The 72,089-nt window shown below is 44.7% G+C and overlaps 1 pseudogene; it reads left to right on the forward strand.

Annotated features, from left to right (window-relative positions):
* Nucleotides 1-33,934: 33,934 nt before the first annotated feature.
* On the forward strand, nt 33,935-47,990 carry LOC139835924 (uncharacterized; annotated as a pseudogene).
* The last annotated feature ends 24,099 nt before the right edge of the window (nt 47,991-72,089 follow it).

Genomic DNA, 72,089 nt, shown 5'->3' on the forward strand with positions numbered 1-72,089 from the left:
ATGTCTAAGTTGAGAATAATCAATAGCGAGAAATCCAATGTGAGCTTTCTCCTTAGACCTTTGTACAGGCGGCATAGAGGTACCCCTTTGTGACACTTGGTTAAAACATGTGCATTGCGATGATCCGGTAGTCCAAGCTAATTAGGACAAGGTGCGGGCACTATTAGTATACTATGCATGAGGCTTGCAACTTGTAAGATATAATTTACATGTTACATATGCTTTATTACTACCGTTGACAAAATTGTTTCATGTTTTCAAAATCAAAGCTCTAGCACAAATATAGCAATCGATGCTTTTCCTCTATGGAGGACCATTCTTTTACTTTCATTGTTGAGTCAGTTCACCTATTTCTCTCCACCTCAAGAAGCAAACACTTGTGTGAACTGTGCATTGATTCCTACATACTTGCATATTGCACTTATTATATTACTCTATGTTGACAATATCCATGAGATATACATGTTACAAGTTGAAAGCAACCGCTGAAACTTAATCTTCCTTTGTGTTGCTTCAATGCTTTTACTTTGAATTATTGCTTTATGAGTTAACTCTTATGCAAGACTTATTGATGCTTGTCTTGAAGTACTATTCATGAAAAGTCTTTGCTATATGATTCACTTGTTTACTCATGTCATATACATTGTTTTGATCGCTGCATTCACTACATATGCTTTACAAATAGTATGATCAAGGTTATGATGGCATGTCACTCCAGAAATTATCTTTGTTATCGTTTTACCTGCTCGGGACGAGCAGAACTAAGCTTGGGGATGCTGATACGTCTCCGACGTATCGATAATTTCTTGTGTTCCATGCCACATTATTGATGTTATCTACATGTTTTATGCACACTTTATGTCATATTCGTGCATTTTCTGGAACTAACCTATTATCAAGATGCCGAAGTGCCGATTCTTGTTTTCTGCTGTTTTTGGTTTCAGAAATCCTAGTAACGAAATATTCTCGGAATTGGACGAAATCAACGCCCAGGGTCCTATTTTGCCACGAAGCTTCCAGAAGACCGAAGAAGAGACGAAGTGGGGCCACGAGGCGGCCAAACCCTAGGGCGGCGCGGCCCCTGCCCTGGTCGCGCGGCCCTATGGTGTGGGCCCCTCGTGTGGCCCCCTGACCTGCCCTTCCGCCTACTTAAAGCCTCCGTCGCGAAACCCCCAGTACCGAGAGCCACGATACGGAAAACCTTACTGAGACGCCGCCGCCGCCAATCCCATCTCGGGGGATTCAGGAGATCGCCTCCGGCACCCTGCCGGAGAGGGGAATCATCTCCCGGAGGACTCTACGCCGCCATGGTCGCCTCCGGAGTGATGAGTGAGTAGTCTACCCCTAGACTATGGGTCCATAGCAGTAGCTAGATGGTTGTCTTCTCCCCATTGTGCTTAATTGTCGGGTCTTGTGAGATGCCTAACATGATCAAGATCATCTATCTGTAATTCTATATGTTGCGTTTGTTGGGATCCGATGAATAGAGAATACTTGTTATGTTGATTATCAAAGTTATGTCTATGTGTTGTTTATGATCTTGCATGCTCTCCGTTACTAGTAGATGCTCTGGCCAAGTAGATGCTTGTAACTCCAAGAGGGAGTATTTATGCTCGATAGTGGGTTCATGTCTCCGTGAATCTGGGGAAGTGACAGAAATCTCTAAGATTATGGATGTGTTGTTGCCACTAGGGATAAAACATTGGTGCTATGCTCGAGGACGTAGTTACTGATTACATTACGCGCAACACTTAATGCAATTGTCTGTTGTTAGCAACTTAATACTGGAGGGGGTTCGGATGATAACCTGAAGGTGGACTTTTTAGGCATAGATGCATGCTGGATAGTGGTACATTAGAAGAACCAAGGATATATAAATAGTTTTGTATGGAGAAATGACAAACAAATCGCTGTAAGGTGTTTCACCGATATTGGTTTTGTCACATATAAAAATAAAATTTCAATCTCAAAATTAGGCTAAGTGTTGTTTAAAAGGTAGCACAATGCTAGATTTAGAAGAGTTCTAAATGTTGTGACGGATTCTACAAACGAAGGCATAATATGTCGTTGTTTTGACAATGACTGAGGATGTTAAGTCAAGAGGTTCTTTGAGAACTTGGTGTAGTTCCGATATTGTCAGAACTTTGAAGCTATATTGTGTATGACAATATTAGTGACATATTTCAGACCACGGAATTAAGGTTCCACCAGAAGACCAAACATATTTAATGCCGACTCATTTAGAAAATGAGTGATGCGTGAAGACGCAAATGAATTGCAAAATACATACGTTTCTGAGTGTGTCAGAACCGTTGACTAAAGCTCTCCCTAGGGCAAAGTATGACCAACACCAGAATGCCATGGGTGTTAGGTACATTACAATGTAATCTAGATTATTGACTCTAGTGCAAGTGGGAGACTGTTGGAGATATGCCCAAGAGGCAATAATAAAAGTGGTAATTATATATCTTTATGTTTATGATAAATGTTTATATACCATGCTATAATTGTATTAACCGAAACATTGATACATGTGTGTTATGTAAACAACAATGAGTCCCTAGTAAAGCCTCTTAACTAGCTTGTTGATTAATAGATGATTAGTTTCATAATCATGAACATTGGATGTTATTAATAACAAGGTTATATCATTATGTGAATGATGTAATGGATACACCCAATTAAGCGTAGCATAAGATCACGTCATTAAGTTATTTGCTATAAGCTTTCGATACATAGTTACCTAGTCCTTATGACCATGAGATCATGTAAATCACTTATATCGGAAAGGTACTTTGATTACATCAAACGCCACTGCGTAAATGGGTGGTTATAAAGGTGGGATTAAGTATCCGGAAAGTATGAGTTGAGGCATATGGATCAACAGTGGGATTTGTCCATCCCGATGACGGATAGATATACTCTGGGCCCTCTCGGTGGAATGTCATCTAATGTCTTGCAAGCATATGAATAAGTTCATAAGAGACCACATACCACGGTACGAGTAAAGAGTACTTGTCAGGAGACGAGGTTGAACAAGGTATAGAGTGATACCGATGATCAAACCTCGGACAAGTAAAATATCGCGTGACAAAGGGAATTGGTATCGTATGTGAATGGTTCATTCGATCACTAAGTCATCGTTGAATATGTGGGAGCCATTATGGATCTCCAGATCCCGCTATTGGTTATTGGTCGGAGTGAGTACTCAACCATGTCCGCATAGTTCGCGAACCGTAGGGTGACACACTTAAAGTTGGATGTTGAAATGGTAGAACTTGAATATGGAATGGAGTTCGAATATTTGTTCGGAGTCCCGGATGAGATCCCGGACATGACGAGGAGTTCCGGAATGGTCCGGAGAATAAGATTCATATATAGGAAGTCATTTTATAAGATTTAAAATGATCCGGAAGGTTCTATGGAAGGTTCTAGAAGGTTCTAGAAAAGTCCGGAAGAAACCACTAAGGAAGGCGGAGTCCCGGAGGGACTCCACCTCCCATGGCCGGCCAACCCTAAGGGGGAGGAGTCCCAAGTGGACTCCCCTAAGGGGGCCGGCCACCCCCCCCCCCCCACATGGAAGGGGATTCCCACCTTGGGTAGGTTTCCCTATCACATGGAAGGTTTTGGGTTCGGGTCTTATTCGGAGACTTGTAGTCCAACACTTGGGGCTTCCACCTATATAATGAGGGGCCAAGGGGAGGGGGCCGGCCACCAAAAACACCACAAGGTGGCCTCACCCCTAGATGGCCGGCGCCCCCTCTCCCCAAACCCTAGCCGCCCCACTCCTCCTTCTTCCCCGCATGCTTAGCGAAGCTCCGCCGGGATTCTCCACCACCACCGACACCACGCCGTCGTGCTGTCGGATTCAAGAGGATCTACTACTTCCGCTGCCCGCTGGAACGGGGAGATGGATGTCGTCTTCATCAACAACTGAACGTGTGACCGAGTACGGAGGTGCTGCCCGTTCATGGCGCCGTGATCAAGATCTTCTACGCGCTTTTGCAAGCGGCAAGTGAACGTCTACCGCAGAAACAAGAGCCTCATCTTGTAGGCTTTGGAATCTCTTCAAGGGTGAGACTCGATAATCCCCTCGTTGCTACCGTCTTCTAGATTGCATCTTGGCTTGGATTTCGTGTTCGCGGTAGGAAATTTTTTGTTTTCTATGCAACGTTATCCTACACTAGTAAGGAGGTGGGTTTTCATATTCTGAAGCTTAAGAAATTCTCATGCTCTCATTTCAAATGCTATTTTTATCTGTGGGGCCGAGGAGGGCCTAATTGGACATGGGAGTTTCAGAGATGGCAGAGACATGGAGGAAGAATGGACTTTGGTGAGTCCATCAAAGAAAATCATGTAGCATGGCTTAGCAGCTCTCAAGAAGCAGATGCCTAAACCAATTTTAAACCAAAGGAATAGAGCTAACAAGAAGTTGGCTTTTGCCAAAAAAATCTTGGATATGAGGCATGCTTGGGTTATCAAAGCACTGTCAAGCCTGCAACAGAGCCAGAAGTTCACGCTGGCACGTTTGTCACTTCCTCTGCACCAAATATTTCTTTTTCGACTGTCAAGCCTTTTCCTTGTATGCAGAAGAGTTTGGATGATGATGTTAATGAGCAATTACCAATCTTGGGTGAGCCTGTTATCACCAGAATTTGACCGAGTCAGAGGTGGGCCGCGATCAAGATGGATTTGAAGAATATACATGGAAGAAAGACGTGAATCGGCCTGTTATGCAAAGTTTGGGCTAGTTTGCCCGTGTATCTGTAACATAGTAGATTACGTGTCGGTTAGTTAGAGTTTGCCTCGTGCACGGTTGGGATTATTCCCACGTTAGAAAGTCTATGGACTATAAATATGTACCTAGGGTTTATGAAATAAACAACAATCATCGTTCACCACAAATCAATCTAGGCGCATCGCCAACTCCTTCGTCTCGAGGGTTTCTTCCGGGTAAGCATCATGCTGCCTAGATCGCATCTTGCGATCTAGGCAGTACAAGTTTATTCGTTGCCATGCGTTGCTCGTACTGAAGCCTTTTTGATGGCGAGCAACGTAGTTATCTTAGATGTGTTAGGGTTAGCATTGTTCTTCGTATCATATGCTGTCGTAGTGCAACCCTTAGACATCTAGCCGCCCTTACACCCATCTTAGGTGTAGGGGCGGCACCCCGCTTGATCATTATTTAGTAGATCCGATCCGTTACGGTTGCTCCTTGTTCTTCAAGGATTAGTTTAATATCTGCAATAGTTAGGCCTTACAAAGGGTTGGAGGATCCAGCGACGCGTAGGGTGTAGTTTGCTAGCCCTAGACAGGATGTTCCGGGGATCAACCTCGTGTTAGTTTTTAGGCCTTGTCTAGGATCGGCTTACGATCACCGTACGTGACCGCGAGGCCCAATCGTGAGTAGGATGTTCCGATTATGCGGTGAAAACCCTAAATCGTAGTAGATTGCTTTAGCTTTATCTTGATCAAGCAGGACCACCATATATTCGTACACCTCGTGCGAATCATGGGTGGATCGGCTCCTTGAGCCGATTCACAGGATAACCTGAGAGCCGATCGAGGCTCGTATTTAATGTTTACGTGTATGCCATGCAGGAAACTAAGCGAGGCATCTCCATCACCTTCCTGACCAGGTATAGGTCAGGTGGCACGCCCTTGCACTAGCATCGGACGTGCGTGCCGGAGGCTTTGCGGGCCGTCGCTCGGAGGGACCAGGGCCAACCGCAGCCCTAAGTTGTTCCCGGCTCTACTGTGTTGCCCGTCACTGCTCGCCGGTGGGTTTCTGACCGCAACACATTCTGGCACGCCCGGTGGGACAATCTTCTACATCAACCACATCGCCATCTACATCTGAGATGGCGGACGGCACTCCAGTCACGTACGAGGATCTGACCGACGAGCTCAAGAAGAAGTATGACGAGGTCAAAACGATCCTCGAAGCCGACCTCATCGGCTCTTTTCGCAGAACCCGCTCACATGGTATTCACTGAACGGCTTGGGCCTCTCCCATCCAAGAACAAGCAAGCTGACTCCTCTCGGGAAGAAGACCTCGAGGGGATAAAAGATAACTGTGAAAGAGAAGAGGACAGATGCCACCGGCCAAGGTGGTGCCCGGATGGGCTCAGCCGTTCCCAAAGACGTAGGGTTCAGCGACGACGTGCTTTAGAGGAAGCTGAAAGTTAATACCTGCACGCGCTAAGGAAGACGCGGCCTGATCTGGCCGCAAAAGTTCGACGAACCCTGGATGAAGAGGGTCGACCACAAAAGGGGAGTATGGCGCCCCAAATGAAGGAAAGCCGGTGATGAGACATCGGCTGGCACAACGAGATGTAAGCCTCTTTTGAGCAATACAATCAAAATAGGGGCCAATTCCAGCAATCGCCCCGTATTATCCTTGCCATACGCTTCGCCTGCGTTCAGCGTCGATCTAACAGGTGACGGAAGGCTGGGGTATGGGTTTACATCGGCTTGCGAGTTCAGGGAAATCGGCATTAGTCCTGACTGCAGAGCCGATGTTCAGGTATAATCCTACCGATAACCGCAGAGCCGATATCTGCAGTAACCTGACAGATTCGGCTCGGGGGGGGCACATGATCAGGTGGACAGACGCATGGGCAATAAAATATTAGGAGCCGATGGAAAATTGGCCAGTAAAAAAAATGTAGCAAGTACAGCCGAAGCAGATTCATCGACTTCAGAAGATCAAGTTCAGCGAAACATTTGTCTCTGAAGGCCCTACTGAAGAAACGCGCCGAGGGCGTGAAGGGCGTCAACACGGATGCGATCTACCTCGGCGATCTCAGCCTTGTCATCCTCGTCTTTACCCGTCACCAGCTGACTGCTCAGGGTACGAATTTCAGCCAGATCGGTCTTCAGATCGGCTGTGAGGCCTTTTGCCTCATCTTGAGAACGGGAAATAAGGGCTTCCTTGTCTTGGATAAGCTGCTTGGTCACCCTGACCCTCTCTTCAAGGCTCTCCAGCTCCTTGCGCAGGGTCTCGAGTTCGGCGCGATTGGCAGAAGTGTCCGTCTTGGCGTCCAAAGCAGCCTTCTTCTCGTTGAGCCGTTGACATTTTTCCGCAATATCGGCTCTCAATGGAAGCTGGGTGTGGCGAAGAGTAATCCTTTGTTGAGCCGATTGCACCCTTGACTTGAAGACCGACAGAGTAACAGCTGGCCAGAGCTTCACCTGCAGTGTCATAGGGAGATGGGGCTGGATATCTTCGAGGATGCCTTTGACTTCCTCGGAATTTTCAACCAGGGTCTTAATTGAGGAAGAGAGCAAATCCTTGAGACGCTGGAGTGGACCATGGACCGTGCTAGGACTCGGCTCTCCACTTGCTTTGGAAGTAGTTGGTGCAATGGATTCTGGATCGAACGTCAGCAAGCTCGAGAGATCACAACCCTGACAGGGCAAACAAAGCGAGTTTAGCATACAATGAAGAAAGTGATAGAGCCAAGGAAAGGGGTATACCTCTCCCAAGGTAGGAGGAGCAGACGATGTAGTGATGATCGGCTTTTCTGTGGACTTGGCTAGGTCAGCCACTTGGTCAGCCGCGATCGTCGAGGTGGCTAGGTCTAGGGTGGCGGACGGCATCAGTACCTCCTCGACGTCTCCGCTAGAGGTTTCTTCGGTCTGCAGGAGGAAGTGGTTAGCCGATCCAAATGACAATGGGTTAGCATGAAGTGTGGCCGGGGAGATAATTACATTTGAGACCTCCTGGCTTGATGGAGAAGCTCGTGGGTTTTTACGAGCCCTTTTGACGCATCGACGCTTCGTGCGTGACCCCGATTTGGTCGGGGCTTGGGGAGCAGGAGGCTCGGGGATCGACCTTTTCTTAGAAGCCGGCGCTGGTGAAGCCGTCTGGCTCTGGGTGGTGGACCTCTCGGAATTGCCCGAGCTCGAGTCCCCCTGGCTGGTTTCTGCGGCCCCGCTGGAGGTTTCTTCGGTGGAAGTCTGTGGAAAAGAATACGAGCGTGTTGTAAAAGACTGGGAAAGCAGATAAATGTGGACAGGGCACGAACCAACTTACGTGCAGGCTTTCTTGGGCAGGAGCTTTGCGCTTCAGGGTCTTCCTGGCAGCCACCTTCCTCACTGCCGTCCTCGCCTGAGTCGAGGCTCGGGGGGCAACTGGCCCCGAAGATGCTCTACTCTTGGGAGCCGATCTCGGTGAAATCGGCTGACTCTGCATTATGACTTTCTTCAGGGGTGGTGAGCTCTGGCAGAAGAGAACCACTGGTGCCGGAGGGAGGAATACGAAGGGGGAGCCATCGGCTTGCGTGGGAGCCGGGCCATCTTGTTGCTGCCAGGAGATGGAGTCAGGTCACAGACAATCACCATAAGCTGTTAAAAGAAATGTTTAAGTAGTGGTACCTGGTATGCAGGGATGTCATACTCGGCATCAAGTTGTCTCAGCAGCGGTCCTAGAGCCCTTCTGAAGACATGGGTCTTCCACATGGACCACCAAGTCTCGAAACCATCGGTAGTGAAGGAGAAACGGAGGTCGTGGGGAATTGGAATGGCCAAAGCATCAAAGAAGGTATAACACCTTTGGCTAGTAAGGATGTCAGGCAGTTCAGCTCTGCTTGCTGTCAGGTGGTGTAAGAAGAAGTGTGGAAGCACCTGCCCGAGACCAAGCTGTCGGGCTACCACTACCGGTTGGTAACACTCATAACCGGGCTTGATGATCCGGTTCGAGGTACTCATGCCAACAGGGAGGAAGCAAGGACGAATCATGATAGAATACAGATGCTGGGTGCTAGCGTCATCGGCAAAGTCATCCAATCGAAAGGAGACTGGGTTTTCAAAGTTCGCCGATTCAGTATAAGGAAAGAACAGGGGGTTGTCCAAACCTTGGAAGAAAATCTTGAACCACCCTGCTGCTTCCTTAGGGATCAGCCTGCTGCCTGGGAGACCATACAAAGCTTGGCCATAGCTGGTGCATCGGATATCCTTTCCATTAACATCTGGAAAGGTGCAGGTGGTCAAAGGTGGGAAGTCTGGGATCTGGTTCTGAAATTATAGCTGGGCCCACAACTGAATAAACCACTAGGGGCCGCCAGTTTTAACTGTCTTTTGAGAGAACAGTTTGACAGACATCAGTTGAAGAGATCGATAGACCTCTCCAAGAAACAGTTTGCCTAGGCCAAGTTGGGTGCCTTTAGCAAGTTCATAGGCCAGGGAAAGGTAATTCTTGGTAGGGGCGAGTGATGGGCCACAGAATATGAAGTGCTCTAACCAGAAGTTCAGGAAGGCTGTGTGTTCTCTCTCTGACATGGGGCCTTTGTTTTTCATATAACGATTGAGATAGGCACCCCAGCTGGTACACTCTTTTTTAGAGGAGAGAGTGAAAGGGACTCTCGGAAGAACGAGGACCGAGGCACATAGAATTTGCGAGAGAAGGATGTGGCAGCAGGATGTCTGAAACCTAAATTAATAGCCGAACAAAACATTAATTCAGGTGTTTGCTATTAATCCTATGTCGATTCGAATGGCGAGAGGAGGTTAAGGATTACCTTCAGACCAGAGACCATGGCGTCGGTATTGGATGATTCCGCCATTGGATGCGCTGTAGAAGTTGGGGGCGGCGCGGTCGAGATCTGGGATGCAGGTGGTCGTGAGTTGGAATTGCTCAGGCGGCGATTTGGGGATCTGAGTTTGCTTTCTCAGACGGAGGTCGCAAGTTACCGTTTGGAGGGGCGGCTAGGTCAACCTTACTCGTGTTTTTATGGTAGAGACCGGTGCGATGCCATCGGCTCTTTTGGGAGATCGTTTGACTTTGACTATCGGCAAAAAAGTTGATTGGGAGTACTTCTTCATTAATAAAAGGAGGGTTTTTTACAATGAAGAGCCGATTGCTCAAGGGAAGAGGAACAAAAGAAGAGCCGATTGCTCGCGTACTACTGATCCTATGTTACTAATCCTCGCTGCCCTCGTCGTCGGCGTCGTAGCTGCCGCCGGCGCTGCTTCCGGAGAACTCTTCGTCACTGCTGCCCCAGCCTTCGGCCGGAGCTTCTTCCTCTTCGTCATCATCGTCATCTTCACTGTCCGCCCAAGCACGGAGGCGCTTCACCGGCGGGTACCCAGCGGAGGAGGAGGAATCGTCTTCCTCCTCTTCTTCCTCTACCTCCTCGTCTTCCTCTTCCTCCTCCTTATCAGAGGAAGTGGAGTTCCTCCATGAGTGGAGGTCATCCTCGCTTTCGCTCTCCAGTTCCCCTTCAATGAGGAACTGGAGGTTGCCCTCCCCATCAGTCAGGGGCATGTCGCCATCTGACATGAAGTCAAAGTCCCACTCGGGCTCCGACATCGGCTCGCTCGAGGAAGAAGATTGGAAAGAGAGGCCGGAGGAGACAGAGGAAGAAGAAGACATTGCTACAGGGAAAGAGGGCTTTTCGGTGCCGATAGCTAGAACGGAGGAGGGGGATAAAAAAGCGAGTCAGTCGGCACAGTTAAATAAGGAGGAACCTGATGGAGATTTAATGCCATTGCAGTTTCCAAGGAAGTGGTGCTAAAGCTATCAAATTTTGCAGAGAAGTTGAGAAGACAAGGCATCATGATGAAGGATACTGCGACGGTTCTGCCACGACATGACCCGACGAAGAAAAAGCAGAGTGATTTTGGAATTATCAATTCCAAAACCAGGGGGGCATGTGTTATCACCAGAATTTGACCGAGTCAGAGGTGGGCCGCGATCAAGATGGATTTGAAGAATATACATGGAAGAAAGACGTGAATCGGCCTGTTATGCAAAGTTTGGGCTAGTTTGCCCGTGTATCTGTAACATAGTAGATTACGTGTCGGTTAGTTAGAGTTTGCCTCGTGCACGGTTGGGATTATTCCCACGTTAGAAAGTCTACGGACTATAAATATGTACCTAGGGTTTATGAAATAAACAACAATCATCGTTCACCACAAATCAATCTAGGCGCATCGCCAACTCCTTCGTCTCGAGGGTTTCTTCCGGGTAAGCATCATGCTGCCTAGATCGCATCTTGCGATCTAGGCAGTACAAGTTTATTCGTTGCCATGCGTTGCTCGTACTGAAGCCTTTTTGATGGCGAGCAACGTAGTTATCTTAGATGTGTTAGGGTTAGCATTGTTCTTCGTATCATATGCTGTCGTAGTGCAACCCTTAGACATCTAGCCGCCCTTACACCCATCTTAGGTGTAGGGGCGGCACCCCGCTTGATCATTATTTAGTAGATCCGATCCGTTACGGTTGCTCCTTGTTCTTCAAGGATTAGTTTAATATCTGCAATAGTTAGGCCTTACAAAGGGTTGGAGGATCCAGTGACGCGTAGGGTGTAGTTTGCTAGCCCTAGACAGGATGTTCCGGGGATCAACCTCGTGTTGGTTTTTAGGCCTTGTCTAGGATCGGCTTACGATCACCGTACGTGACCGCGAGGCCCAATCGTGAGTAGGATGTTCCGATTATGCGGTGAAAACCCTAAATCGTAGTAGATTGCTTTAGCTTTATCTTGATCAAGCAGGACCACCATATATTCGTACACCTCGTGCGAATCATGGGTGGATCGGCTCCTTGAGCCGATTCACAGGATAACCTGAGAGCCGATCGAGGCTCGTATTTAATGTTTACGTGTATGCCATGCAGGAAACTAAGCGAGGCATCTCCATCACCTTCCTGACCAGGTATAGGTCAGGTGGCACGCCCTTGCACTAGCATCGGACGTGCGTGCTGGAGGCTTTGCGGGCCGTCGCTCGGAGGGACCAGGGCCAGCCGCAGCCCTAAGTTGTTCCCGGCTCTACTGTGTTGCCCGTCACTGCTCGCCGGTGGGTTTCCGACCGCAACAGAGCCTAAGGAGTTACAAGCTGAGACTACAAAGGCGGCTGAAGAGGACTTTGAAAGTATGATTGATGACATGGCATATAATGTGTGGAATTGTGGTCGGTGTTTAAGTATGGGCCACCATACGCCTGATTGCACCAATGACATTCAATGTCGGTCGTGTTTTAGCTATGGTCACGTGAGGAAGAAGTGTTTGGATACTAAAAAAAGAGGGAAAGTTTGGGTGCCTAAAAGGACACAGTCTGGTACAAATTTTGGGTACCTGTACGGATAAGGAGATTGCCGTTTCAGGAGTTGCCGCCTCGGCTTCTGCTTCTATTAATGATACCCTGGATTCCTTGCAACAGTTCGAACACATTAACCATGTCTCTTCCCCTGTCTCAGCGAGTCCGTCTTCCTCGCAGGCAATGGTGGTTTTCGAGGTAGATCCAACTACATGGCTCCCTTGGGGGCAAGAGATCATCGACCGCGGTCCAACTCGTTTACCACGCACCTTCTACTTTTCTTCGCAAGATCCGCCACCTCGACATCTTGATTACTGCATTGCGCTGGTTGATCCTCCGCCGCCACCGGCAGCGATGGCGCTTTGGAGGGAGCAAGTTCGCGATTTTTTCATTGGGCCTCTGCAGCGCAATGTGGTAACGTCCCAGCCTAGCTTATTTGGTGTTGGTGTTATCACCAGAATTTGACCGAGTCAGAGGTGGGCCGCGATCAAGATGGATTTGAAGAATATACATGGAAGAAAAACGTGAATCGGCCTGTTATGCAAAGTTTGGTCTAGTTGGCCCGTGTATCTGTAATATAGTAGGATACGTGTCGTTTAGGTAAAGTTTGTCTCGTGCACGGTGGGGATTATTCCCACGTTAGAAAGTCCCCTGGACTATAAATATGTATCTAGGGTTTATGAAATAAATAACAACCAATGTTCAACCACAAATCAATCTCGGCGCATCGCCAACTCCTTCGTCTCGAGGGTTTCTACCGGTAAGCATCATGCTGCCTAGATCGCATCTTGCGATCTAGGCAGCATAAGCTTCTTTGTTGTTCATGCGTTGCTCGTACTGAAGCCTTTTTGATGGCGAGCAACGTAGTTATCTCAGATATGTTAGGGTTAGCATTGTTTTTCGTATCATATGCTATCGTAGTGCAACCCTTGCATATCTAGCCGCCCTTACACCTATCTTAGGTGTAGGGGCGGCACCCCGCTTGATCATTATTTAGTAGATCCGATCCGTTACGGTTGCTCTTTGTTCTTCAAGGATTAGTTTAATATCTGCAATAGTTAGGCCTTACAAAGGGTTGGAGGATCCAGCGGCACGTAGGGTGTCGTTTGCTAGTCCTAGACAGGATGTTCCGGGGATCAACCTCGTGTTGGTTTTTAGGCCTTGTCTAGGATCGGCTTACGATCACCGTGCGTGGCCGCGAGGCCCAATCGTGAGTAGGATGATCCGATTTGCGGTGAAAACCCTAAATCGTCGTAGATCGCTTTAGCTTTATCTTGATCAAGCAGGACCACCATATATTCGTGCACCTCGTACGAATCATGGGTGGATCGGCTCCTTGAGCCGATTCACAGGATAACCTGAGAGCCGATCGAGGCTCGTATTTAATGTTTACGTGTATGGCATGCAGGAAACTAAGCGAGGCATCTCCATCACCTTCCTGACCAGGTATAGGTCAGGTGGCACGCCCTTGCATCAGCATCGGACGTGTGTACCAGAGGCTTTGCGGGCCATCGCTCGGAGGGACCAGGGCCAGCCGCAGCCCTAAGTTGTTCCCGGCTCTACTGTGTTGCCCGTCGCTGCTCGCCGGTGGGTTTTGACCGCAACACATTCTGGCACGCTCGGTGGGACAAGCTTCGTCATCAACCACATCGCCATCTACATCTGAGATGGCGGACGGCACTCCAGTCACGTACGAGGATCTGACCGACGAGCTCAAGAAGAAGTATGACGAGGTCAAAGCTATCCTCGAGGCCGATCTCATCGGCTCTTTTCACAGAACCCGTTCACATGGCATCAGGTGGAAGGGGTTCTCGCCTGACGGTGCGCTCGACGGGATAGACCTCTCTGCCCCGTCAGAAGAACGCACCAGGTCCCTGCGGCAGGAGACCAACTACATGGTGGCTCACTCGCTACACCGCCACTCCGAGAACCTGGTGAACACTTTGGAGCGTGTCACTCTTCGGGTGATCCAGGAGATCATGAGGCACCAGTACTCGCCGTCAGGACCAGCTCTCGGGACACATCAAGGAGAGTTGCCACTCCAGTCCCGACCACCGCTGCCATTTGCGTTGGCAGCACCAGAAGTGCCGAATTCACCGGCATTCGTCGTCTACAAGATCGGTGGTGACCCTAGTGACTGCCAGTTCTTGCAGGAGGCGCCTAAGGAGATCCCTCACGGGTACATGTGCACATATGTGCCAGACTGCGGTAGCTGGGCGCTCACAAACCAGGCCGCAACATCAGGGACTTCTGGGAAAACAGGAGGAACGTCAGCGACAGATCTTGAGAAGCAGACGTGGCTAGCTAAATATGCCACCCCGACGAACCTCCAGAGCTCAGCTCCTGCAGTTGGCTCAGAGCTGGAAAAGCAAGCATGGCTGGCTAAGTACGCCACCCCGGCGAACCTTCAGAGTTCGACTCCTGCAGCCAGCACCGCGGATCAGATCAGCACGATCCTGAGGGACCAGTTCGGCATGGTGCCGAAAAGGAGGACAATCGGCTATTCCAAGCCGTACCCCGATGAATCGAGTTGGTCCCACTACCACCCAAGTATCGGCTCCCTGACTTCTCCAAGTTCAGTGGATCAGATGGTTCCAGCTCCATCGAGCATGTGAGCCGATATTTGGCACAGCTAGGAACGGCCTCAGCGTCGGATCCACTACGCGTGAGGTTCTTCGCACAATCCCTCACGGGATCGGCTTTCGGGTGGTACACTTCGTTGCCACCGGACTCGATCCGGACTTGGAAGCAGTTGGAAGAGCAGTTCCACATGCAGTTTCACTCAGAAGCTTCCAAGTCTGGCCTTGCCGATCTAGCACAGATACGTCAGAAGCGTGGAGAAACTGTGGCAGAATACATCCAGCGCTTCAGAAATCTAAGGAACCGATGTTATTCGGCTCGTGTGACTGAAAAAGAAGCAGTCGAATTGGCAGTGGTGGGCCTTGCCTCACAAATCAAGGACATGGCCTCCCAAGCAGACTATCCTTCGCTGGCGCACATGGTTCAGAAACTGTCAGCATATTAACAGCGCCACCCGGACCTGTACCAGGACAAATTCAAGCGTGCAGTAGTCCTGGTCGAAGCAGAGGAAGACGAAGTTTCTGTGGGAGATCAAGAGGTAGCAGTGGCTGAATGGACTCGGGGGGCAACCCCCGTGTCCTGCAAATGGGTTAAGCCACCAGGCCCGCCCAGAGGGTTTGATTTTGACGTGACCAAAACTGAGCAAATCTTCGACCTCCTGCTCAAGGAGAAGCAGTTGAAGATACCCGAAGGTCTCAAATTCCCCACGGTTCAGGAGCTGAATGGAAAGCCATACTGCAAATGGCATAATTCGCTCTCCCATGCCACCAATGACTGCAGGGTGTGGCGTTAGCAGATCCAAATGGCGATAGAACAAGGACGACTGATTTTCAACCAGTACGCCATGAAGGTCGACACTCACCCCTTCCCCGCCGTTAACATGGTGGAGTGCACTTACCCTGAAGGTTGCCAGCCAGGATCCTCGTTCAGTATCAACATGGTAGGACCTGGGCACCACTCTGGCAAGGATGGAGACGAGGGCAGCTGCTCTCGTAGCAAGGACACAGAGGAGGCCGCTCCACGCGATCGGCTCCGTCACGATGGCAAGCGCTACGTCACAGAGGGAGAAGTGAAGAACATAAGATATCAGCGACCCCTCTCCGATCACCTCCTCAACAAGTATGTGAGTCAGTATAGCCAACGCCGACGATCCAGCGACGATGATGATAGAGACCGTCTGGCTAGAGAAGCCAGAAGACATCGTCGGCATGATCGCGATGAGGAGGAGTGCGAGCGCCGTGCCAAGGAAAAGACAAGGGAGCAAGGCGACGAAGATAGGCATTGGGACTGCCCCTTCTTCAGACACTGCTGGGATTTAGGAATGAGCCGATTGCCCACAATCGGCAATTGCCCAGAATGCAACCAGAAGAAGAAGGAGGCAGCCAACGTGTCCGTGTTCAAACGTCTAGGGCCTCTCCCAACACAAAGCAAACGCGCTGAGTCCCCTCGGTTGGAAGATCTCGAGGATTCAGAAGACGAGGGAGAAGAAGAAGAAGACAGGTACCACCGTCCAAGGTGGTGCCCTGATGGACTCAGCCGTTCCCAAAACCGTAGGGTTCAGCGATTGCGTGGCTTGGAGGAAGCCGAAAGGTTATACCTGCACACGCTAAGAAAGGCGCGGCCTGATCTGGCCGCGAAAATTCAGCGAACCCTGGATGAAGAGGGTCGTCCACGGAAAATGGAGTGGCGCCCCAAGCAGAGGAAAGCTGATGATGAAACATCGGCTGGCACAAACATGGTGTTCATCCTTCCTTCGGAGTTCAGTGCTCCAGGATTAGACGAGGCACCTGTGGCACAACTTGACTGCGGCCCACGGCCGGTTATCTTTGAGAAGCCACGAGAAAGAAGTTACAGACATCTGAAGGCCCTGTACTTGCGAGGATATATCGATGGGAGGCTTGTCAATAAGATGCTGGTGGACACCGGAGCGGCAGTCAATATTATGCCATACTCTATGCTACGTCGGTTGGGACGCTCTAGCTCGGATCTAATCAAGACCAACATGACATTGAGCGATTTCAACGGCCAAGCGTCTGACGCACAAGGTGTTCTGAACGTGGATCTGACCGTAGGAAGGAAAACTATCCCTACGACGTTCTTCGTCGTTGATAGCAAGAGCACCTATGCTGTTCTGCTAGGAAGAGATTGGATCCACGCCAACTGTTGCATTCCCTCCACGATGCACCAATGCATAATACAGTGGGATGGAGATGAGGTAGAGGTCATCCAGGCCGATGACTCAGCTGAAATTTCAACGGCTGGCATGAACGCGTGGGAAGCAGCAGGCCAAGAGCCACTCTCAGGTATCAATTTGGACGACTGCGAGTGCATCGACGTGACGAAGGGAAGGGTTAGGCTGGTCTTATCCACTGGCCTGACCATGTAACTGGAGCAAACCAATGAGCAAACGTGGCGAGGCTGATCCTTGTGATCGGCCCCAAAAAATCTATGAAGGAAAATTACAAGACCTTCATTGAGCGTTTCGATCAATATGGAGGCCGATTTTCAGCAATCGGCCAAAATTATCCTCACCACATGTTCTGCTTATGTTCAACATCAATCTACATGGCAGCGGTCACGTCGGCGGATGAGAGTCAACACGAATCCTAACGGAGCCGACGTGCAAATACAGTGCCTTGGCTAACCACGAAGCCGATATCTGCAGTCACCCGGCAGATTCGGCTCGGGGGGCATCTAATAATCAGATGAACATGTGCAGATAAACATGTTGTGCAGTGAAACATTGGGGGCCGATAGAAAAATCAGCCCCGTAAAAAATCTCTAGCCGATGCAAGGACATCGACTTTAGAATGAAAGGAGGTACAGCTGATATAAGCAGAAGCCCGATGGAGCAGTTGTTGAGTTACAAGGAGAGGCTCTACTGGATAAATTCCTTCTCAAGACGTCCAACTCCTTCTGCAAAGTCTCCAAGTTCAGCAGTACCAATGCAAGCATACAGATCAGGTTAAGGGTGAGTCCAACAAAGGGAGCATACCTATCCTAGGAACATGAGTACAGCCGATGACGAGTCAAGCGGCTATGGCGTTTTGCCTGGCATGGACCAAGGTGGCGGCTTGATCAGTGTCACTTTCAGAGGTTGTTACGCCCAGAGTCTAGGAGGGCATCAGAGATTCAAAAACATCCTCACCGGAAGTTGCACTAGTCTGCCAAAGATGATGAGCCAATCTGATCAGCAAGGCGCAAAGGAGGAGTTGGGAAGCCATTATATTTGAGGCTTCTTAGTTCAAGGAACAGATTTGCTGATCTTTCCAAAGCTTTTCAGTACGACGGCTCTTCCGGAAATCAAGAGGCTCGGGGGGCAGCTCGCCCTGAAATATCTTTGCTCTGGAGAGCCGATTTGGTTGGAATCGGCTGGTTCTGCATTATAACTTGGAAACCGATGGCGACGCATTTGGCTCACTTCGGATGAGGCTCGGGGGGCAACTCGCCCGAGAGGTTCTTGGCTTTGGGAGCCGATTTTGTTGGAATCAGCTGGCTCTACATCGCAACTGTTCTGAAGAATGATGCTTTCGTTACAGAGTTATCAGTTTCAGTATCCAAGCTGATTCAGCAACAGTTCCGGGGCTCTCTTAAAAACGCCCGCTCAAGATCAAATCGCCGGTCTGCTGCAGTCGGCTGCACCCAGTGCTATCGTCATCGGCAGAGCTGGCTAACTTGGAAGAATGACTGAATTGGCCTGTCTCACAGATTATCGTGAGAGACCAAGGCGTGGCCCCATCTGGTCATTGAGCATTGGTTAGGCTAACAATCGTCAAAGTCAGATGAGGAAAAATCGGCTGAATCAGCATAGAGGACATCGGCAAAATCAAAGGAAGTTTTCATTTATAATAAGATTTCTTACAAAGAGAAGCCGATTGTTCAACAAAAGGGAACAGATTACTACTGCTAACCCTATGCTAGTAAATCCCTACTCTAAGGGCTGTTGCTGTCTTCGCCGTCGTTGGGGTAGCTGCCGTCATTGCTGCTGTCGACGAGTTCCTCGTTGCTGCTACTGTGACCTTCAGCAGAGGCTTCTTCCTCGTCATCATCATCGTCCTCGTCTGACCAAGCCCAGCCCCGGATGCGCTTCGGCGGTGGTTCATCGGAGGAGGTGTCGTCCTCCTGTTCCTTCTTCAGGTCGGAGGAGATGCCTTCGTCTTCGTCATCCTCTTCTTCTTTGGTGACGGAGGTGAATTTACCCCGGAAGGGAGGGTCGTCGTCGTCGCTCTCCGCCTCCAGTGCTCCGTCAACCAGGTACCGGAGGTCATCTTCCCCGTCGGCTAGGGGCATGGCCCCATCTGACCAGACGAGGTCCTCGCCCTCTGGCACGAAATCGAAGTCCCACTCCCTCTTGTCCCAATGCTTGGGAGCACGACGGTTGTACGCCTCCATCTGGTCGTGCTCTTGAATTGACTCGCTTGAGGAAGAGGATTGGAGGGAAACGGAAGAGGAGGAAGAAGACGACATGGCTATGGAAGGAGAGGGTTTTTTGGTGCCGATAGCTAGAACAGAGGAAGGGGATGAAGAGGGCTAATCAATCGGCACGGTTAAATAAAGAGGAGCCTAGTAGAGATTTAATGCCATTGCAGTTTCCGAGGGGATGGAGCCAAAATTGTCAAATCACGCGGAGAAGTTGAGAAGGCAAGGCATCATGATGAAGGATACTGCGACGGTTCTGCCACGACATGACCCAACGAAGGAAAAGCAGAGTGATTTTGGAATTATCAATTCCAAAACAAGGGGGGCATGTGTTATCACCAGAATTTGACCGAGTCAGAGGTGGGCCGCGATCAAGATGGATTTGAAGAATATACATGGAAGAAAAACGTGAATCGGCCTGTTATGCAAAGTTTGGGCTAGTTGGCCCGTGTATCTGTAATATAGTAGGATACGTGTCGTTTAGGTAAAGTTTGTCTCGTGCACGGTGGGGGTTATTCCCACGTTAGAAAGTCCCCTGGACTATAAATATGTATCTAGGGTTTATGAAATAAATAACAACCAACGTTCAACCACAAATCAATCTCGGCGCATCGCCAACTCCTTCGTCTCGAGGGTTTCTACCGGTAAGCATCATGCTGCCTAGATCGCATCTTGCGATCTAGGCAGCATAAGCTTCTTTGTTGTTCATGCGTTGCTCAAATGCGAAGCCTTTTTGATGGCGAGCAACGTAGTTATCTCAGATATGTTAGGGTTAGCATTGTTTTTTGTATCATATGCTATCGTAGTGCAACCCTTGCATATCTAGCCGTCCTTACACCTATCTTAGGTGTAGGGCGGCACCCACTTGATCATTATTTAGTAGATCCGATCCGTTACGGTTGCTCCTTGTTCTTCAAGGATTAGTTTAATATCTGCAATAGTTAGGCCTTACAAAGGGTTGGAGGATCCAGCAGCACGTAGGGTGTCGTTTGCTAGTCCTAGACAGGATGTTCCGGGGATCAACCTCGTGTTGGTTTTTAGGCCTTGTCTAGGATCGGCTTACGATCACCGTGCGTGGCCGCGAGGCCCAATCGTGAGTAGGATGATCCGATTATGCGGTGAAAACCCTAAATCGTCGTAGATCGCTTTAGCTTTATCTTGATCAAGCAGGACCACCATATATTCGTGCACCTCGTACGAATCATGGGTGGATCGGCTCCTTGAGCCGATTCACAGGATAACCTGAGAGCCGATCGAGGCTCGTATTTAATGTTTACGTGTATGGCATGCAGGAAACTAAGCGAGGCATCTCCATCACCTTCCTGACCAGGTATAGGTCAGGTGGCACGCCCTTGCATCAGCATCGGACGTGTGTACCAGAGGCTTTGCGGGCCGTCGCTCGGAGGGACCAGGGCCAGCCGCAGCCCTAAGTTGTTCCCGGCTCTACTGTGTTGCCCGTCGCTGCTCGCCGGTGGGTTTTGACCGCAACAGTTGGTCTTTATCAGGTGAGTAGCCCACACTCGGTGAATGCGCTAGTACATCATGGGCAGTATCAGATTCAGAATAGATTGCTGAGGTTTGTGCATGTGGGCGAGGCGCCGCAGAACCATCACGCTGCACTGGGTTTTCGTCGTGGCTGGCTGATGTTCCTTGGTGTGCACCCAGATTATCGCAATGACTTTGACATTGCGCATGCAGTTGCCACTTTTGGTCAGTTCCATGCCTAGAACAGTAATGATCCTATCAAAGATAGGGTGTTGGTTTATGCATCCTTCCCTTCTCCACAGTTGGTGCCTCGTGATGTTGTGTTTGGGAGATTTTCTACAGTTCGAGGGGCTAAAGAATCATGGACTGCTCCAGTATATATTTTGACAGCAGAGTTTCCTGAAGCACTGCCAGCTGATGAGGACCAGATGCCACCAGATGGTAACCCTCACCCCTTCCCAGGAGAATTGCAGCCTAACAACAACATCTTTGTTAACCCACAGTTTCCAGAGATTGGTTGGGATGCAGTGCAGGATTTTGGGCAAGGACAGCAAGGAAATCAAGGAGGAAACCATGAGCAGCAGGGGTGTTGGGGGCTGATGAACAATGAGCAGCAAGGTGCTTGGGAGCATGGGGAGGAGGTGCAAAAAGTAGTACTACATGACATCCAGGAGTCTATGGTGATCAATATGTCTGACAGCTCAGGATCCTCTATCAATATGATGGAAGTGCAGCAGCAGCATCAGGAGGATGGTTTCCAGATGTTGCACAATGTGCTCAATATTGGTATGGTTCATACTGTCTATGGGTCTGCATTACCCCCTGAGATGGTGTGTGCACAAGCTATACAGCTGGCCCTTCCTTCTTGGCTCAGTAAACATGTACCTAAGGCTTGTTTCTCTGCTCTTTTTGCTTTTCTGAAGAAACTGTTTGGGGCTAGGTCAGTATTGGAGCTTCAAAGGGGAGGCAAGCATTTGGAGAGCTACATAGACACAAGCATGTTGCAGGTATTCCTGCCTGTTGGAGATTATGAGAGAAGGGTGGAGGAAGCAGATGATCTGCAAGGAGGACTACAACAGGGGCCCCCTATTTCAAGGCCTAAAAAAGGAGAACAAGGGCCACTGCACCTCTAGTGCAGTCTGTAGATAGGAGGTTCACAAGGAGTTGGCTCAAGATGGATTATAGACCTACACCTGTTTTGGCTGTGCAACCTAAGATCGGGAAGAAGGTAAGAGCAAAGAATCTGTTAATGACAATGGAACAGGAGGCAGTGGAGCAGACTCGGGAGGAGGAGCAGAGGAATGAGGAGAAAGCAGCACCTGTGCCACCTATTCCTTTGGCATTATTACAAAGAGTTGGTCATTCTTTGGGGATTGCATCAGAAAGATTGAGCAAGGAACGGCTTGAGGCTGTCCCTGATGATAAGCAAGAAAAGGAGTCACCCCATGAATAAGTTGCAAAGGTTAATCAAATCATGGCAGCATGGCTGCTATTGGTGTGGTGCTTTTGGTGAACTAGGAGGATCTGCAGTGTGGGTGTCATGTGTTACTTTTGTGATGGTATTATGTGTCTGTGGAAGTGGGGTTTATGTTATTATCAGTATTATGACCATGGTGTATGAACTATTAAAGCACTCTTATATTATGGGTTGTGTTGGCATTATGTGTCAACTTGGTGAAATATTTTATGATTGTCCTCGATGAGTGCTGTTTATAAGAGAAAATGGCGTGTGTTCTGTTGGAATGTTCGTGGATTAAATTCAGATAATAGACAAAGAGAAGTGAGATCAAAAATTGAGGAAAGTGAGTGTGATGTGATTTGCTTACAAGAAACTAAATGTGGATCTTTTGATTGGAAACTTATTCGACAGTTTTTCCTTTTCACCATCTGTGGGAGCCTCTGGGGGTATAATTGTCATTTGGAATTCCCCTGTATTCTCTGGCCTGTTGGTGAAGTCTGTAAAGTATGGGGTGCAAGTGAAATTTACATCTGTACATAACAATGATTCTTGGAATTTGGTTTGTGTCTATGGCCTTTGCCAAGGGGAAGAAAGGGACAACTTTGTGTCTTGGCTTTATCGTATGCATATTCCTGCTGAGGATAACTGGATTATTTTGGGTGATTTCAATTTTGTGAGGTCACAGGTGATGCGTGCAGTTGACACACGTCCGTTGGGAACCCCAAGAGGAAGGTGTGTTGCGTACAGTAGCAAGATTTCCCTCAGTAAGAAACCAAGGTTATCGAACCAGTAGGAGTCAAGGAACACGTGAAGGTTGTTGGTGACGGAGTGTAGTGCGGCGCAACACCAGGGATTCCGGCGCCAACATGGAACCTGCACAACACAATCAAAGTACTTTGCCCCAACGTAACAGTGAGGTTGTCAATCTCACCGGCTTGCTGAAAACAAAGGATTAACTGTATAGTGTGGAAGATGATGTTTGTTTGCGAAGAACAGTAAAGAACAAGTATTGCAGTAGATTGTATTTCAGATGTAAAGAATGGACCGGGGTCCACAGTTCACTAGTGGTGTCTCTCCCATAAGATAAATAGCATGTTGGGTGAACAAATTACAGTTGGGCAATTGAAAAATAAAGAAGGGATAACAATGCACATACATATATCACGATGAGTACTATGAGATTTAATCAGGGCATTACGACAAAGTACATAGACCGCTATCCAGCATGCATCTATGCCTAAAAAGTCCACTTTCAGGTTATCATCCGAACCCCTTCCAGTATTAAGTTGCAAACAACAGACAATTGCATTAAGTATGGTGCGTAATGTAATCAACACAAATATCCTTAGACAAAGCATTGATGTTTTATCCCTAGTGGCAACAGCACATCCACAACCTTAGAACTTTCTCACATCGTCCCGATTCAATGGAGGCATGAACCCACTATCGAGCATAAATAGTCCCTCTTGGAGTTACAAGTATCAACTTGGCCAGAGCCTCTACTAGCAACGGAGAGCATGCAAGAACATAAACAACACATATATGATAGATTGATAATCAACTTGACATAGTATTCCATATTCATCGGATCCCAACAAACACAACATGTAGCATTAAAAATAGATGATCTTGATCATGATAGGCAGCTCACAAGATCTAACATGATAGCACAATGAGGAGAAGACAACCATCTAGCTACTGCTATGGACCCATAGTCCAGGGGTGAACTACTCACACATCAATCCGGAGGCGATCATGGTGATGAAGAGTCCTCCGGGAGATGATTCCCCTCTCCGGCAGGGTGCCAGAGGCGATCTCCTGAATCCCCCGAGATGGGATTGGCGGCGGCTGCGTCTCTGGAAGGTTTTCCGTATCGTGGCTCTCGGTACAGGGGGTTTCGCGACGAAGGCTTTAAGTAGTCGGAAGGGTAGGGTTGAAGGCGGCGCGGGGGCCCCACACCATAGGGCGGTGCGGGCCCCACCCAGGCCGCGTGACCCTGTGGTGTCGGCGCCTCGTCGCCCCACTTCGTAACCCTTTCGGTCTTCTGGAAGCTTCGTGGAAATATAAGACCCTGGGCGTTGATTTCGTCCAATTCCGAGAATATTTCCTTTGTAGGATTTCTGAAACCAAAAACAGCAGAAACAAAGAATCGGCTCTTCGGCATCTCGTCAATAGGTTAGTGCCGGAAAATGCATAATAATGACATAAAGTGTGTATAAAACATGTGAGTATCATCATAAAAGTAGCATGGAACATAAGAAATTATGGATACGTTTGAGACGTATCAAGCATCCCCAAGCTTAGTTCCTACTCGCCCTCGAGTAGGTAAACGATAACAAGGATAATTTCTGAAGTGACATGCTATCATAATCTTGATCAATACTATTGTAAAGCACATGAGATGAATGCAGCGATTCGAAGCAATGGTAAAGACAATGAGTAAACAACTGAATCATATAGCAAAGACTTTTCATGAATAGTACTTTCAAGACAAGCATCAATAAGACTTGCATAAGTGTTAACTCATAAAGCAATAAATTCTTAGTAGAAAGCTTTGAAACAACACAAAGGAAGATATAAGTTTCGGCAGTTGCTTTCAACTTCAACATGTATATCTTATGGATAATTGTCAACATAAAGCAATATAACAAGTGCAATAGGTAAACATGTAAGAATCAATGCACACAGTTGACACAAGTGTTTGCTTCTAAGATAGAAAGAAGTAGGTAAACTGACTCAACATGAAGTAGAAGAATGGCCCTTCACAGAGGGAAGCATGGATTACTATTTTTGTGCTAGAGCTTTTCACTTTGAAAACATAGAAACAATTTTGTCAACGGTAGTAATAATTCATATGTGTTATGCATAAGACATCTTATAAGTTGCAAGCCTCATGCATAGAATACTAATAGTGCTCGCACCTTGTCCTAATTAGCTTGGATTAACACGGATTATCATTGCATAACATATGTTTCAACCAAGTGTCACAAAGGGGTACCTCTATGCCGTCTGTACAGAGGTCTAAGGAGAAAGTTCGCATTGGATTTCTCGCTTTTGATTATTCTCAACTTAGACATCCATACCGGGACAACATAGACAACAGATAATGGACTCCTCTTTTAATGCTTAAGCATTCAACAACAGATAATATTCTCATAAGAGATTGAGGATTTGTGTCCAAACTGAAACTTCCACCATGATTCATGGCTTTAGTTAGCGGCCCAATGTTCTTCTCTAACAATATGCATACTCAAACCATTTGATCATGAAAATCGCCCTTACTTCAGACAAGACGAACATGCATAGCAACTCACATGATATTCAACAAAGGTGTAAAAGTTGATGGCGTCCCCAGAAACATGGTTACCGCTCAACAAGCAACTTATAAGAGATAAGATACATAGCAACATATTCAATACCACAATAGTTTTTAAGGCTATTTTCCCATGAGCTATGTATTGTAAAGGCAAAGAATAGAATTTTAAAGGTAGCACTCAAGTAGTGTACTTTGGAATGGCAGAGAAATACCATGTAGTAGGTAGGTATGGTGGACACGAATGGCATAGTTTTTGGCTCAAGGATTTGGATGCACGAGAAGTAATCCCTCTCAATACAAGGCTTAGGCTAGCAAGGTTGTTTGAAGAAAACTCAAGTATAAACGGGTACAACAAAACTTACATAAGAACATATTGCAAGCATTATAAGACTCTACACTGTCTCCTTGTTGTTCAAACACCTTAACCAGAAAATACTAGACTCTAGAGAAACCAATCATGCAAACCAAATTTTAACAAGCTCTATGTAATTCTTCATTAATAGGTGCAAAGTGCATGATGCAAGTGCTTAAACATGATCTATATGAGCACAAAAATTGCCAAGTATCAAATTATTCAAGACATTATACCAATTACCACATGCAGCATTTTCTGTTTCCACCCATATAACGATGAACGAAGCAGTTTCAACCTTCGCCATGAACATTAAGAGTAGCACTAAGAACACATGTGTTCATATGCAACAGCGGAGCGTGTCTCTCTCCCATACAAAGAATGCTAGGATCCAATTTTATTCAAACAAAAACAAAAACAAAAGAAAACAGACGCTCCAAGTAAAGTACATAAGATGTGACTGAATAAAAATATAGTTTCACTAGAGGTGACCTGATAAGTTGTCGATGAAGAAGGGGATGCCTTGGGCATCCCCAAGCTTAGATGCTTGAGTCTTCTTGAAATATGCAGGGATGAACCACGGGGGCATCCCCAAGCTTAGACTTTTCACTCTTCTTGATCATATTGTATCATCCTCCTCTCTTGACCCTTGAAAACTTCCTCCACACCAAACTCGAAACAAACTCATTAGAGGGTTAGTGCATAATTGAAAATTCATATATTCAGAGGTGACATAATCATTCTTAACACTTCTGGACATTGCACAAAGCTACTGAAAGTTAATGGAACAAAGAAATCCATCAAACATAGCAAAACAGGCAATGCGAAATAAAAGGCAGAATCTGTCAAAACAGAACAGTCCGTAAAGACAAATTTTTCTGGGGTACTTAACTTGCTCAGATGAAAATGCTCAAATTGAATGAAAGTTGCGTACATATCTGAGGATCACGCACGTAAATTGGAAGATTTTTCTAAATTTTCTACAGAAGGGGCTGCTCAATTTCGTGACAGTAAGAAATCTGTTTCTGCGCAGTAATCCAAATCTAGTATCAACATTACTATCAAAGACTTTACTTGGCACAACAATGCAATAAAATAAAGATAAGGAGAGGTTGCTATAGTAGTAAAAACTTCCAAGACTCAAATATAAAACAAAAGTGCTGTAGTAAAATAATGGGTTGTCTCCCATAAGCGCTTTTCTTTAACGCCTTTCAGCTAGGCGTAGAAAGTGTGAATCAAGTATTATCAAGAGATGAAGCATCAACATCATAATTTGTTATAATAATAGAATCATAAGGTAACTTCATTCTCTTTCTAGGGAAGTGTTCCATACCTTTCTTGACAGGAAATTGATATTTAATATTACCTTCCTTCATATCAATAGTAGCACCAACAGTTCGAAGAAAAGGTCTTCCTAATATAATGGGACAAGATGCATTGCATTCAATATCCAAGACAACAAAATCAACGGGGACAAGGTTATTGTTAACCGTAATGCGAACATTATCAATCCTCCCCAAAGGTTTCTTTGAAGAATTATCAGCAAGATTAACGTCCAAATAACAATTTTTCAATGGTGGCAAGTCAAGCATATCATAGATTTTCTTAGGCATAACAGAAATACTTGCACCAAGATCACATAAAGCATTACAATCAAAATCATTGACCTTCATCTTAATGATGGGCTCCCAACCATCTTCTAACTTCCTAGGAATAGAAGTCTCAAGTTTTAGTTTATCTTCTCTAGCTTTTATGAGAGCATTTGTAATATGTTTTGTAAAGGCCAAATTTATAGCACTAGCATTGGGACTTTTAGCAAGTTTTTGTAAGAACTTTATAACTTCAGAGATATGACAATCATCAAAATCTAAACCATTATGATCTACAGCAATGGGATCATTGTCCCCAATATTTTGAAATTTTTTAGCAGTTTTATCACAAACAGTTTCAGCAGTTTTAGCAGTTTCAAGCAGTTTTGTACGCTTTGCACTAGGAGTAGAAACATTGCCAACACCAATTATTTTACCATTGATAGTAGGAGGTGTAGCAACATGTGAAGCATCAACATTACTAGTGGTGGTAATAGTCCAAACTTTAGCTACATTATTCTCTTTAGCAAGTTTTTCGTTTTCTTCTCTTTCCCACCTAGCATGCAATTCAGTCATCAATCTAATATTTTCATTAATTCGAACTTGGATGGCGTTTGCTGTAGCAAATGACTTAATATCTTTATCTTCATTAGGCATAACTTTCAATTTTAAAAGATCAACATCAGCAGCAAGACTATCAACCTTAGAAGTAAGAATATCAATTTTACCAAGGTTTTCTTCAACAGATTTGTTAAAAGCAGTTTGTGTACTAATAAATTATTTAAGCATGGCTTCAAGACCAGAGGGTACACTTCTATTATTGTTGTAAGAATTACCATAAGAATTACCATAACCATTACCATTATTAGAAGGATATGGCCTATAGTTGTTACCAGAATTATTCCTATAAGCATTGTTGTTGAAATTATTACTTTTAATGAAGTTCACATCAACATTCTCTTCTTGAGCAACCAATGAAGCTAAAGGAACATTATTAGGATCAACATTAGATCTACCATTCACAAGCATAGACATAATAGCATCAATTTTATCACTCAAGGAGGAGGTTTCTTCAACAGAATTTACCTTCTTACCTTGTGGAGCCCTTTCAGTGTGCCATTCAGAGTAGTTAATCATCATATTATCAAGAAGCTTTGTTGCCGCGCCCAAAGTGATGGACATAAAGGTACCTCCAGAAGCTGAATCCAATAGGTTCCGCGAAGAAAAATTTAATCCTGCATAGAAGGTTTGGATGATCATCCAAGTAGTTAGTCCATGGGTAGGGAAATTCTTTACCAAAGATTTCATTCTTTCCCATGCTTGGGCAACATGTTCATTATCCAATTGCTTAAAACTCATTATGCTACTTCTGAAAGATATAATTTTAGCAGGAGGATAATATCTACCAATGAAAGCATCTTTACATTTAGCCCATGAATCAATACTATTCTTAGGCAAAGATAGCAACCAATCTTTAGCTCTTCCTCTTAAGGAGAAAGGAAACAATTTCAATTTTATAATGTCACCATCTACATCCTTATACTTTTGCATTTCACAAAGTTCAACAAAATTATTAAGATGGGCAGCAGCATCATCAGAACTAACACCAGAAAATTGCTCTCTCATGACAAGATTTAGTAAAGCAGGTTTAATTTCAAAGAATTCTGCTGTAGTAGCAGGTGGAGCAATGGGTGTGCATAGGAAATCATTATTATTTGTGCTAGTGAAGTCACACAACTTAGTATTTTCAGGAGTATTCATTTTAACAGTAGTAAATAAAGCAAACTAAATAAAGTAAATGCAAGTAACTAATTTTTTTGTGTTTTTTAATATAGAGAACGCAACAAGACAGTAAATAAAGTAAATCTAGCAACTAATTTTTTTGTGTTTTTGATATAAAGAGCAAACAAAGCAGTAAATAAAGTAAAGTAAAGCAAGACAAAAACAAAGTAAAGAGATTGGATGTGGGAGACTCCCCTTGCAGCGTGTCTTGATCTCCCCGGCAACGGCGCCAGAAAAAGAGCTTGATGCGTGCAGTTGACACACGTCCGTTGGGAACCCCAAGATGAAGGTGTGATGCGTACAGTAACAAGTTTTCCCTCAGTAAGAAACCAAGGTTATCGAACCAGTAGGAGTCAAGGAACACGTGAAGGTTGTTGGTGACGGAGTGTAGTGCGGCGCAACACCAGGGATTCCGGCGCCAACTTGGAACCTGCACAACACAATCAAAGTACTTTGCCCCAACGTAACAGTGAGGTTGTCAATCTCACCGGCTTGCTGAAAACAAAGGATTAACCGTATAGTGTGGAAGATGATGTTTGTTTGCGAAGAACAGTAAAGAACAAGTATTGCAGTAGATTGTATTTCGGTTGTAAAGAATGGACCGGGGTCCACAGTTCACTAGTGGTGTCTCTCCCATAAGATAAATAGCATGCTGGGTGAACAAATTACAGTTGGGCAATTGACAAATAAAGAAGGCATAATAATGCACATACATATATCACGATGAGTACTATGAGATTTAATCAGGGCATTACGACAAAGTACATAGACCGATATCCAGCATGCATCTATGCCTAAAAAGTCCACTTTCAGGTTAATTATCATCCGAACCCCTTCCAGTATTAAGTTGCAAACAACAGACAATTGCATTAAGTATGGTGCGTAATGTAATCAACACAAATATCCTTTGACAAAGCATTGATGTTTTATCCCTAGTGGCAACAACACATCCACAACCTTAGAACTTTCTGTCACTGTCCCAGATTCAATAGAGGCATGAACCCACTATCGAGCATAAATACTCCCTCTTGGAGTTACAAGTATCAACTTGGCCAGAGCCTCTACTAGCAACGGAGAGCATGCAAGAACATAAACAACACATATATGATAGATTGATAATCAACTTGACATAGTATTCCATATTCATCGGATCCCAACAAACACAACATGTAGCATTACAAATAGATGATCTTGATCATGATAGGCAGCTCACAAGATCTAACATGATAGCACAATGAGGAGAAGACAACCATCTAGCTACTGCTATGGACCCATAGTCCAGGGGTGAACTACTCACACATCAATCCGGAGGCGATCATGGTGATGAAGAGTCCTCCGGGAGATGATTCCCCTCTCCGGCAGGGTGCCGAAGGCGATCTCCTGAATCCCCCGAGATGGGATTGGCGGCGGCTGCGTCTCTGGAAGGTTTTCCGTATCGTGGCTCTCGGTACAGGGGGTTTCGCGATGAAGGCTTTAAGTAGTCGGAAGGGTAGGGTTGGAGGCGGCGCGGGGGCCCCACACCATAGGGCAGCGCGGGCCCCACCCAGGCCGCGCGGCCCTGTGGTGTCGGTGCCTCGTCGCCCCACTTCGTAACCCTTTCGATCTTCTGGAAGCTTCGTGGAAATATAAGACCCTGGGCGTTGATTTCGTCCAATTCCGAGAATATTTCCTTTGTAGGATTTCTGAAACCAAAAACAGCAGAAAACAACAACTGGCTCTTCGGCATCTCGTCAATAGGTTAGTGCCGGAAAATGCATAATAATGATATAAAGTGTGTATAAAACATGTGAGTATCATCATAAAAGTAGCATGGAACATAAGAAATTATGGATACGTTTGAGACGTATCAACAGGATAACAGGAATAAGCCTGTGGGAGATATAAATGACATCTTTTTGTTCAATTAAATTATTGGCCACTTGTGGTTGTTAGAGTTACCTATTAAAGGCAGAGCTTACACTTGGTCCAATATGCAAAAAGAACCCCTATTAGAGCAGTTGGATTGGTCTTTACCAGTGCTAATTGGATATCAGACTATCCCAATTCCATGGTGTTTCCTTTAGCAAAAATTGGGTCTGATCATGTGCCATGTGTGCTGAATGTGGATACTAACATACCCAAAACAACACTTTTCAGATTTGATAACTATTGGGTTAATATGCCTGGTTTTTTGGAGTGTGGTAAGAGCTCATGGGATAAGGGGTCTAGAAAGAATTATAGTTCAACTATTTTGGCAGATAAGCTAAAGACTTTAAGACATGAACTAAAGAAGTGGCATGTTAGTTTGGCTAAGTTAAAGCAAATTATCAAGAATTGTAATTCAGTGATTTTCTCAACGGATTCATTGGAGGAACAGAGGCCCCTATATACAGTGGAATTCTATTTCAGGAAAATTGTAAAAGACCACTTGGATTGTTTGCTTTTGGCTGAATGTAATTATTGGAGGAAACGTTGTACTATTCGATGGATCCAGCTTGGGGAGTATAACACACACAAAATTCATGCCATGGCAACTGAGAGATATAGGAGAAATACTATTGCAATTTTAAGGGATGTTGATGGGAATGAAGTGACTGATCATGATAGTATGGTAGGGTTATTTTGGAGGGAATATAAGGAGAGGATGGGTAAATATGAGCCTATTTCCAAGCAATTTGATTTGGATAGAATTTTGCACAAAGTGGATGGATTGCAGGAGTTAACTAGGCCTTTGAGGTGGCAGAGATGGATGAGATAATCAAGCATATCCAGCAGATAGAGCTCCTGGGCCTGATAGTTTTAATGGGATGTTTTTTAAAAAGTGTTGGCTCATTATTAAGCAAGACTTTTATAAATTATCTGCTGATTTTCATGATGAATCTATACAACTAAGGAATATTAATGGCTCTCTCATTACCTTGGTACCTAAGAAGCCTATCCCAGTGCAAGTGAATGATTTTAGACCTATCTCCCTAACAAGTGTGTGTGTGTGAAATTCCTTACTAAGTTAGCTGCAAACAGATTGTAAGATAAAATTCTTTCTTGTATACACAAGAACTATTATGGATTCTTGAGAGGTACGTCCATTCAAGATTGTTTGTCATGGTCCTTTGAATATATGTTTCTGTGTCATGCTTCCAAAAAGCCAATTATAATTCTTAAGTTGGATTTTGCCAAAGCTTTTGATACTATTGAACATGGGGCCATACTACAAGTTATGAGATATAAAGGTTTTGACAAATTTGCTTTTATCCCTGCGGAGGGAGCATCTGGTGGTCTACTAATCCTATGGGTTGGTAGCCTATTCTCGGGGAAAGTTATTTTGGAAGAGTGTTTTGGATTGGTGGTGGAATTCACCTCAAATATTTCAGCTGAAGTATTCACTCTGGTTAATGTGTATGGCCCTTGCTCGGGTATTGCTCGTGAAAATTTTGTTGCTTGGTTATTTCATTTGGACATTGCAGATGATGCTCTATGGCTCCTACTTGGTGATTTTAACTTCTACAGATTTGTTGAGAGCAGAAATAAACAGGGGGCCAACCTGACTGATATTGCAACTTTTAATGAGATCATTAGCTATCTCGGGCTTATTGAACTGCCGATCAAAGGTCATTCTTTTACATGGAGTAATATGCAGGTGGATCCGTTGTTAGTCCAGCTCGATTGGTTTTTCACGTCCACGGCTTGGACTCTGAAATTTCCTAATACCCTAGTTAAGCCCTTAGCTCGTCCCACCTCGGATCATGTGCCATGCATTGTCTCTATTGGGACTAAGATTCCGAAAGCTAGAGTCTTTCGTTTTGAGAACTTTTGGATTCATTTGCCGGGTTTCTTGGATAAAGTAAAGTCCATTTGGGAGATCTCTTGTCCAGGGGACAGTGCTAAAAGGTTATCTGCCAAATTTAAATTGTTGCGTAAGGGTTTGAAACAGTGGAGCGCCAACTTTACTGTCCTAGACACTCTGATAGCTAACTGTAATGCAACTATTCTGAGACTGGATAGTTTCGAGGAACTTAGAGCTCTCCATATCTCTGAATGGAATTTTCGTAATATAGTAAAGGATAAATTGCAATCTTTACTGCTCTGTAAACAGGACTATTGGAGAAAGAGATGTACCGCTCGTTGGGCTCGATTAGGGGATGAGAACACAGCTTTTTTTCACTCTATGGCTACTATCAGATACAGGAAAAATCTGATCTCTTCCTTGACTAGGGAAGATGGCTCGGTGGTTACGGATCATGGTGAGAAAGCTGGTCTTCTTTGGAATGCTTACCGTAGCAGATTGGGAGTCTCTATCCCGATTAATGCTCAGTTTGACTTCTCCAAATATTTTGAGCGTTTTGAGGGGTTAGATGCTTTATCAGTACCATTCTCTCAGAAGGAAATTGATGAAGTTGTGATGCATATGCCAAGTGATAAATCGCCAGGCCCAGATGGTTTCTCTGGTTTGTTCCTTAAAGTGTGTTGGCCAGTGATAAAATATGATTTCTATAATCTTTGTCAAGAATTTTGGGAAGGATCTGTTAATCTACAGAGTATCAATGATTCTCTTATCACATTGATTCCCCAAATTCAGTCGCCTGAAGGACCAAGTGATTTTCGCCCTATATCTCTGCTGAACATATGTTTGAAACTGCTTACTAAACTGCTAGCTAATCGTCTTCAGTCCAAAATCCTAGATATTGTGCATGACAACCAATATGGGTTTCTTCAGTCAAGGAATATCCAAGATTGTGTAGGTTGGGCATATGAGTACATTCATCAGTGTAAGCAAGCTGGGTCCCCTTCTATTATTCTAAAACTTGATTTTGCTAAGGCATTTGACACAGTCGAACACGAAGCCATCCTGAAAGTGTTTGAAAATATGGGTTTTGATACTAGATGGTTGATGTGGTTAAAGATGCTTATGTCATCCGGGACCTCTGAAGTGTTTCTCAATGGGGTGCCAGGCAAAAAATTTAACTGTCGACGTGGGGTTCGACAAGGCGATCCTTTGTCTCCACTACTGTTTGTGGGTGTGTCGGAACTATTACAGGCTATGGTTAATTACCTTTTTCGTGATGGAACTATAAAAGCACCTCTAAACATCCCAAACACTGATTTCCCCATTATTCAGTATGCGGACGACACTCTTCTTGTCATGCAAGCATGTTCTTTACAGCTGTCTGCTCTTAAGTCTGTCCTTGAGGAGTTCGCTCAAGCTACTGGTCTCAGAGTCAACTATGCCAAGTCAGCTATCATGTCCATCAATATTTCAGATGATCTTCTGGCCACTTTAGCAGCGTCCTTTGGATGTCAGGTGGGTTCTTTACCTTTCACATACCTGGGTCTACCCATGGGCACGACTAAACCAACTGTCCATGATCTCTCTCCCTTGGTGGGACTAGTGGAGCGTCGTCTGAATGCCAGTGCTCGTTTCCTTAACTATGGGGGCAGATTGCAATTTGTCAAATCAGTGTTGTCAACCTTGCCTACCTTTTATATGAGTTCCCTGAAGCTGCAAAAATCTATACTGAATATTTGTAACAGAGCACAGAGACACTGTCTTTGGGCTAAAGAAGAGGACTCCTCATCGGTTAATGCATTGGCAGCATGGTCTCTGGTTTGCCGCCCTAAAAAGCATGGAGGCCTGGGGGTCCGGAATTTGGAATTACAAAATAAGGCGTTGCTGATGAAACAAATCCATAAATTCTATTCAAAAGCAGCAACTCCCTGGGTATCTCTGGTTTGGTCTTTATATGGCGATGGAGTTCCACATGCAATGACCAAAAGAGGATCGTTTTGGTGGAAAGATATTTTCAGCTTTGTGAATGAATATAGAAGCATTACACGTAGCCAAGTTCAAGGTGGAACTTCGACTCTTTTTTGGAAAGATTTCTGGGCCGAGGGAGATCTTCTTTGTAATCGTTATCCTCGGCTATTTTCATATGCTCTTGATGAGGACATTTCGGTCGCCAAGATGGCGAGGATGGATCAACTGAATTCTGGATTTGCTCTACCTCTCTCTGTTGAGGCATTCCAGGAATGGCAAGAGGTAACTATGTTGCTTGCTGACACTCCTATTTTGGATCATCAGCCTGACCAGCGTACTTTTTGCTGGGGTAGCAAGTACACCCCCTCTAAATTCTATAATTTCTTGTTCGCTGGTCTTCCAAGTGACATGGCTCTAAATGAAATTTGGAACTCAAAGGCACTTCCCAAACTGAAAGTCTTTGTGTGGTTACTTTTTCTGGACAGACTTAACACGCGTGATATCATGCAAAGAAAACATTGGCATCTTGAATCAGGATACAATTGTGATATGTGCAGCTGCAATGTGCTTGAAACAGTTCAGCACCTATTCTTCGAGTGTGAGTTTGCACGCCACTGTTGGGAGGTTATAAATGTTCACTGGAATGCTTCTCTTGGACTAAGCCAGAACTATATGATGGCTAAGGCAGCTTTCACTGGCCCTTGTTTCTTTGAGGTTTTTGCATGTGCAGCGTGGAACATATGGAAAATCAGAAATGAGCTGATCTTTAATCATGTGCCAATTGCTGTTGCCAGATGGAAGGTGTGCTTCCAGAGTGATTTTCTTTTGCATCAATACAGAGTAAAAGCTACCAAAGTTCAACCCCTAGTTGAATGGATTGCTTCTTCCTTGCTGTAATCTTTTTCTTTTTTTGGAACTTCTTGCCACCTTGAACTTTGGTTGGCCTTCAGTTAGGCCGTTGTAACTTTGTACATATTTCTTTATATATAAAAATTACACCGTAGGGGATTCCCCTACGGTAGAGGTGTCAAAAAAAATATTTTGACCACTGGTACATCTTCTATTCTATTGAATGGAATACCTGGGAAACAATTTGAGTGCAAAAGGGGAGTCAGACAGGGGGGTCCCATTTCTCCTCTGTTTTATCTCTTTGGTTCTGATTTGCTGCAGTCTGTGCTGAATGATTTGGTGCAACAAGGGTTATTGTCACTCTCTATTCACACAAATGATCCTGATTTTCCTATTGTACAATATGCTGATGACACCTTGCTCATTTTACGTGCTGACAAGGATCAGTTATTGCTCATAAAGGAAACTTTGAGGAAGTTCTCATTATCAACTAGACTAAAGATTAATTTTGATAAGTCTCAGATGTTGCCCATCAATGTGCCAGAGGATTTACTCCAAGAGCTGGCTGCTGTGTTTGACTGCCAGGTGGGTAAGATGCCTTTTACCTACTTGGGTTTACCTGTTGGCACTACTAAACCAACAATCACTAAATTATCCCCTTTGGTGTGTCGCCTGGAAAGGAAGTTATCCTCCAGTTCTAGTTTTTTATCCCAAGGAGCACGTTTGCAGCTTATTAATTCTACTTTGGCTTCTATGCCATTGCACTTTCTGTGTTCTTTGCAATTACCTATTGGGTTGACTAATCAGTTGGACAGAATTTTGAGACAGTGTGTGTGGACGGATAAGGATGGTATGCCTAAACAGTCTTTGGCTGCATGGGAATTGGTATGTAAGCCTAAATTGAAAGGAGGACTGGGTATTGTTAACTTTCAAAAGCAGAATGCAGCCTTACTGATTAAATTCCTGGATAAGTTCTATAATAAAAATGCATTGCCTTGGGTTGATCTAATATGGTTTGCACATTATCAAGGCAAGGTGCCTCATGAGGAGAAATTGTGTGGATCTTTTTGGTGGAGAGATGTCATGAAACATGTTGACAATTTTAGAGGAGTGGCAGCTGTAATTCATGGCAAAGGAGATACTTTATTATTTTGGTCAGATAATTGGAGGATTAATGGTTCAACTTTACCTTTGAGTCATAGATACCCCAGGCTGTTCTCTTATGCTCTATTCCCTAATGCTTCTTTGGTAGAGATGTATCATGAAGAGGATTTGGATTCAATGTTTTATTGGCCATTATCTATTCAAGCTTACCAGGAATTGGGGGATATCAAGCAAATTATACATGACATTCCTTTAACACAGGGGAATGACCAGTGGGTCTATATTTGGGGTGATCAATATGCTTCTGCAAGTTTCTATAAGCATATCCATGACTATATACAAGTGCGTAGTGTGTATAAATGGCTCTGGAAATCATGTTGCATCATGAAGCATAAAGTGTTTGCTTGGCTGCTACTATCGGATAGACTGAATACAAGGGATCTGTTAAAGAGAAGACATTGGCATGTAACTGAGGATGAGCACTGTGTACTTTGTCCAGGAAGAAATTATGAAGATCACATACATTTCTTTTTTGAATGTAACTTCAGTACAAGAATTTGGAATTATCTACAGATTGAGTGGACTGGTAGTGAGGACATGCAGCAGGTTCTGAGAGGAGCAAGGAAGAGTTTTGCTAAGCCTTTTTTCATGGAAGTGCTCATCCTGGCATGTTGGAATATTTGGTTGCTCAGAAATGGAAGGATCTTTAGTGCTGAGGCCTGCTCTTTCACTAGGTGGAAGGGGAGGTTTATTCATGACATCTCTTTGCTGCAATATAGGATCAAAGGGAAATATAAGGATAGGTTGATTGCCTCGATTAGGTCTCTGCCTTAGAGCCTTTATCCTCCTCTGTACATAAGTTGTTTTTTCTTTTTTCTTTGGGCTTTTGTACATAATTTTGTTTAATTTGGAGTAATAAATTACTGTGGGGCTTTTGCCTCACAGTCCTGGGTTTCAAAAAAAAATAGTAGTACTCCTTTGAGAAGGCAGTAGAAGAAGGATCCTGGAAGAACCAAATGCTTTTATTATCCACAGCTGTTCGGCTCTTTTCCTTCTCGTGTAAGCTATCGCGCAATGATTATACTAATGGTCGGATGGTAGTACAACCATTCACACAAACTTCTGCGCCCTTCGTCATGTCAGCATCGTATCCCAGTGTGCAAGCAGTCTGCTCGAATGAAATACTCCTAAGTACGTACGGTATTCCCTCCAAAGACACACCACACGTGAGCCGACTATAGGATTCAAGAAATGGGCATCATGAACAAATTTCGAGGATGGCTATTTTTTTACTGAACACATTTTTTTCCAAATTTCAACAATCAGTTGATGTTTTCTTTCTAAATACAATAGTTGGTGTAGATTTAATAGAAGGAAACTTTGGACACGTTTTCCATTTTTTGTAGCCCCTTGACAAAGTAAAACATGTTGAAGTGTATAAGTAGATTGCCTAGCCCTTTCCATCAGTTTGGACTTTTGGTTCAAGTGGCTAGTGCATGAAGCTTAACACTGATTAGATATGCACTAGCCACTTGAACCAAAAGTCCGAACTAATGGAAAGGGCTAGGTAATCTACTTATACACTTCAACACCCCCTCTCACGTGTGACGGGAAGACGAGAAGACAAGTCAACACGTGTAGAGAGGCAAAGAGGCAGCGGCGGCGGCCGGACGCGGGACGGCAGGGTGACGGGGCGGGCGGCGGCTACGGCTTTGAGAAGAGGGGGGAGAAGAGATAATTTTTAGAATAAAATGTGAAAGCCAGGATTTGAACCCGAGACCTGGGGCTCTGATACCATGTTAAGCTTCATGCACTAGCCACTTGAACCAAAAGTCCGAACTTATGGAAAGGGCTAGGAAATATACTTATACACTTCAACAAAACATACATTTGGTATTGTGTGCACCAATAAAATGGAAAGTTGATTTCTAATTTGGGGACTAAACAATCGGAAACTCGTTTTCGTATGCATGAAAGTTTGAAACTCTAGCTCACAAAGTTGTTTGCCGTGACGATATGCACATGCATAATGTTTGGTAGGATGAATTTTGCATGCCACCACGTTCACTTGGGCACAAAGTCAAGCAAACTCATACACATACAATATCAAATTGTGAAGTGTTCTATTCGAATACATTCATATGCCTATGTTTCTATTTTTACAAGCAAATAAATAACAAAGGATGACTCAATGCACAAGTTGATCTCATTTTGAACTTTTTTTAAACTTGTTCTATTGTATTCAAATTTGATTAGAAGTAGTCGATCGATTGTACACGTCAATCGTATAGCTCGGTGGGTGGATTGGCATTTGATGTTTGGTCATTGTGTTCTTGTTTGTTACCACCCTCGCAAGGCACGTCTAAGTATTTCCTGTCAGAATTTATGGCAAGTATGTAGTTACATAACCTACATTATTTCAATTATGAGTTTAATTACTAGGAAAAAACTTAAAAATCCATATATAGTTGCAGATTAAGATCAAAAAATCCTTGAACCTATATCTACAAAATTGATGGCACTAACACATCCTAGCAAGCTGACAGCATGTCTATCCTACTGCTTGCAAAAGGTGGAATTATGACAATAATGTGCAACTATTAAATTTGGTAGCCCTCCTTCACAAATAACACACATCTAGCCATTTTTGTACAGTAATAAAAAGGGAAATCATTCTTTCATGCATGCCTATAATTGTTAGAATCTCTTGTTTGTGAAGTTGATTAAAATACGATCTCTTCCAAACTTGAGGTCATATGATAACTAAAAAGTTTTGTATGGCAGGATTTTGCATCAAAGTACATGCGCACAATACTCACTTGTGGGCAGAAAGCCAAGCAAACTCATATTACTAGGTTTGTATTAATTTGTTCTAGAAATTTCACCATCACATATGATTTTGTGCTTGCGTTAATTTTACTTAAAAACTTCTTCCAAATTCAAATTTTCTTCAAACATGCCAACGGTACATGTCTACCAATTAATAATTAGGGTACACCACACGTACTACCTCGTAGGGTACATCAAAAAACTTACTAGATTTTATGGCATCAAAACACTCCTACAGTACTAGAAATTGGATTGTTCTATTTTTGGATCTTAGCTGGAGCGGCGTTTGGCGGTTGCACGAAGCCGTGATGGATGTTAAGCCTGTCGAGGCACGCCTGGTGGAAAGCGTGCGCCACCTTAGCCTCATCGGCGCGCCGGTGCAATGCTGCGTCCCTGGGATTTGCCGCCGCCGCATTCTGAGCATGCACGAAAGTTTGCAGAGCATCCCGACATCTATAGAGTGCCGGGAACATCACGTTATATACGAGCTCCTTGGCGGTGTTGCTCCTGCAAAGGGCGTCGCCGTGATGCGCTTCAAAAGAACGGCCTGGCTCCACGGCAGGCACCGCCTGAAGTGCGGTCGGATTAGCCGGCTGGCCACGGGAGCTCCCTGCCTCCGCATCGTTCGCGCCGGCCGGGAAGGGGATCTCACCTGCTGGCAAAGAAAACCATGCGGCATGCGTGGGCGGAAAAGCCGGCCAGGGCCGAGCGGGCGTCGCATGCGGGGTTGCGTGGGAGCTCCCTGCCTCTGCATCCATCGGCACGCACGGGAAGCGGCTGGCGAGGGGCTCCACGGCTAGCGCCGCCGCCGCGGGCTGAACAACCGGCCAGTGCAGAGCGGGCGGGTTATGCCTTGGTGCGCGATGGATGAAGCGAAGGCGGCGCTGATGCTCCGCTTCCTCGTCGGTGGTAGGACTACGCGCGCAGCGACCAGAGCCAACTTGGAAGGCCATAGCTATGTCGATTGGTCACTTAAGCTGGAGAGGTTCTCTTACAATTTCGGAGAAGCGGAGTAAGAGGAAGTTGTTGATTATAATAAAAATATCTCGGGTTCACTGCCACGTTGGGTCAAGGCAGGGCAAAGTTGGTCAATGCCTAGGAAGTTGTAATCGTTTTGGCCCCAATTTAATTACCTTGTGGTTCCTCTCTCCCACCTCTTCACTATCCCTCCCCTTGCCTCCTTTCATGTTTCATCGTAGTGCATCTTGTTTTTCTAGCACCTTCAAAAAAATCATACACATTTGGCCGATTCTATCATTGTGTGCACTAATAAAGTAAAAAATCGAGTATATGTGAATAAACATTTAATACACTAGCTCGCAAAGATGTTTCTCAAGGCGATATGCACAATGCCTGCCAAAAACGGGTCATGATAACTAAATGTTGTGTTAATTTGTGCATGACATGTACTCACTTGTGTATGAAGCCAAGCAAACTCATACTCTATACCAAAAAAAAAAGTGAAATAGTTCTTTTTAGTATTCTTCATACATGGGGTTCCTATTTTTACTTTCTATTTTTACTAGTTACAAGTACTCACGCATGAAAACTTTGCAAAATATGTGCATTTTGGGTTGTGTGGAGACATGGTACAATATATTCAAGTTGATAAACAAAGTCTATACATATTCAAACTAGACAAATCATGTATCTACCCCCCTAACCCTAAACTCTGTCGTATGAAGTCAAGCATGCATGAAGAGAATTGGTTTTGGGTTTCAAACATGGAAATTTCAAAAATCTGCCAAAAAAGTTTCATTTTGGATTGACTAATAATTAAGAAGGATCCAAACTTACTTTTTCATTTTATTGTTTTAAACTTGTTTAAATCTTGGTCAAACCAAGGATTTGACCAAGATTTAAGTGGGCATAAAAATTCTTAGAAAAATCATGTATCTACCCCTAACCCTAAACTCTATCTTATGTAGTCAAGCATGAAGAGAAGTGGTTTTGGGTTTCAAACATGGAAATTTCAAAAACCTCCCAAAAGCTTCATTTTAGAGTGACTTAGAAAGATCCAGGCTTACCTTTTCATTTTCATGTTTTAAACTTGTTTAAATCTTGGTCAAACCTAGCTAGTATTTGACCAAGATTCAAAATGGGCATAGAATTCAAAAAAATCAGAAAAATGGAAAACCAAAGCACATAGTTTTCTTATGTCATATATTAAGAATTCAAGTTGATAAAACAAGGTCTAGACATATTCAAACTAGACAAATCATGTATATCTACCCCTAACCCTAAACTCTGTCTTATAAAGTGACTAAGAAGGATACATGCTTCCCTTTTCATTTTCATGATGTAAACTTGTTTAAATTATCTTGGTCAAACCTAGGATTTGACAAGATTCAAATGGGCATCAAAATTCAAAAAAAAATCAGAAAAATTAAAAACCAAAGCACATAGTTTTCTTATCTCATGTAGTAAGCATTCAAGTTAATAAACAAGGTTTAGACATATTCAAACCAGACAAATCATGTATCTACCCCCTAACCCTAAACTCGGTCTAATAAATTCAAGCATGAAGAGAAGTCGTTTTGGGTTTCAAACATTTAAGGCAAAAGCCCCGTTTCAAATATTTCAAACTTATTCAAATTTGGTTCATATTTGAAAGACATACAAGTTATAGCACACATAGTGCATACATGTTCACACATGTTCCTGGTCACATTTTAATGCATGCTTCAACTAATCAAGTATTTAAAATAAACATGCAGTTAGGGATGCAATATCTGAGGACCAAGATTCAAATGAAACAGAAGAATCAGATATCTCTGCTACGAATGGTACAAAAGTACATCTATTATCAATCAGGTTTCAGAATTGTGCCCATTGCTAATGCTATGTCCATTTATTGTTTACATGATCAGTAAAGAAAGGATCTGTTAAGAAGAATAGGTTAGATACTTTAGAAGCTTACATAAGAAAACATGGAAAAGCCAGATCCGGTAATTTATTTTTGACATTAAAGATATGTCGAACATTTGCTATAATGCATAAAAAAACTTGATTGATGAATCGGTGCAAATGGTAACCCTGATACAGGAACTGAAGGACAATCTAACGCTCCAGTGTGTGAAGATGACATGTGCCCCCTTACTGAATGGCCTTCCCATGCTCGCCGCTACCGCCAGAAACTACAAGACGGTACTAGTTTTTTTACATGTATGAAAGGTTGTAAAGCAAGTAAGAAGTGTCATGCCAATGGAGCTGGAAAGCTAAATATTGCATTCTCTGATACATTGGGCGGTGCAGTAGGAATGAACTACCGTTCATTCAAGGATGGCATCGTTATCATAATGAAAAAAAGGTTACCAATTATTGGAGTGAGGAGGTGGACGGACATTCACCCTGACATCCATCGACTCATAGTTTCAGATATGTTGGTGAGTACAACCTTTCTCACATGTGTTGTCTTATTTTTTTGTCCATAATGAATTACTAAAGTCTATCTGTTTGTTGTACGCATTACAGGACATATATGATCTAGAAAATACACCTGAAACAGAAGAGAAAATCCGAAAAGTTGCCCAAGAGCGATACAGAGGCTGGCTGGCATCTTTAAGCAGCACCTACAAGGCATACTAAACAGATGATGCAAGAATGTCAAATATTCCAGAAGATCTACAACCTGAAGAGTGGGAACGGTTGATTCAGTACTTTGGCACTAATCAGAAATTCAAGGTTATCTCTATGCTCACAGTTTGTGAATTGTGTACTATAATGAAATGGCTTGTCTCACTCGTTTTTTTACTGCATGTGTAGGACGTCAGCCAAAAGAACTCGGATAACCGGAAGAAACTCAAAACAAACCACACAACTTGATCTAAACCCTACTGTCAACTGAGTTTTGAGAATGTATGAGCCTACTCACTCTGCATGATTCGCTGCTCACTGTGCTTTAATGTTTGTAGCATCTAATTGTTGCACTACTTGCAGAGAAATAAGGAAACTAGAGAAGAGCCAGACTGCATTGCTCTCTGGGAAATCACCCACTTCAAGAATGGATCATGGACTACCGAAGAGTCCAAAAAAAATTACGTGAGTATACTGACTAAGAAGCTACTCTAAACTTACTTAATGTTGTTCATCGTGTATGGTTCTTCATCTGATGTGAGTGTTTTTTTCGTAATTAGGAAAAAGCATCTGAAGACATTAAAAAACCGAGAAACGGAAACTGGAGGTCCCGTTTCAGTTGAACAAAGAATCAATATTTTCCAGGCTGCATATAAAGAATCGGTGAAATGCAAGTCATCACAACCACGTGGGTTTGGATACATGGCCAAACTGCCAACTAAGTCTGAAATGATTAAGTTTCAGGTAGAAGAGCAAGCTTGTGCAACCCAGAAGGTAAACTCAGAGCTCATCCAGCAGGTCACACAATTGGAACAGAAGTTACAAGATGAACGTGATAGTATGGTGATACGTCTCAAACGTATCCATAATTTCTTATGTTCCATGCTACTTTTATGATGATACTCATATGTTTTATACACATTATATGTCATTATTATGCATTTTCCGGCACTAACCTATTGACGAGATGCCGAAGAGCCAGTTGCTGTTTTCTGCTGTTTTTGGTTTCAGAAATCCTACAAAGGAAATATTCTCGGAATTGGACGAAATCAACGCCCAGGGTCTTATTTTTCCACGAAGCTTCCAGAAGACCGAAGGGATCATGAAGTGGGGCGACGAGGCGCCGCCACACTAGGGCCGCGCGGCCAAGGGTGGGGCCGCACCGCCCTAGCGTGTGGGGCCCCTGTCAGCCCTCCGACTCCGCCTTCCGCCTACTTAAAGCCTTCGTCGCGAAACCCTCTGTACCGGGAGCCACGATACGGAAAACCTTCCAGAGACACCGCCGCCGCCAATCCCATCTCGGGGGATTCAGGAGATCGCCTCCGGCACCCTGCCGGAGAGGGGAATCATCTCCCGGAGGTCTCTTCATCGCCATGATCGCCTCCGGATCGATGTGTGAGTAGTTCACCCCTGGACTATGGGTCCATAGCAGTAGCTAGATGGTTGTCTTCTCCTCATTGTGCTATCATGTTAGATCTTGTGAGCTGCCTATCATGATCAAGATCATCTATTTGTAATGCTACATGTTGTGTTTGTTGGGATCCGATGAATATTGAATACTATGACAAGTTGATTATCAATCTATCATATATGTTGTTTATGTTCTTGCATGCTCTCCGTTGCTAGTAGAGGCTCTGGCCAAGTTGATACTTGTAACTCCAAGAGGGAGTAATTATGCTCGATAGTGGGTTCATGCCTCCATTGAATGCAGGGGAGTGACAGAAAGTTCTAAGGTTGTGGATGTGCTGTTGCCACTAGGGATAAAACATCGATGCTTTGTCTAAGGATATTTGTGTTGATTACATTACGCACCATACTTAATGCAATTGTCTGTTGTTTGCAACTTAATACCCGAAGGGGTTCGGATGATAACCTGAAAGTGGACTTTTTAGGCATAGATGCATGCTGGATAGCGGTCTATGTACTTTGTCGTAATGCCCTGATTAAATCTCATAGTACTCATCATGATATATGTATGTGCATTGTTATGCCTTCTTTATTTGTCAATTGCCCAACTGTAATTTGTTCACCCAACATGCTATTTATCTTATGGGAGAGACACCACTAGTGAACTGTGGACCCCGGTCCATTCTTTACATCTGAAATACAATCTACTGCAATTGTTCTTTACTGTTCTTCGCAAACAAACATCATCATCCACACTATACATCTAATCCTTTGTTTACAGCAAGCCGGTGAGATTGACAACATCACTGTTACGTTGGGGCAAAGTACTTTGATTGTGTTGTGCAGGTTCCACGTTGGCGCCGGAATCCCTGGTGTTGCGCCGCACTACACTCCGTCTGCTGACCTTCACGTGATCCTTGACTCCTACTGGTTCGATAAACCTTGGTTTCTTACTGAGGGAAAACTTGCTACTGTACACATCACACCTTCCTCTTGGGGTTCCCAACGGACGTGTGTTAACTGCACGCATCATATGGACGAGAAGATTAATTTTGAGCGTGCTCAAAGGGAATAACTTGAGCAGAGGTTAGAGGAAGAGCGTGCTGATAGGGAGAGAATGATGGAACTTGAGCGAACCTCAAGAGAAGAATTTGAGAAAACCATGATGGCTGCTGTTGGCGTGATGCACACGTCCGTTGGGAACCCCAAGAGGAAGGTGTGATGCACACAGCAGTAAGTTTTCCCTCAGAAAGAAACCAAGGTTATCGAACCAGTAGGAGTCAAGAAAAACGTGAAGGTTGTTGGTGGCGGAGTGTAGTGCGGCGCGACACCAGGGATTCCGGCGCCAACGTGGAACCTGCACAACACAATCAAAGTACTTTTCCCCAACGTAACAGTGAGGTTGTCAATCTCACCGGCTTGCTGTAAACAAAGGATTAGATGTATAGTGTGGAAGATGATGTTTGTTTGCGAAGAACAGTAAAGAACAAGTATTGCAGTAGATTGTATTTCAGATGTAAAGAATGGACCGGGGTCCACAGTTCACTAGTGGTGTCTCTCCCATAAGATAAATAGCATGTTGGGTGAACAAATTACATTTGGGCAATTGACAAATAGAGAGGGCATAACAATGCACATACATGTCAGGATGACTACTATGAGATTTAATCAGGGCATTACGACAAAGTACATAGACCGCTATCCAGCATGCATCTATGCCTAAAAAGTCCACCTTCAGGTTATCATCCGAACCCCTTCCAGTATTAAGTTGCAAACAACAGACAATTGCATTAAGTATGGTGCGTAATGTAATCAACACAAATATCCTTAGACAAAGCATTGATGTTTTATCCCTAGTGGCAACAGCACATCCACAACCTTAGAACTTCCTGTCACTGTCCCAGATTCAATGGAGGCATGAACCCACTATCGAGCATAAATACTCCCTCTTGGAGTTACAAGTATCAACTTGGCCAGAGCCTCTACTAGCAACGGAGAGCATGCAAGAACATAAACAACATATATGATAGATTGATAATCAACTTGACATTGTATTCCATATTCATCGGATCCCAACAAACACAACATGTAGCATTACAAATAGATGATCTTGATCATGATAGGCAGCTCACAAGATCTAACATGATAGCACAATGAGGAGAAGACAACCATCTAGCTACTTCTATGGACCCATAGTCCAGGGGTGAACTACTCACACATCAATCCGGAGGCGATCATGGTGATGAAGAGTCCTCCGGGAGATGATTCCCCTCTCCGGCAGGGTGCCGGAGGCGATCTCCTGAATCCCCCGAGATGGGATTGGCGGCGGCTACGTCTCTGGAAGGTTTTCCGTATCGTGGCTCTCGGTACAGGGGTTTCCGCGACGAAGGCTTTAAGTAGGCGGAAGGGTAGGGTTAGAGGCGGCGCGGAGGCCCCACACCATAGGGAGGCACGGGCCCCACCCAGGCCGCGCGGCCCTGTGGTGTCGGCGCCTCGTCGCCCCACTTCGTAATCCTTTCGGTCTTCTGGAAGCTTCGTGGAAAAATAAGATCCTGGGCGTTGATTTCGTCCAATTCCGAGAATATTTCCTTTGTAGGATTTTTGAAACCAAAAATAGCAGAAAACAGCAACTGGCTCTTCGGCATCTCGTCAATAGGTTAGTGCCGGAAAATGCATAATAATGACATAAACTGTGTATAAAACATGTGAGTATCATCATAAAAGTAGCATGGAACATAAGAAATTATAGATACGTTTGTGACGTATCAATGGCAAAGTTTCAATTATAGTTTGAAGAGTTCAGCAAATAGATTGAAACAGAGAAGACGCAAACAAATAAGGTGATGGCAGTCATATGCTTGCAAACTCCTAAGTTTTAGTTGTTTACTTGCATTTCTAACAATGCACATCGTTTTCGCAGATTGCAACAGAGAAGACGCAAACAAATAAGGTGATGATAATCATATGATTGCAGACTCATAAGATTTAGTTGTTTACTTGCATTCCTAACAATGCACATCTTTTTCGCAGAATTCTAAGAAGCCTAACCTGAAAGAAAATCTTAATCCAAACCAGCAAACACCCCTACAGAGCCCTGCTAACAAAATAGTTGTTGCGCACAACACGTTACAAATTTCTCGAATGTATAAAGAATTGGTAAGTCACAAACTTGTGCAAATTGGTACCAGTACATACTGTTTTTGCTTCACTCACACTATAGCCTAGCTGCACCTGCTTCTTATGTTTCACTATGTGTTATTGCTGCGTTGACTCACAACTACTATTTTGTCTTCACTGACACTAACACCTAGCTGCACCTGCTGCTTATGTTACACCATGTGTTGTTGCTGCGTTGACTGACAACTTCAACAAACAACAGATATGTGCTAGCTAGGGACATGAACTTAACTTTCCTTTATTCTTGATTGCAGGATGGACAAGCAAATGCAAATGGAAATGGAAATGGAAATAATTAGATGCACTCGATTGTACATAACCTACATTAAGAGAACTATGATATATTTGAGTTTTATTTGATCCATATTAGCTATGAGAATTATAATTTGTATGAATATACATATTGTGCGTACGGTTTTGAATATTCCATGCACTGCCCGTATTTTTTGTTTCCCCTATTTTTTATTTTTATTTTATTTTTAACGTGGCAATAGGTTATTACTACGGAAAATGTAGTGTTGCGTCAAGTCTCAGTCGCCACGACTACCTGTTTTGTTCACATGTTGTGATAACTTGGCACCACGAAGGAGGGTTTTGTTTAAATAGTTTTTCTCCACTAACATTCTGACCATTGTGATAGAGTGGAACGAATAGTTTAAATTGTCGCTCTTGTTTGTAGCTACTAATATTTACGCCGTTGCGACTACTATTTGGCGCCACCAAAATAATTTCTGTTGAAATAAAGTATCGCCACGGAATTTTCCATTGTCGCAGTAGTTTGTCGCTTCAACTAATTTGGCTGTCGCGATACCAGAAATTCTTTTACCACGACTGAGTTGTTTGTGGCCATTCGTTTTTTCCACGCATATAAATTTTGTTGACATAGTTTCTTGCCACCAAAATAATTTCTGTTGAAATAAATTATGGCCACGGATTTTTTCATTGTCTCAATAGTTTGTCGCTTCAACTAATTTGGCAGTCGCGATACCAGAAAATTCTTTTACCATGAGTGAATTGTTTGTGGCCATTCGTTTTTTCCACGCATATAAGATTTGTTGACATAGTTTCTTGCCACCAAAATTATTTTTGTTGAAAAAACAATTTATGGCCACGGAATTTACCATTGTCGCAGTAGTTTGTCGCTTCAACTAATTTGGCCGTCGCGATAATCATAGATTTGACAACGACAAACAAATGTAATCTGTCACCAGAAAGTAATCTATGACGGAGATTCCATGACGAACCTAATGACGAACAAATTTTGTCATCCGAGAGTAATACATGACAAATTTGGTATATTAGATGATAAAAGTTGTTTGTCATTAAAAACAATATGTGGCGTAGTGGCGGGACGGGATCGAAAGAAAAAGGCAAGTGACCAAATATGAGGTGCCAAAAAAACTCCAAGAAAAGAAACTTGATTGCACATAGAGGATGACATGCGGGTCCCATTTAGCAGCAGTGGTCTCAATTTTTCCAAGGCGGCACGGGATCGAAAGAAAAAGGAAGTAGCCAGAAATCAGGGGTCAAAAAATCCAAGAAAAGAAAGAATTTTTGTTCGTAGAGGAGGACATGCGGGACCCATGATCCTGCATCGTAAATGGCTCGATCGGAGAGCGTTGAACGAGATGGCGCGATCGAGAAAAAAACAATGCTAGAGAGGTTGCCATCTGGGCCCTACATCCCTGAGCGGTGCGGATTTGTGTTGACTTGGCCGCCAAACACGAGAATTCGTGATGCACCACGTCCCGGGCCACCATACGCAACTTTTTGGACGTTTTCGTCGGGCTAGGTGGGGCCTCAAAAACAAGAAAAAAAAAGTTTTGACATGCACCACAGAGAGACCAAAAATCGTCGGCCATGGTGCAGCAGCAACCACGGCGGGACTTCAACTTCGTCGGCTATGGCAACTTTTCTTGTAGTGAATAGAGCAACTAAGGGCTTGCAGGCAGAAGTATGACGAACCAATGAGGATGTATATCCAGCGATGGAACATGATAAAAAATTCGGCAGAGAACATATCTGACGAAAGAGCAATAGATGCATTTGTTACGGGGATCCAAAGAAAGGACTTAATCGAGGATTTGGGAAGATCCAACCCGAAAACAATAGCATGACTCATGGAGATGGCGAATCGCTGGGCAGATGGCGAATATGCCATTCAAACCAAACGGCACAGGTCACCCGAGGAAGACCGCAATAGAAACAACAACCAAAATAGGCGACATTTTTATCGACAGTTCTTAGATTATGACGGTCCTAGTTAAGTAGCGGCTAGCTTCCGAGGAAACAGTAGAGGAAATCATCGAGACGATTATCAGAGGCGCAACGAGCAGCGCAATGACCATAGATACGCGCCAAGCTCCAGCAGGCAAAACAATCGGCCAAGATTCCAGAGGCCATACAATATATCACCCGAAGATCTTCTGAACAGGCCATGCCAGATGCACTTTTACCTCGACAGTGAAGGAAAAAGACAGTCAGGCCATCTTCAGAAGGATTTCCGAACTTTTCAAGCTCTGCATAGATATGCGGAACAAACTAATTCTTAGGGGGGTACCCGTAGGGGCCAAGGAGTGATATTCATCTTCCACCTCCACCCGCAATTACTAACGAAAATCGACATCAGTTGCAGTTGGCGGCAGCCCCAACAAACAACGGCCCTTACATGGACACAACGGGAGTGGTGTCAATGATTCAAAAAGGTAGACCTTCGAATAGGACGCAAAAGGTAATTTCGCGACAGGTATACATGGCAGAGAAGATGCCACCACCAACTATCAAGTGCCTTAATTGGTCAGATCAAGATATAACATTCACTCAAGCAGACCACCCGCCTCAAGTTCCATGACCAGGGCAATCAGCTATGATTTTACCAGCGGTGGTTGCAAGATTCGAGGTTTCGCGCATATTCGTCGACGGAGGAAGTAGCCTGAATCTCATGTACGCGGATAAATTGGGGAAGATGAATATCTCCTTGACAAACTTGACACCAATGGACACGCGTTTTCACGGCATCACGCCGGAGAAGCCGAGCTATCCTTTGGGAAAGATAAATCTCGACGTAAAATTTGGAACTCGAGAAAATTTCAGAAGAGAGAAGCTGGAGTTTGAAGTTATCGACTTTCCATCACAGTATCATGCTATATTGGGACGATCCGCGTATGCTAGATTCATGGCTGTGCCGCACTATACATACTTGTTGCGGAGAATCCCTAGTCCTAACGGCCCAATTACAGTGAAAGGAAGTTTCGCAATGGCAGATAAATGCGACAAGGACTTTCATAGGCTTTCCGACACTTTCGGGATGCAGGCTAAGTACGCAGCATCTAAGTTCACCACCAACTATGATGTGCTACCCGACAGAGGAAGGCCACTCAAGGACCAAACCTTCGACGCCTCCAAAAACTCCAAGGATGTGCATATTCACCCGACAGATCGCAAAAAGACGACAGCCATCGCAACAAACATGGATAGCGCATAGGAAAGCGCGCTCGTCGAGTTCCTCCGGTGAGCATTGGGAAATCTTCGCATGGTGTCCAGCTGACATGCGAGGAGTACCAATGGAACTTGCCGAGCACCTCCTCAATTTAGATCCAAGAGCCAAACCAATCCGACAACCTTTGCGGCGTTTCTCCGAGCCAAACCACAAAGCTATGCTATCAGAAATCAATCGACTTCGAGAAGCAAATTTCATCACAGAATTACATACCGAGGCCACATGGGTCGCTAACCCAGTTTTGGTCCCGAAGAAAAACACGGATGTCCTTCGCATGTGCGTCGACTTCACGTGTCTCAACAAACATTGTCCCAAGGATCACTTTCCCCTCCCGAGGATCGATCAAATCATCGACTCCACAGCGCGATGTGAACGTATATCCTTCCTGGACGCATATTCTGGTTACTACCAGATCCGCTTAAAAGAAGAAGATGAAGTCAAAACAGCTTTCATAACATCGTATGGCATGTTTTGCTATAGAATAATGCCCTTCAGGTTGAAAAACGCGGGAGCTACTTATCAGAGGATGATGCCGAAGTGTCTTGCCACACATATTGGCAAGAACGTCCAAGTATACATTGACGACATCGTCATAACAACAAAGCAAGGATCGTCTTTGATTGACGATCTCAGAGAAACCTTCAACAACCTCGACAAGTTTCGCTTCAAGTTGAACCCGACGAAATGCTCCTTTGGTGTTCCTGCAGGAGAACTCCTCGGATACTTGGTATCAGCCAGAGGAATCGAGGCAAAGCCCGAGAAAATACAAGCTATCGTGACGATGAGGAAACCAATGAAGCTCAAGGAAATACAACAGTTGACAGGCCGTGTCGCAGCTTTGAGTAGGTTTGTCGCCAGATTAGGAGAAAAAGCGATGCCTTTCTACGCGCTCATAAAGGAAGGAGAAAAATTTGAGTGGAACGAAGAAGCAGACAAAGCTTTCGAGCATTTGAAGCGCACAATTTTGACACCTCTAGTGTTGGTGGCTCCGAAAGATAAAGAACCCCTGCTGCTATACATCGCGGCCACACCTCAGGTGGTCAGCACAGTCCTCGTGGTGGAACGAGAAGAAGAAGGGAATATTCATGGAGTTCAGCGGCCAGTATACTTCATCAGCGAGGTGCTATCACCATCCAAGCAGCGGTACCCGCAATATCAGAAACTCGCATACGGAGTATTCACAACAGCAAGAAAGTTGCGGCACTATTTTTCGGCACACCCGATAATAGTAGTTAATGAGGCACCCCTCTCAAACATCCTAAACAATCCGGCCAAAAACGTGTCTCCCTGTGGGGAATTGAGCTTTCCCCTCGGGACATCACGTATGAAAAAAGAAAGGCGATCAAGTCACAGATTCTGCCGGATTTTGTCGCTGAGTGGATGGAATTGCAAAACACAGGACCCCCGGATTTGTCGAGTACCTGGCATATGAACTTTAACGGGTCCAAGAGATTGGAAGGAGCTGGAGCAGGCGTGATACTTGTATCACCTCAAGGCGACAAAATGAAATATATACTGCGGATGACGTTCCCCAACGCGTCCAACAATGAGGTAGAATATGAAGCCCGCATACACGGGATGAAGATGGCAAAGGCGTGTGGCGCAACTCAATTAAAAATCTTCAGCGACTCCCAGTTGGTAGCTCAATAGGTGATGAACAAGTGCGATGGAGTCAATGATAGCATACAAGGAGGTGTACAATGAACTCGAGAAACTCTTCGATGGCTGTGAAGTCAATCACATCAACAGGCTTAGAAATGACGAATCCGACGTTTTGGCAAACATCGGCTCGCAATGCTTGCCAATACCACCTGGCGTTTTCTGGGAGGAGATAAGTGAGAGATCAACCAAGGCGAAGAAAGCACCAAAACAGCCAAAGAAAAAAAAAGAAAAGGCCAAGGAAAGCTCGGGGGCTCCAACAGCTCAAGAAACAAATACATCAGATGATGAAGCAGAACCAGAAGAAGTTATGATGATACAAGTTCCATGGATGTAGGTTTACGTGGCATACATCACAAGGAAAGAGATACCCGAAGATCCGGTAGAAGCACGGCTAGTTATCTGACGATCCAAGGCGTTCACCGTGGTTAAGGGAGAGTTATACAAACGGAGCATATCAGGAGTATTGCAGAGATGCGTCACACCCGAAGAAGGACGAGTTATACTAAAAGATATACATGAGGGAGTATGCGGCCACCACGCAAGTAGTCGAGCAATAGCAGCCAAAGGTTTTCGGACAGGATTTTATTGGCTGACAACAGTTGAAGATGCAAAAGATATAGTGCGCACGTGCAATGCGTGTCAGATATTCACGGCTAAACCTCATTCACCGGCAGCATAACTGATGCCAATACCATTGGCGTGGTCTTTCGCGCAATGGGGGCTCGATATGGTGGGCAAACTACACAAGTCTTAGCCAGGAGGACACGTGTATTTGCTTGTAGCTGTCGACAAATTTACCAAGTGGATCGAGGCAGTACCAGTAACTTCGGCAAACGCAACATCGGCGGTAAACTTCGTCAAGGGGATAGTCTTTCGATTTGGCATCCCTAACAGTATAGTTACAGACAACGACAACAACTTCACTTCTCAAGAATTTAAGGACTACTGCGCAGATATTGGAATTAAATAACACTTCGCAACAGTGGCGCACCCGCAAACTAATGGTCAAGTCGAGAAAGCAAAGCACATTATTTGCAATGGCATCAAGAAGCGGTTACTAACACCACTAGAGAAAGCGCGACATACTTGGAATGATGAATTGCCCAGCGTTTTATGGAGCATATGGACAACACCCAATACAACAACTCAAGAAACCCCGTTATTTTGGTCCATGGAGCTGAGGCGGTGCTCCCGATAGAAATAGAGCATAATTCTCCAAGAGTCGCAGAATATGACGAAGAAACTTGGAGAAAGGCGCTGGAAGATGATGTCGATGCACTTCATGAAGCAAGGGATGAAGTATTGTCAAGAGTAACCACATACCAGCAAAACCTCAAAAACTATCATAGTCGACGCTTGCGACCCAGGTCTTTCCAAGTTGGCGACCTAGTTCTTCGACTCACACAGAATAGCCATGAAAAATTCAAGTCTCCATGGATAGGACCATACATCGTCACCGAAGTAATTCCAGGAGGAGCATACATATTGAAGGACAAGAAGACAGGGAAGGAAGAATCAAACCCATGGGACGTGGCGCAGCTCTGACGTTTCTACGCTTAGAAGCCAAAATAGTATCAAATATGTAAGCACACATTGTACTGAAAAGCACGCAAGTTTTCAGACGCACTCTTTTCCTTTCAGGGCACCGAGTGGGGCTGAAAGGTTTTTAATGAGGCAGGCTTGCGATGCTGCAATATAGTAAAAAATAGTGATATATATTTTTCTCGCAAGGCTCGGGGGCTCGAACCCGAAGAATTCACAAAATATACTCTGCTCTCGCAAAATATAGCTCCAACTATTTGCCTTGGTTAAAAAACCTCACGAATAATAAAAATAGAAATGCCACCAAAACACTCGGGGGCTAGAAAGAACAAAGAACATACAAATATGCTTTGACTATACATGAGTCTCACAATAATATTTACAACACATATGACTCGCCATATACAAACTTTACACTCTGGCTCGGAATCAAGCACAATAGAAGGAAAAGAAGATGAGCATCTATAAAAAATCATCTATGGTCACTTTTTCACCCTCTGGAGGAGCATCCAAGGCATCCGCATAACGATATTTGTGGAAGAAAGCAGCATCAACCCTTAGAAGCTCTTCAGTCATCTTTTCAGCAATGGGTGTCACCGCATCGTTCAGCTTGTCGACGTTTTTTCTCCTCTGCTTTAACTTGGAGTAGCAGACGTCGATAACATTGTTCAGATCCAGTTTCGGGTGACAAATTTTCAACCAGATCAAAGCAAACCTGGCGCCGGCCATCAGCTGAGCTTTCACAAAGTCATGGATCTGATGTACGATCTTGAACTTTTTCATCAAATCAGGAAGAGTTGCGGGTTGAGGATTCCGAGGAAACATAGCGATGTACACTATGGCCAAAGTACTAGTGCAGAAGTCAAGAAACTCCTGGACTTAAGTGGCACGATCCTGGAACCGAACAATTCATCGAGTACGGTCCTCGCTAGCCCATAAGTAATTACCACTTTGTCTAGCGAGCCAAAGAAGGACCTCAACTCGCGCATCAACGTGTTGATCCTCAGTAATAGCATCAAGAAAGGAACCTAGAACCAATCAAGAAAAACAAGATATGACAAAGCACACGAGCAATGTCGAGGAAAAAGGAAGATGCAGCACAACGTCCCCGCCATATCTTGACTTGCTTCAGTCATCAGGTCAAGCATGTAATCTTCATGGGTGGTTGCTCGCAAAGCCTCAGCTACCGCAGTTTCCTTTAACTCCAGAGATTCCTGAGGTTGTTGAAGAGCAGCTTTCTCACGCTCAGAGGATTTGCAGGATTTGTCCATAATAGTGATGGCTTGTTTTTTCATGGCTTGGAGCTGTTGTCGAAGTTCGGCCAGCTCCTATTCAACTGAGTCAACACATGAAGAATCATCTAGGAAAACATCGGCAGGTGTCCGGGTAGAGCGAGACGCGGCAGGTGAAGCATGGGAAGGTCCAGCAACCTCGGTATAGTTATCAAGTATGAACTGGAAGAAAGAAATATCGACATCAATCATTCAGCAAGGATCACTTTTTCATTAATAGTGGAGATATTTATATAATCGGGATCCCTTACAAAAGTTGACTCCTAGTGAGTCGACATAGATAGTCGCAAATCACAAAGATAGTGATAACTACAAAAGGAAAAAAGGAAAAATATAGGGACATGTTGGTCTACTTGACCTCTGTGCTAGCGGGTGCAGCAGGCTTAGGCCCCAAGAAGGCGAGGATTTTCTTCGAGTGAGGCTTGGCAGCCTTCACCAAAGTCTTCCACTTATCCTTGTTCATCCCTTTGGGGCTACCAGCTTTTGCCCAATCGACGTCCTGCTGGCTGTCGGCCACCAAGGCGATGGTTCCCTCGACTCCAACCTTCAAGTTTTCCTGCCGATAAACCAAGGCAGGATCTTCCTTACCCAGGAAGCGATGGACAAGCTCAGAGAAAATTTCAGGCTGTGTTTCCTTAGGAAAGAAGTGGGGAAAGAGTCGCTTAAACGCGACACGAGAATTGAAAATACAAGTGCGCGCCAGATCACCGTGCAACTCGAGGATTGAAAGAGTGTCAAGAAGACGATCCTCGACCCCCTCGTGCAAGGTAAAATCTTCACCCATCCTTCCTGCTGGAGCAAAGAATGGGTTCGTCAATATTTAGAGAAGCAAATCAAGATAAACACAAAGACAGGTGAAGGAAAAAACTTACTAACGAATCTTCGGTTCTGGGTGTCGAACCGATCTACTAAGGCGTTCTCGCGCTCGATCTGTTGAGCAATTTTGTCGCTCAAAGCGTGCTCAGCATTTTGAAGTCTCTGGCGGAGGTCCCCAACAACAGCGGCATCTTTTTCGGCTTTTTCGCGAGCCGTTTTGCTGAGCTCTAGCTTAGCCGCAAGAGCGTCAGCGCGTTCTTCGGCCTGGCGGAGAGCCTCTGAAAAGATAGTCAAGGAGCAAAGACCAGTAAATCAAAAATTAGAAACAGGTGCTAGGCAAAGAAATTTAGTTACTAAAGATAAGGCAGGTCCTACCTCTCAAATCATCGACTTCATCATGGAACCCAATAAACTGGGTCCCAAGGTTGATGAGATGCTTCATCAGAGGCTGTAAATAGTACAAGTCAGGAAGCAAGTCAAGAAGAAGCAAAATTTGTCGAACGGTCAAAGATACCGATGATTAGAGGACAATAGACGAGTAATACAAAACAACGAGTCAAGAAAAAAAGACTTACATCGTCCAAAGAAGGAGTCGAGGAACTCCCCAGAACAGTCTCATGACTATCGCCAGCCCCAATCCTTGCTTTCTTCGGCGAGGGGGCTTGGGGCATGGCTATAGGAGTCGGTGTTTCCACGTTCTGTTGAGGGGGAGGTGAAGATTCTGCGGCAGTACGGTGTTCTTCAGAAAGAACCATGGTGTTGGACGTGCTCGTCGGAGCCGTACCATGAACCGCGAGTTCTTCCTTTTCTTCTTCCTCTTCGGAGCTGTCAACATAGAAAAATGAGCATTCCGAAGAAAAAGGAGTTAGATAAAAACGTAAAAATAAAGTGACTCACGAGCTAACGGCACCACCCTCATCATAGTGGTCAAAGGCACCCTCTTCTTCCGGCGAAGTTTCTTCGGCAGCCGAGTCAGTAGGCTTGGAGGTGCCGGAATCTTCGACATCATCTCTTTTCCTCTTGCGCCCAGGAGAAACAGCGAGAGGAGGAGAGATGGAGGGGCCAGAGTCAGAATGTTCTGACTTAGTCTCTTTTGTGTGTTTGATACTCTATGTTTTGTGTGTTTGATAACAACACTTGAATGAATCTCACCGTGTACAAAGATTGTCTTTGATAGATTTGCAAGTGCACGGTGACCTTTTCGAACACGTCATGATCGGAGGACTGAAGCGTAGCTTATAGGTTTTCTGGTTGTGTGTGTATCGCGAGGTAACATGGCTGGAGAGGAAAAGAGGAGAAAGCAGTCACTGCATGACCGGTACTACCGGTACTGGTACCGGTAGTACCGCTACCCTACTGGTACCGCCCTGCAGTACCGCTCTGGAAAATTTGCACTGAAAACCCTACAGAGAGGGTTACGGTACCTGTATGGTACCATGGGCGGTAGTACCGCTTGCGAGCGGTAGTATCGCTTTGGTACCGCTTAGGTATCGTAACTTAAGCCGAAAACTTACAGAGACCATTGCGGTACCAAAGCGGTATCGCAAGCGGCACTACCGTTGTAAGTCCACGTGGTTGTTTCTGTAGGGGGTTTTGAGTCTAGAGTGGTACTACCTCTTTCCAGAGCGGTAGTACTGGTCGTGCGGAGATAGCGCATAACGGTTGGATTTCGGGGGGCCCTATATAAAGGGCCCTTCTTCCCCAGCTCGTTTTTATCCCTTCTCTCTCTCTCTCCTCCATTGTTGCTGAGCTTAATCCTTGAGGATCTCCCCAACCATCCAACCAATCTTGCCCAAACTTTGTGGAGTGGTGGAGGAGGCCCCGATCTATAGTTCTACCAAGAGAGATTTCACCAATTCGTTCTAGTCCTTAGTGGATCTTGGTGGTAGGGTTCCTATGGTGGGATCTTGGATGAAGTGCTCCTGTGGAGGCTATCTTGGAGTTGTGCTAGCCCCATAGGGTGTTGGGAGCCTCCTAGTGTTGTGGAGCTTGCCCCAACCTTGTGAAGGAACCACCGCCTCGACCGTGCCTTAGTGGAGAAGTGGGAGCCCCTTTGTGGAGCTCTCTTGAGGAAGAAGGTGAGGCCTTCCTTCGTGGTGTGGTCGCCTAGCCTCTTGTGTGAGGCTAGCACCTCCTCAACGCAGACGTACTCCCTTTTGTGGGAGGAACTGCGGGAAACAAATCCTCGCCTCGTCTCCGCGCCCTCCGGTTGTCCCGCTCCTCAACCTTATTATTGTTGCTTGGTTCCTTTGCTTGTTGCACTAGCGTAGGATCATACTAGGATCACCTCTAGCATCAAAGCTATCACCTTTACTTCCGTTGCACTAAAAAATGAAAAATACTAAAAATTGCGTAGCGCCCATTCACCCCCCCCCCCTCTTATTCGTTACAGTCCGTTCAATTGGTATCAGAGCAAGGTTTTCTTGCTCGGGCTTTACCGCCTAAGAAATGGCCGAACAAGAGGCGGTTGAGAATGGGTCCCTTCCCGGTGATCTACCACCTCCACCATCTACCATCGATAGCACAACGGCTACATTGGATGACCTCAAGAATTTGGAGTCATCCATCGTTAACCAAATGAAGGCTATGATGATGGAGTTGGTAGCTCCAAAACCAACCCCCACCATAGATCCTAAGGCAAGTGCCGAGGTTCCCCCACCCAAAGTTACTTCATTTCCTCTTATTGATTTTGTCGCTCAAGCGACGAAAAATCAACAAGAGGAAAAGCTTTGGGAAGCCGGCACTTCTACAAAAGGGAAGGATGAAACACCGGTTGCGGGACAATTAGGAGGTAATCATGCGATGCCTCCACCAAGTGATTACACCATAAATGTCCCAATACCCATGCCTCATATTTTGTCTCATGGTTCACCACCGTTACTTGAATCCAATAGCTTTGAAAATTGGCAATTTTTTATGCGATCTCATGTGCGCAGCGCATCCACCGAACTTTGGCGCATCATCGAGGAGGGATATTCACCACGAGACCCGAAGCACTTGACTAGAAGAGAAGTGGTGGATGACCAACTCAACGCCACCGCCATCAACATGATTCCCATGGCAATCACGCCCAAGGACCCTGCCCACATCCGCTCTCTCAAAACCGCCAAGGAAGCATGGGATAAACTCGACAAGCTCTTCCTCGGAAATGAGAGCATTCAAAGCTCTCGCTTCGATGAAGTGAACAACATGGCCGACAAATTCTTCATGAATGAGGGAGAATCTCCAGAAGAAATGTACCGTCGTCTCATCGCTCTTGCCGTACAAATGCAAGATCTTTGAGCAACGTTTGTGGATGACCATTGGATCAAAAGAAAGTTCTACAACGCTCTCATCCCCTATGAGGAAGTGAAATTGATGGCCATCCACCAAAACGCCTCCTTCCGCGCTATGACGTCCGATGAAGTCCTTAGTGAAGTCATCGCTTTGGACATGTGTTATCACCAGATTTTGGCCGAATCAGGAGATGGGCCGTAATTGAGATGGGCTTAGAAGATATACATGAAAGATACTCTCGAACCGGCCTTGTACAAGAAGTTTGGGCTGGATTGCCCGTGTATCTGTATATTATTAGATCGTGTCGGTTAGAATTAAAAGATAGAGTCTAGCCCGTATACGGGTTAGTTTATTTCCGAATTAGAAAGTCCCTTGGACTATAAATATGTACCTAGGGTTATTGAGAAAGGAGGACAATCACATTCACAACAAACACAAACCAGACGCATCGCCACCCCTTATTTCGAGGGTTTCTTCCGGGTAAGCATCATGCTGCCTAGATCGCATCCTGCGATCTAGGCAGTATACGTTTATTCGTTACCTTGTGTTACTCGTGCTGAAGCGTTGTTGATGGCGAGTAACACTACTTATCATAGATGTTTTGGGGCTTGCATTGATGCTTTTCTTATGCATATTTGCTTAGCAATGCCGTCCCTCGATATCTAGCTGCCCTTACACCTATCTAGGTGTAAGGGCAGCACCTTGCTTGTTCGTTACTTAGTAGATCCGATCCGTTATAGTTGTTCCTTGTTCTTCAAGGATTAGTTTAATATCTGCATGATTAGGCCTTATGCTGGGGTTGGATGATCCGGTAGTGCGTGAGGTGTTGTTTTACCGTTCCTACAAGGGATGTTCCGGGAATTGACTTAATGTTGGTTTTTAGGCCTCTTTTAGGAATAGTTTCCATCATCTTTCGTATCTGCTAGGCCCAACTACGCGTAGGATGTTCCGATTATGCGGTGAAAACCCTAAACTGTCGTAGATTGGTTTAGCTTTGTTTTGATCAAGCAGGATCCCCATGTCATCGTAAATCCAACGTGAACCATGGGGCGATCGGCTCTTTGAGCCGATCCACAGGGCAACCTGAGAGCCGATCGGGCTCGTATTTAATGTTTACGTGTCTACCATGCAGGAGACTAATCGAAGCAATCCAACACCTTCCTGATCAGGTATAGGTCAGGTGGCACGCCCCTTACAGCTGCCCGGGACGTGTCTTTGGGACTTTGCGGGACCACGCGAGGCACCAGGGCCCACTTAGCAGTCTTGGGAGTCTCCCGGCTCTTCGTGTTGCTTAACCACTGCTCGCCGGTGGGTTTTGGCAGGCAACAACATCTCCAAGAAGAATGTGGAGGACCTTGTTGCTCGGGCTCACAACACTCGCAAGCCCAACCTTGCATTGAAGATAAGGGAGCGTGAAGCAAGTGAGAGCGATGAGGATCCCATGGATTGGAGACCGGATGATCTCAAGACAAACTACCATGAGCACATGGCTCTCGCCGCAAAGAGTTTTTGGGATGGGAACAAGACACGAAGCTAAAGGCCAAGAAGATACTCGCCTCGTGAGTCTACAAGAAACTTCTCAAAGAGCCCAAGGGAGGGGCAAAGGGGGAGAACATGCTACAATTGCAGCGACAAAAGTCACTTCGTTGCGGATTGTATGTATGAGAGAAGAGAAGATAATGGTGGAAGGCTCGTCTGCAAGGATAAGTTCAAGTCCCTCTCCAAAGGATTCTCCAAGTTCTCCTCCTAGCCAAGTGACGCCAAGGTTTCCTTCACCAAGAAGCCAAGAGCCTTTATCATCCGTGAAGAGTACTCCTCCAATGATGGTGAGGAGCACGAAGATAAGAGCTCAAGCAAGGAAGAAGAGGGAGTGGCCACCATCGCCATTTACACTCCCTCCATCTCCCTCTTCGACTCTCCTAATGAGAACCACGTCACCAACAACTCCCGTTGCCTCATGGAAAAGGTATCTTCGGAGGTAGAATCTTCTTCCAAACTCACATCTCCCTCTAATGCTATATCTATTGATGATGCCACTAGTCTCACCATTAAGCGTGAGATTGTGGGTTTGGATGCTTTTCTCACTAACATGCAAGGTGGCGTGGGCATTACCCTTCGGGTAACCGACATTGCCCTAACCTGTGCGGCCCAACTGGAGGCCCATGAAGATACCCGATGGCAAGGTGGGCCACTAGGACGGTGCTGGAGAGGATTCCTTGAAGAACAAGACGAAGAGGAGCCAAACAAGGAAAGTTTAGAGCTAGGTCTTTTGTAAACCTAGTTGTACCCGGACAGATCTCTTGAGACCTAGCCTCCTATATAAGGGCCAGGAGAGGGGCTGCCGAGGGACACAATCAATCTTAGCAACTTTAGCCACCATAAGTCTAGAGCTAGGTCGCCGCAGCACTTAGCCCCTCGACGAGATCACAACCGAAACCTTCGGCACCCCATTGTAACCCGATATTTTCATAATCAAGATCAGACAGGCAGGACGTAAGGGTTTTAACTCATCGAGGGCCCCGAACCTGGGTAAATCGCTCTCCCCGCTTGTCTGTTAACCGATGTCTCGTGTCAGCCTACAAGATTCCATCAACCCTAAGCCCCAATCGGAGGGCATTGCCGAGGAGTACCCTCGACAATTGGCGCCGTCTGTGGGGATCGTGTCGGCACAAGGCAGGTCATCGGCAGTATCGGTCACATCTGCAGCGTTCGTGCTGGAGTCACCAACGCCGTCAGATCCGAAAGATTCAGTTCGCTGCGGATCCTTCGAGTTCGTACCACATACCGAGGCATCGCGTCCGATCTCTGCAGAATCACGCGACAACATGGATACTACTTTCGGTGGTGTTCACTTCATCATCGATTCCAGAGGGTTTCTTCGCCTCCCTAGTTCAAACGCATCAAACCTAAGAACTTTGGTTCCAGACGATATCGCGCCAGCAGTAGCTTTGGCGGTCCTATCCAGGAGTGCAGGAGAGGGTAGCCGAGGCAGCTTCGGCGCTGTAGAGGAGCAAAGGAAAAGACGAAGGGACTCACGTCGTGAAGAAGAAGAGCAAATCGCGACTCGCCCCCAACAGTATGAACGTGGATGCCCCAGCACGCAATCGAGCAGGAATCGCCTTCGCACACCTTGCCTATCGGCCACCGAGCAACTTGAAGCGCCGTGTTATCTGCACTCTTACATCGATCCGAAGGATGGCCTTGAAAAATCCAGTCATTTGCTCAGAAATTGTCGGCAGTTCCTCGAAATTCGGCAGTTCTGCGACGATCTTAGGGCTGAAGCAGCGGCAAGAGTTCACACGATGGAGAGAAGGGCGGCGTCCTATAGTTACCCGCCAAAACCATACATACCGGAGCCATACATACCAGCAGGAGGAGACAAGTACGTGCCAACCAAGGTGTTTCCAACAACTCGCGGATAGGTCATCATGATCCATAAAACCAGTTTTTCGAAGAGAGAGGTCAAGAAGTTTTCACGGGAAGTAAAGTACGCGGAAGTTGCTATGGTCGACACACCCGAATTCATCGACTGGTAAGATCAAAGCATATCTTTCAGCAAGGCAGATCACCCGAAGGCTGTTCCAAGGCCTGGTCATGCGGCCCTAGTCCTTGAAGCGCAGATTGGTGGATACAACATGAGCAAAGTATTCATGGATGGAGGAAGCGGCCTGAATCTGTTATTTGCCAGCATAATGAAAGCAATGGGCCTAACAGTCGACATGCTAAGAGAGTCCGACACAGGATTCCATGGCATCATACCGACTCGACCCGCTTATTCCCTTGGCAAAATATCACTGGACGTGGTCTTCGGCACACCTAGCAATTTCAGGAAGGAGAAAATCGAGTTCGAAGTAGTCGACTGGAAATCTCAGTACCATGCCATCCTCGGCAGACCCGCATTTGCCAAATTCATGGGGGTACCCCATTACGCGTACCTGAAACTGAAGATGCCAGGCAATAATGGGACATTGATAACCATCCATGGAAGCTTCTCTCGCTCAGACAGCTGCGACAGGGATTTCCAAAAGATCGCCTCGAAGTTCGGGGCTAAGGAAGAACTTAATGCAGTCGATGCCATCACGGACCACACGAAGCCACCAGCCGATAATCGAAATGTAAGATCCGATGAGTTTGACGTCGCGAAGGAAGCAAAGAAGCAACAGGTGCACCCCTCCGACCCGAAGAAGACAGTCAATACTTCGGCAGACCTTACTGTCGCATAGGAAAGCGCGTTCATCGAGTTCCTCCGTGAGCGCTGGGAAATATTTGCATGGGAGCCATCCGACATGTCAAGTATTCCCAGGGAACTCGCTCAGCACGCCCTCAATGTTGACCCAAAAGCCAAACCAGTACAACAGTCGATGCGCCGGTTTTCTGAGCCAAAGAGAAAAGCAATCACCAACAACTCTCGTTGCCTGATGGAAAAGGTATCTTCGGAGGTAGAATCTTCTTCCAAACTCACATCTCCCTCTAATGCTATATCTATTGATGATGCCACTAGTCTCACCATTAAGCGTGAGATTGTGGGTTTGGATGCTTTTCTCACTAACATGCAAGGTGACGTGGGCATTACCCTTCGGGTAACCGACATTGCCCTATCCTGTGCGGCCCAACTGGAGGCCCATGAAGATACCCGATGGCAAGGTGGGCCACTAGGATGGTGCTGGAGAGGATTCCTTGAAGAACAAGACGAAGAGGAGCCGAACAAGGAAAGTTTAGAGCTAGGTCTTTTGTAAACCTAGTCGTACCCGGACAGATCTCTTGAGACCTGGCCTCCTATATAAGATCCAGGAGAGGGGCTACCGAGGGACACAATCAATCTTAGCAACTTTAGCCACCATAAGTCTAGAGCTAGGTCGCCGCAGCACTTAGCCTCTCGACGAGATCACAGCCGAAACCTTCGGCACCCCATTGTAACCCGATATTTTCATAATCAAGATCAAACAGGCAGGACGTAAGGGTTTTACCTCATCGAGGGCCCCGAACCTGGGTAAATCGCTCTCCCCGCTTGTCTGTTAACCGATGTCTCGTGTCAGCCTAGAGGATTCCATCAACCCTAAGCCCCAATCGGAGGGCATTGCCGAGGAGTACCCTCGACACAAGGGGATACCAAGATCCATGTTGGGGCCCTCTTGGCCCAACTTGGTGCGGCTCAAGACCTCATAGAAGAGAAGGAGAGGCTTGAGAGGGAGGCGGCAAATGAGATTGCCTCTCTCAATCAAGCACTTGAGGAGGAGCAAAATTTGCGTATGTCTCTTGAAGCTAGTGTCATCACCCGCGAAGACTCCAACAACACCATCATCTCCCAACTCACCAAGGACTGAGATCATACTCTTAGATTGGTGGGTGAGCTCAAGAAGAAGAAGCTTCTTCTTGAGGATGACCATGCATTACTTCTTGAGGAAATTGCCGCTCTCACCAAGGACTTCAAATCCTTGGAGAGTAAGCATGCACTTCCCTCCGAGACATGTGATCATCCTCAAGAGGAAGCCCACGAGGAGAAACATGATGGAGGGCCAAACCCATGTTGTGACGAGCTTGTTGATCAAGTTGCATCTTTGAAGAAGCATAATGCTTTACTCTTGGAGGTCAATGCCCTTCAAGAAGAAGCCTTGGATCAGTATTACCGCTTGTGCAAGGAGAAGACTTCATGTTGCAATCATGAAGAGGAAATTGCCACTCTTGAGAAGACCAAGGCCAAGCTACTAAGTTTGAATGGCATACAAGAAGAGTCCATGATGGAGTGCCTCCGCATGAGCAAAGAGAAGGTTACTTGTTGTGACCATGAGGAAGAAATTGCCTCCTTGAAGAGGAGCAAAGCCAAGCTCATGGAGGTCAACTCAATGCAAGAAGAAGCCTTGAAGAAGTACTTTCCTTTGAGCAAGGACCGTGCTTGTTTCAATCATGAAGGTGATGTTGCCAAGTTGGAGAGTCGCAAGCGCTTACTCATGAAGATGAACTCTCTCCAAGAGGAAGCTTTGATGGAACATTTCTGTAATATCCCAGGTATTGGGGTTACAAAAACAGAGGAAACAGATGTGTGCATTGCATTCATGCATAGAAAATCCGGGGAATTTTCGAGCTTTGAAGTAAAACAGTCACAGTAACTGAAGTTTCACTTGACCTTGGTGGAATTGAAGTAGCTCATCAAGTCAAGCGTTATAAACCTCAATGTGACTTTGTTAAAACCTTGTTTTGGGTAGAGATGATTTGATCTAAGGAGTTAGATCAAATGGAACTAAAACCAGAATAATAACACATTAATCAAGGATCAATTGTTTGATCTTATAAAAGATCAAAATATGGTAATCCATGCCATAACATATGAACATCTATTCAACTACAAATTAAGAAACCATCCTTGACTTATCTTTTCCATGTCTTAAACAAATCCATGATCCTACCATGAACCTCATGGTATTCATTTACTTCATTCTTGGAAACAAGACAAGGAGATCAATTCAGGAATATATATTCTTCTCCATTCCAAATCTATATATATACATCAAACCTAGAGAAGTGAGAGTTCTATGTTACTTATTAGAGGATCAATGATAAACCTTGAACAGAACCTTGGAAATACATCCATGTATTCAAACCATCACCTTTAAGAAAAAACCTAGAGTATCATTCAAGCCTTCCCAAATGGGAGAGACCATTCATACTAATCCTAGTTCTGTTTATTTCAGAATAAAGGACAACCTTTGAACTAAAGTATTAGGCTGTAAACCATTTCCCATGGAGTGGTGAGATAATCTGATAGCACATGGAATAATACCATATCCATGAATTGATAAAGTAAGGAGGAGATTAACTCAATCAAGAAAGCCAAGTGGAGTTTTAGACTTAATACCTATTGAGATATTGTGAGTACACCATAAACCCTAGAATAACCATTCCTTTATAAGAGAGCCCAAGCTATGGTGTTACACTCAAGTAGTTGAGGCAACACTTGAATGTGAGGGAGAGAACTATCCATATATCCAGAGGATTATATCATCATACCTTGGAAAGAACCCTAAGTAATATCTCAGATATTCTCCTGGGATATAAACTAGAGAGGCCACCATAATAGCCCATCCTAGAAAATAAAATCGAAGTGCTATACCTTAGTTCATCAAGACAATGCTTGATCATGGAAGTGAGAAACCCATTTAATGAGAGATATCTTAGGAAGTCAAACTTTGATCATTATAAATTGTGTAATGATCATAAAACCTAAAGAGCTTGAAGTTAAGATATTAAGAACAGGTTAATCATGCTTAATCCATGATCATGCTCTGGAGGTATGTGAGGATAAGTTAAACCCTACTAGAATAAGTAGATTTCATTCCCACATGATATTATAGGAAGATAACTAGTAAGCAATCCTAGGCTTATATCTTATCTTTAACTTGTGAACCACAGGGTGATAATAAGTAGACTCCTACCATATCTATATTTCATAAATTAAAGAACTCAAGAAAACCTTAGAGTTAAACCCTATACTTCATATGGTGAGAAACCATACATCCATATGACCAAAGTTAACTATAAAAAGAACTATAACCACTGTAGTTACTTTAATGATTAATTGAGGATAGAATAGAAATCTACTGGTATAAGCTAAAACCAATTCTCAAGTCCTTAGTAATCAAAAGGAGAACAGAAAGAATTAAGCAAGTAACCATATTACCTTGGTTAGGGGAAATTAAGCCCTAGCACATGCAATATGGTGTCATCTCATCTCACAACCTAGAATTAAACCTCAACCTTAGTTTATGTATCACTATGGTGATCATAATACAAACCAGGCCATAGATGAGATTCAAACCAATTGCCATTAGGTGAATCTCATTAGAACCTTAGAAATTTCTCACAAACTATATCTTAGGTTTCAATTATGAACCTAAGATTAACCTTGTGCTATATTTTTTAATTAAAACCCAAAAGTGGTGATCAACCACATCATTATGACCAAGACCAAACCCTGATGAGAGTAATACCTACTCTAAGTATTTCAAGGTGTTATTAAAATAATAGTACAAGTATTAAACTTGAAATAGAATAAAGATAAACCTCACAAGACCTTAACAAGCAAGTGCTCACATAAATTCATGTGTAAGTGACCAACAATCTCAAATGAGAGATCAAGTCCTTAGAGATATTTTTAGCACATGAAATTATGCCATTTAGTCACTTACTTAATAGAACTCCATAAACAAGCCTTACTTGGCAACTTGTTTCTTGCAAAGCAATACCAAATAAAACTAGAAATATTACTAAGTAAGAAAACTACCAATTGGAAAGCAACTTGAATATTCCCAAAGATAATATTCAAATTCATGTCCATAGGGGTATTGAAATTCAAATACTAATAGTAATAATTAAACCAATGTTATGGTGCCACATTAAATTTGCAAATACACCACTCAAGACCTTGCAGTATCTTGAACTAATCCTTATATGTTTCAAATAAGAGAGACCTGCAAAATAGAAAAGAATTCAAATTTGAATTCTAAACAGAATTATAAAACAGAAAAAGAAAATAGATAAAAGAAAAGGGGGAAAAGAGCCTTACCTGGCCGTGTAGCCCACCAAGCAGCCCAGCACCCCAGCCCACTAACACGGCCCAAACTACCAACCAGACAGCCCACATACCTCTTCGTCAAAAGATCTGGGGAGGGCTCGTCCTCATCTCTTCAACGCGCATGGACGCCAGCAGCACGCCGTGACCCTCTTCTCCTCTCTCGCTGGCGGCCTCTCCTTCCTCGACGGCGTGACGAGGCGTGCTCCAACGCCCTATAAAAGCTCGATGACGAACCCTAGTTTCGGTTTGCTTCCTTCTCGTCTCAATTCTCCCCATACCGGAACCTGGCTCCGCCAGTCTCCCTTACCGCCGGCGAGCGAGGCCTCCCCGAGCCAAGTCGTGCACACCAGCGTGACCGCCGTCATCGACAAGCCCAGTCCACGGGAGTAATTGAACTGAGGTGCCCGAATTCGACGTCGGCGAGCTCGTCTTCTCCGACACCGGCGACACCGAATTCCGGCGAACCAGACCACGGCGAGCTTCTCCGACCTCATCATCGAGTTTATGGTATTCTTGCGCACCTCCCGAGCTATTTATCGCATCCTTGCGCATTCCATAGCTCTAGTTTGCTTGATGGCCGGAGCCCGCCGCCGCGGAGGGTGGTCGCCGATGATGTTCCGGTGGTTCCTTCGCACAACCAACACCACCAGCAGCCTCAGCGCGTAGAGGGGGTTCGGAAAATCTCATTCGCGCGTACCGGGGAGCCTTAAATCGGTGGCGCCATCTCCTCCTGCCCGCCGGCGTTGAGCCGCCGGCAAAGCCGACGTGGCCGTGGGGCCGTTTCACGACCTTTGACCGGTCGTTGCCTGCGTGGCAGCTGACCTGGTCAAAGACCCCACCAGTCAGTCTCTGTAGATAGATCTGAACCGGTATACTTAACCATTTCAATTTAATTAAAAATCCAGAAAATAGTTTAAGCTTTACAAATTCATAGAAAATTCATTTTAACTCAGAAAATTACAAATAAGATATCAAAATGTTCCTAAAAATAAAATCTATCCAATAAAAATATAATATGAAATTTTTATTTTTTAATAAAAATTTAATTATTTAATGCCTGTTAATTTAAGCCTTTTCTTTTAATTCTAAATGCAATTAAAATACAGAAGTTAAGAAAACATTTATAAAATATATAAAACCAGTAAACAAATAAAGAAAACATGAAAACTATTTTATTTATTTGTTATTTTGTTAAATCTTTATTAGAGAAATTTAAACCCTAATTAGTAAATTATTTAAAAAATTAATACAAAGCCAAATTCAATATTATTTTTATTTCTAAGTTATTAATAACTTCAACTTTATAATGAAGTTATTAATCCAATAATTATAGGGTAATTAGGAAACCCTAGTTCCATTATAAATAAAGTGATAACCTCATCATTTCATGTGGAGTTCTAAAACCCTAATTCATTAGGAACCCTAGCTCCACTAATCCATTTGAACCCTAATTTGCCACTAACCTAAACCCTAGGTTATAGTATGTGATCATAACACCTTCTTTTCATTCATAGGGTTATAATGAGCAACTCAATGGTTGTTCATATCCACATAAAATATAGAAGACCTATCACTAATAAATTGGTATTCCATGTGTTCATCTTCATCAGACCTAGATAATCAAGTAGAGTCAACCAAGTGTAAACCCTAGAACCTATTACCAAAGCCATCATCATTATCTATCCCTATTTAGCATCACACCATTGTGATGAACTCTATATAGCAACCATGCTTAATATTTGGCATCAATTGTCATACACCTAAACCCTAATAGTGTAACATGTTTATAAACCACCTTATTTAGGAACCAATTATTCTTTACTTGATGAATTCAAAAGTAAAACCTACTCAACCTCAACCTTAATTGTAATACTTCTTATTACTTAAGAAGTATGTTCTTCAAAAGTTATTCTTTTGAAGAAAATAAAGAATCACCATCAATCCTGCCTAATAGAACCTATAGCCAATAACCAAATTGTCTGACCAAGGTATACCAACCTTAATAGCAACTATTTATAATAAATTGCTCAAGATGCCTAGGCTTAACTCAACCTTACAAGCCCTTGGTGTTGATGAATCCAACTTTGTTGGGATCCATCTACTACTTACTCCAAAAAACAATTAGAACCATGGAAAACCATAGAACCCCACAAACCCTAATTATCATACTTGTTCTTTATTAAAGAACATGTTCTTCAAAAGTTATTCTTTTGAAGTATATGATAATTAATCATTAACCATGCCATGTAGTGCTAAAACCAACCACTATTCATTACATGTTAGGATTATACCAAATGTTTTAGTTGTGTGCTATTAATATTATTGTTATCATATATTGCAGCACCTGTTCATGATACCATGTAACCACACCTGAATAAGAACCTTGTATGTGAATCATTCTAAAAGTGCAACACACCCTAAACCAATCATTACAACTCACTGATCCTAAATCATCGGGGATTAGGTCACGCTTAGAGCGATTGCATCTCATACTTATGCATTGTTGCATCCTTGCCAATCTTTTAAACATCGTCCTTGTCGGACGATGATGCTTTTTCAGAATTTGGAGTTATCGCGTATCGAAGACCTTGCCTGCATAATCTTGCAGTCAAGAAAGGCAAGTTCATCGCTTGCTCATGTCATTTGAGTATTTTTACCAAATTACTTGCAAAGTACTATGTTTATCACTATTGCATAAAAATCAAAACCACTATTTTCATAACTATGAATATGACTATGTGGTGGGCAATGGAACCATGGTATGTGTTGACATGGTGGAGGTTCCATTGCAAGGGTTTATATCCATCTAGGATTAAACAACAAATGTCGTCCAGTGATTCTTGTGCCGTAATACCCGTGTTAACCATAAGATCTGGAGTGGGACGGACTAGTCAATCGTATTTCCACCTCTTGTACATCAACGGACGCGCTTTACCGTAGACACTTGTAATCCAAGGGTGCATTTGGTGGCTGGGGAAGCCTAAAGTCCCCACGGCATTGTCCGTAGAACACTTGTAGCCCGAGGAGCATTTGGTGGCTGGGGAAGCCTAAAGTCCCCACGGTATTGCGGTCTATGAGGGGTTGCATCTACCGGCGAAGGAGTTTATGGTAAGAGCCCAGAACTGTTGTCGTGGTCGGGGTCCACCCGCAAGTGGGAATAATGGGACCGGCGAGGACCCAGGGTCGAGGCATGCAACAAAGGGTGGGTGTGCGAGGTAGCGGAGGAATATGATTGACTATGACCTTATACCGGGCCTCACACCAAAGGAAGTGTGGACGAGAACATGACTCGGTTGGCACCAAGGTTAAGATCTCTTATGGGTAAAGCAACACACCTCTGCAGAGTGTAACGAACTGTGACCAGTCACTCCCTGTTCCGGGATATGGAACTACGAACGCTGCCGGAAAGGAACTCCATGAAGTTCTAGTAAACCGGTGAAGACTGACGGACATAGTTCTTCTGAATAAAAGCAACCTTTTGAAGAAATGGTTATGAAAACCTGCATTGGTATTAGACTTTCTGGTCTAATGCTGTAGCTAGTGCATTAAACACCTCTTTCCTATAATGAACTTGTTAAGTATGCTCGTACTCATCCCACTCTTAAATCCCCTGCTTAGATATGGAGGCATCGAAGGGGGATCTACAGTGCAACTCGAAGACCGAGGAGTCAACAACTATTTCAAGGGAAAGGACTCTGTCAGAAGAGTTAGACACCACATACAACAAGGATAAAACCTAGCT

This window comes from Lolium perenne, chromosome 2 (genome assembly GCF_019359855.2).
Source record: "Lolium perenne isolate Kyuss_39 chromosome 2, Kyuss_2.0, whole genome shotgun sequence".
Lineage (NCBI taxonomy): Eukaryota > Viridiplantae > Streptophyta > Magnoliopsida > Poales > Poaceae > Lolium > Lolium perenne.